The 60,845-nt window shown below is 39.9% G+C and overlaps 2 long non-coding RNA genes across 2 annotated transcripts; both read right to left on the bottom strand.

Annotated features, from left to right (window-relative positions):
* Window positions 1-1,829: 1,829 nt before the first annotated feature.
* LOC142099132 (uncharacterized) lies at window positions 1,830-30,392 on the bottom strand. The gene is made up of 4 exons (XR_012678478.1): window positions 30,209-30,392; window positions 6,643-6,770; window positions 3,249-3,362; window positions 1,830-2,638 (listed from the first exon to the last, which is right to left on the bottom strand). It is a non-coding gene; the product is annotated as an uncharacterized LOC142099132 (long non-coding RNA).
* A 20,253-nt stretch (window positions 30,393-50,645) lies between these two features.
* On the bottom strand, window positions 50,646-54,821 carry LOC142100044 (uncharacterized). The gene is made up of 3 exons (XR_012678668.1): window positions 54,702-54,821; window positions 50,925-51,034; window positions 50,646-50,729 (listed from the first exon to the last, which is right to left on the bottom strand). It is a non-coding gene; the product is annotated as an uncharacterized LOC142100044 (long non-coding RNA).
* Between the last annotated feature and the right edge of the window lie 6,024 nt (window positions 54,822-60,845).

The following is a 60,845-nucleotide window of genomic DNA, read 5'->3' on the forward strand; positions in this document are numbered from 1 at the left end:
ATTTTATATGGTACATGTGACTCTCAAATGTATCAATACTGTCCAGGCATTATTCTTTCTTGTGTATTTGATACTTAATTACATTACTATATTGTGTACAATAGGGTAATGTGATTTTAGCATTTAATAATAACCCTATCAAGTCACATATCTATGATAACCCTACACTTTCTGTGCACTCTCATGGTGCGCACACACTTGTTACTCCTGATGTAAACCTGGTGCATATGCTGGTGTTGTAGAGCTGGATGCACTTAGAGATGCGGCCACTGAGCGTATGTACATAAATGCGTTTTTCCAGCGTGCATCTTTTTCTGCTTGCGATTGAGGTACAAATGTGTCTAACTCTACATGAGCCCTTGGTGTCTGGTACTGACAGACTGATAACCCCGTGTGGTATAGAGCATATATTAGACCATTCCTGACTCTAGGCATGTGCATGTCTAACATAGTCAGTTTTAATTTAAGTTATAGATGTTAGAAAATGGGGTTTTACTTTTAGTAGAAAGGTTTAATGAAAATGTCATGGGCAGTAGATCATACTTGCCAACATGGGCAAGATGATTCCTGGGAGGTCCGGGGTGCAGGTGAGTGTGTGGGGGCGGGGCTTGAAGAATCACATCATTAGCCCCGCCCCCCAAATGGACATCTCTACTCTGGACCAATACAAACAAAGGGTGGGGCCACGATGACGCGTCCATGACATCACTAGGCCCCTTCCCCTCCATTTAGTTTACACAGCCGGCCAAGATCAGGGAGAATTGCCTGCCCTCCCGGGAGTCCGGGAAGACTCCCAGAAATTCGGGAGTCTCCCGGATATTCCCGGGAGAGTAGGCAGCTATGCAGTAGATATCCCTTATAAACACTGACAGCAGTTGTCTGTTTCAGCATTTTGCAGACAGCTGTGAATCACCCTGTAGATCAACTACTCCTACAACAAATATACTGCCAGTGAATCCATGCTGCCCATCTTTCTGCAGGTATAAATCCAATTTTTCTCAGATTTTTAAAACTAAAAATCTAATCCAAGATGGTCAAGGTCTGCTGAGATATAATGTAAAACAAGATGCCAAGGAAAGTGGCCTGGTACAGTACAGGCAATATATATTAGAAAATGAAAAAGTAGAAAGACTTTGATACGAATTTTGTTTGAAAGGAAAATCCCATAATAATATCTGTACAGCGTTGTGGAATTGGTGGCGTTATATAAATAAACAGTATGATAATAATATTTTATTTCCCACTTTTAATTGCATTTATTTGGCAAGCTCACTTTTTTCAAACTTAGTATAGTGAAAAAGAAAATATTTTAATCAACTTTCAAAATAATGGCATTATTTATTGAGTTGCCTAACAATGTATTTTAAAATATTTATACGACTGCCAAGCAGGGAGTTCAAGGCAAATAACCTATTGAACATGATGCTGTATTTTTTAGATGTAGTCACTTTTAGCTGCACTACCACCTAAAGTGGTGAATTTTTTGGGGTGTGTGATCAGGAGGACCAATGAAAAGCTGTATCCTGTGACACTACCCACAGAGCAGCTGGATAGGGGTGGAGCTATATTGCACAGCTCCCTCGCTAGCTGGTAGTGCAGCTGTTGCCTGCACAGTAAAGGCCGCTAATTTGTGGGCTGAACCAATATTTGAATGCAACTGATCAAGACACAGGGAAGTGACATTACTATGCCTCAGAGTTGCCACTAATTGTTACTGCATTCATAAGCTGTATTAGATTACTAATGAGTCAGTGATGCAACTATGCTGTCCCTGTTTCTTATTAAATTGACAGACTGTATTCTCATAGCCCACAAATTGGTGGCTTCCATTGTGTCAAGGTGAAATGAGCAATTTATTTCGCCAAAGCCTTCATCACCTAAAATGCAAGCCACCGATGGTCAGTGACAGGTTACCTTTTATAAATACTATTTAACAATATATGCAATATTAGCACTTGACCTAACAATTCAGATTTAAAAAGACACAAAGTTGATTTCTTTTGTTCCCAGGTCAAAATAAAACTTTTCCAAGCTAGAAATACATGTTATTAGTTCAAACAAAGGCAGAATTCCAAAATGCCAAAGATTTTTTTTTCTCCACAAAATACTCCTTAAACTTCCAGTTGATCAATGCAGAAATGTACTGTAGTCTCTTTTACAATAAATATGGTGCTGTGAACATATTTGTACCATGTCTATAGGTCATAGATATGTCTTTAGTCCCGGAAGTGCATGAAATGCCCATGAAAACGGGCTGTTAGGGGCACACAGTAGGAATGTCCTTGGCAAGGTTAGAACAGAGACTCAGTTATGGTGGTTACTTTCCAGTTCATACCTGGGTACTGAGAGCCTGAAGCCCTCTAGAAAGACTAGGAGTACCCCCCATCACAAGAAGTGGTCCGGCCTCTGCATAGTGAATTGGAGTGTATGAATCCCTTTCTCTTCCATTGCACATGGAATCTGCAGTCCGTATGATATAGGGAGAACCATATGGGGAGTAAGCTGGTGCAACAAATGGATGGTGCATTCCATCGAGATGCCCTGATGAGCAGTCATGGCAGGGAAAATGTGAGTGAGACCGGTGATCTTGATCCTCCTCGGCCTCCCCATGCAGCTCGTCTTTTTTACAGCAGTAATACTGTAGGTTATAAGGAACAAAGTCATTAAGCTGTCAATGCCCTTGTCTCTACTACCGTAAATTGCATGTGGACTCATTAATGAAACATGTGGTTAGTGAATGTATCTAGTGATACAAAGATGTTGAATAGAGTGGTTAAAAGCTCAATATAAAAGTAGCATTGGCAAACTGTGCAAAGCTGCCATATGGGCTTCAGGGGCGCACGCAACTGGGGGGAGGGGGGGTTTCTGGTTCTCCAGAAACCCCCCCCCCCTTCCACAAAGAACGGGGGCTAAACAGTGCCCCTACACAGCGGCACTGTACTGTACAGCAGCCGTGGCGCTGTCAAAGAAGCGTCCGCGGCGGTGCTGTAACCCCCTCTTAAAAATCCTGCGTGCGCCCCTGGGCTTATAGTGCCCAATGACAACTCAAGTTCTAAAAATGAATACATGCTTCTGGTGATTGTGATTGCGAGCCGTTAACATTTCATTTTTCCTTCTCCCATTGTCCAGTGGATCTTAAGCAGTCTGCCTTAAGCGTTCTTATTCAAGTACAGCTACAGCACTGCTAGAGATAGTGTATACGGTATATTACGTTAAATAGAGCAGATGGCTTTCCCGCAACATCTCACCTGAAGTCTGCAGTAGCACAGTACTCCAATAATGCATAGAAGTATCACAGTTGCTAGGATTCCTCCTGTGATCACTACAGTTCCAGCTGTCATCCGAACAATCCCCCATCAAACCTGCATAACAAAAATATAAGCATTAAAATACATTGATGCTTACTAGTGTCCAGTTTTGGCTGATAGCTTTTGTTGAAAATAATGAAGAAAAGTTTGTGATAAAACGAGGGGTAAATTTTATCTCAACCAGTCTGGACCTCGTTTATCACATAGTGTGGACTGTAAAAACCATGTACATTTCTAGCCCTTTGGTTCCCCATCATGTTTTTACACTATATATTTATCACGGTTATGTTTCAACTTGTATAAAGTTTGTATTGTCTCAGCCTAGGCAGAAGGATTATATTACATTGTCCACCAAATTCTTGCATGAACGCACATCATGTCCAATGTTTAGCTGTGTGTCTGTGTGTCTGTGTGTGTTAAGATAGTGAAATGGTCCTCAGATAAAGCTCTTTGTTTAATTACAGATAACTGCATTATGTATTTAAATGGTAATGCCTCTGGGTTGTGACCTATCCTGTTTAAACAAGCTCAGAACAATACATGTTCCTAATTGTATCAAGAGTGATTCATCTGCTATCACTTTGTCTGAATATTTATCTGTGATAAATGTAAAAACATTCTAAATCAGACAGGTCCTGGAAGTCCACAGAAGGCCACTTCTGCCTTTAAAAGTCAGCTCCCCAAAACAGGAAATTAGCATTCCCTACCTAGTGATAGATGAAGACTGGCATTGAGATTACGGTCTCTGCCAATTGACAGGGATGGGAAATTCTCTCCAGATGGGGGAGGGAGCTGTGTGTCTGCCAAAAACGGAGTAACAGTGACCCAGGACCGCTGCCTTGCTGGCAGCCTCAAAGGAGAGAACCTATAATTTGGTTTGGATGCTCCCCCACAACAACAATATAGAGTCACTTAGCAGACAAGACAAGTTGTGGGATATTAACCCATTTGTGATTTCTGATGTGTTCTAGGATTTATAGGAGAACTTGGTGCCACCTGTTTGGTGGGAGAATACTTAACATGTCATTTTGTTTTTATTATATTACGTTGTGGTTTTTTTTTATAAATCACAGCAAGTACAGGCAATGAATGCTCTTAGATGTTCAGAAGTCTCTGATTGACAGTCGTTATCAAAGCAGGGCATTGTAGTAAGCATTGGATTACAAAGAATAGTAAGCAGTATTTTAGTTGTAAACCAGGGGAAGAAAGGTAGGAAGGCAGGAAGGAAGGGGGAATCATAGTGGAATGTTAAAATTAAAGAGCAGTGGAGGACAGTCAAATTGATAGTGGTCTAGGAAGACGCCAGGACAAACGGTATAAGTGAAGTACAAATTGCTATTACATACAATACATTACATAGTGGAAAGGTATTCTGAAGTTAAAATAACGCACTTAGTTTATTGTCTAAGACAGGGTTTCCCAAACCCAGTCCTCAGGGCTCCCCAACAGTGCTGGTTATCCGGATCACATGTGACATAATTAGGACCACCTGTGGATCTGTTACAATGTGTCAGTCAGTAATGAATACACCTGTGCTCCAGCAAGGAGATATGGAAAACCTGCACTGTTAGGGAGCCCTGAGGACTGGGTTTGGGAAACCCTGGTCTAAGAGACAAATAAAGGATGGATACTGTTTATGCTTAAAAAGCAAATAATCAATTTGCTTTTCCAAATTTCAGATCTAGAATATATTAGAATCTCCCCAAATGTTGCCTTATAGACTTCACAGGAAAAAACTTAACTGGAGGTGTCAACTACACAAATTATTTGATTGCTGTTTTGAGCTTTTTAAGAAGAGCGAATCATCTGTGAAATTTCAGTTGGGGGAATTGAGTACTGAGCCATCCAGGACAGAACATAGTCACTCAGGGTAGAGAGGGACCTGGGAACCCCTCTCTACTCTGGAAGCAAGAAAGGTGGGTGAGAAAATCCACTCACGCCTTTAGTGGAGGGAGACAGCTAAAAGAATATGTAGATCAGTGTTGGCTAACCTGTGATTCTCCAAGTGTTGTAAAAATACAAGTCCCAGCACACCCTTCCAGCAATAAGCTGCTATATATTGGCAAAGCATGCTGGGACTTGTAGTTTCACAACACCTGGAGTGTCACAGGTTAGCCAACACTGATGTAGATGGACCATTGAGAAACATCACAGGGAGCTGACAAAAAAAATACATCATTGTGTTAAAGGGAAACAAACAGAAAACAAAACAGGGAACAAAGTGCAGACACATTCACATACATAAACCAGACACTGCCATAGGTAACTGCATATATAAGAAATGATCAACTGTTTCATCTTGTAAAAGTACATCAGACTCAAAGAGAGTCCCAGAAGTTTGGGATAGACATACAGCTGGACTACTGTCATAGTAATTGCTGACGAAACTAATAATTATCACAAAACTCACTGGCCAGGGGTGTTGGGATGAACCCCTGTGTTATCAGCATGGGGCTGGTTTTTCCAGCTGTTTTTTTTTATTGATTCACTTTTGGGAGGTTGACTTCTTGTTTTGGAGTTTTTTAATATTAGGGACACATCAAGGATGAACATGACGTGGCCCATATTCACACACAAAGTTGGGTTACACGTATTTTACACGTATCTTAAAACACATATGAGTCAACCACGTAAGAGCGCAATTTTTGTGGCCCACTTTTTACATGTATGTTCTGCCCTTAAATTGCACTTAATTTTACATGAGCCCCTGTACATGTATATGTTTTTGGTGCGTGTACCAGGGTTTACAGGTGTGTACTCTAACAAATATATATTATAAAACACTCTATGTCATACTTGCCAACTCTCCCGGAATATCCGGGAGACTCCCGCATTTCGCGAGAGTCTCCCGGACTCCCGGGAGAGTGTGGCAATCTCCCTGATCTGCCCGCTTCCTAGTGAAGTGGGCAGAATTTTGTTCAAACGCCGCGATTCACCGGGAATCGCGGCGCTTTACCCCGCCCCCTGCTGTAAAATGACGCGATTTGCGTCATTACGTCACGGGGCGGGGCTAAAATGACGCAATTTCCGGAGCCCCGCCCCCTACACGCCCACCTCCCTCCCGCAGCTCCCGGAAGCCATCTGAAAAAAATTGGCAAGTATGCTCTATGTATCTCAGATCCAGTATGGTGCATGGGTTTCACTTATTCAGTGCACTTGATTTATTTGAGATATTACTTTTACTTCATTTTACCCAGTCATTGTTATACACGTTTGTCTAAAAAACGATTAGAATTCTTTACTGGGCTTAAATATATTAGTGTGATAAACATTGGGTAATTACATTGTGCTATAACAGAGATACATGATAGCTGTTTGCAGAAATGAGTCATACCACAAATACTGTAGGTCAAGTTAGAGCAGATGGCTGGAAACACAAGTCTTTTGATGTAGGAGCAGGGCTGTCAGTTCGCTTGGATCACACAAGTCAGTCCTGAATTCAACAAGACATCAAGGTTTATTCTGAAAAAAAAAAAAAAATACACAGGACAAGATAAATGTGTTTTGCAGGATAGTATTCCAAATTCATCTCAGCTTTCCTCTCATTTTGTTTCATATACAATCTGCACCACTATAAAAATGAACCAGTCCCCAATATTCTTTTCTGGTGTTAACATGTAGACGCTTGGATTGGCTACATCTTGTTGACATGAAAAAACAGTCAGTATTTAACTTATGTGCAAAACAGAATACTAATTTGCACCCCTTGCATTGTAACATGGTTTTGTCCAGGAGACTAAAATAAGAAGTTTCTTAAGTTAAGATCCTTAATGAATCAGGCCCCTAGTTCTGAAGAATGTGCTCTGACCTTAATCAAGCGCACCTAGAATGTAATATAGAAAACAAGTATTCATATGTAATATTCTCAACAGATTTAGTCACATAGGTAATGCTTTCTGGCCTATTGCCAATAACAATTTTATAATTCACCATGAAACAGAGACAGATAGTAAAAACAATGGTTCCAATCCACCCAGACTTTAATTGGCTCTTACATACTAAAACATTCAGTTGAAAGTGGTGGTGTACTGAAAGGGGGCATGAGTTAGGCAGATTGAGATGTGGTCTAAATTGTCCCAGTGTTGGAAGTTATTCTTAAACAGCCAATTGTGCCATATCTGAAGAACTACCTATCTCAATTTTATAGTTATGTTATCTTCTAGAGTAATAGCTACATTTAGTAAATACTATTTGTACATCTTTAATGTATAACACTTTTTAGAACTGAGAATGCCATGAACACTGCAGAACTGAAGAAATAATTTAAATCACTAGAGCATACTTGCCTACTTTCGGCAAGCATAGTCCGGGAGAGGGGTGTGATTAGAGGGCGGGAACGGGCAAGGGCGGCCAAACGCGTCATTTGACCCCACCCACCGTGCTGGAAATGCCGTTTTGTTGCAGGGGATGGGATTCACCGCGAATCGCGTCATTTAGGCTAGGCAGTTGCGGGATGCTGGAGACTTGCCTGCTCTCCTGGGAGTCCGTAAGACCGACCCGAATTTGGGGAGTCTCCCGGACATTCTGGGAGAGTTGGCAAGTATGCACTAGAGAATGCAGATGTAGCATAAGTATCTTGGAAATAATCTGCCATAAACTTTAACTCAAACAGCCATTCCACTAATAACAGAACTATTGGGCAGTACAGCGGGTTATCAGAGAGTTGTGAAATCACCACACACAGAAGTTTGTGTTCAGAATTGTTCAGGCTGCCATGGTGGGGGAATAAACCATTACAGACTTTGTAAAAGATAAGACTCTCCTTAAAAGCCCACGACTCATGTAGCTCATCAAAAGGGAGGGTGATTTGTGATAAAAAAAAAAATGCCCTAATGCCTGGAATTCTCCTTTAAGAAAGGTGAGTAAGCACATGTATGCACACAACAGGAAATGCAATATTCCCCAAAACGTCTGCACAGCCTTTCTAAGTAATTCCTACTAATTTCATTAATTGTGATACAGGACAAATGCAATCAGAAAGACATTGATGGGAGGCAGAACTCATTATTCAGTAAAAACAGATACTACATTAGGAATGTACTCACAATATGCAACAGTAGAGTTTATATTCCAGCATAATTCATCTAGATCGTGTACTTCTGTAATTGGAAGATCTCACAGTTAATTTTATGATGTTTACTAGAGTTTAGTACTAATATTTCAATAGCTACTGTAATAACTGATATAGTGGCATGACTGGCATGATACAAGGAATGTCAATTTTTTTTTTTAGCATCCTTTGCATTTAAGCTTTCCTCTCTACTATCTGAACGTGGCCATCTGGGTACCGACAACGTGGCCTCCTTGCACACAGTGCTGCGAGTTAAACTTCTCATGTGTGTATATCTCGTATATGTGTATACATATGAAATTATATATATATATATATATATATATATATATATATATATATATATATATATATATATATATATATATATATATATATATATATATGAGTGGGAATTAAGTAAAAAAGGAACTCCTTACTCCTGTCTACTTAACAAGTTGCTGTTTTATTTAATAACAACAAATCTGTAACATAAGCATCATATGTTCCACTGGTTTCTTACAACTTCTTGTTTTTTAAACAGTACTTTCATTGTTCCATCACAATAAAGCAGCATACTTTTTGTCTGGATGACACCTGGTGAGCCAACATAGTCCTTCTGACTAGACACAGTCCCCCTGTCTAGACACAGCCATTGTTTGGCATCAGACGCCCTTCAGACTAGCACAATACAGGTTTAAATAATTTACACACCTCCCACAGTCCTAGCTTGATGGAAAGGCGACACTCCCACTTTGCCTTTAAAGGGAGCTCTCTGCAGGTATTCTGTAATTGTTCTTCACTGCAGACAAACCCTATCAGCTTTACTGTTAGTTGTGGAAAAGGACATTTTCAAACCATTTTCAAAGCATGTAAGTTAAATCACACTTTATACTTTTGCTTTGTCAGACATGTCTTACACCTGTATACCTTAACCTACATGCACTGCTATTCAGCTTTACCTGCAGACTGTCAGCTGAATAGCTAATTTCTCTCTTAGAGGCCCGTGACAAACCACTCAGATATTCCCACCCCAAGTCTCACCAAGTAGGATGGCGCGGACTTTGCAAGGAGCGTATCTCTGTGAAAGACAGCCTCTGCGATCGTTTTTGTCCATCTGACGTTTTAAGGCCAAAGACAAGAAAGGTTCTATTGTCTTTTTAAATGTCCTCACACTAACGGGGACCTTATCTTCTTGACACCTGAGAACAGGGCCGGATTTACCACTAGCCAACCTAGGCAATTGCCTAGGGCCCAGCGGTCCCCAGAGGGCCCTCCCAGGGCCGGCGGTGAGACCAACCTTTAAAAATGGGACACTTCTTATGGACCAGTGCTATATGCTTGCCCCCCCAGGCTAAAGACTGCCAGCCAGCCCCTGAATAGGGGTATATGTTATGCTAAAAAACTATAGTGCTATGGATTTTTTCAGGGAGGGGGCCCCAAACCAGTATCTTGCCTAGGGCCCCATGAGGTCTAAATCCGGCTCTGCCTGAGAAGCCTACTATCCAATATCTTTTCTTGTCTCCCATGGCCTCTCATCCTTACAAAAGGATACCTATGAGTCCTGTCTAATTGTGGCTATTCTGTGAGAGTGGAATAGATGTTCTGGCATAAAGAACAAGCCCTACAGAACTTTTTTTTACAGCCAAGTAGACTCCGGACCAGTAAAACCTGCGTAGAACTTGTTCTCTCCTTTTATCTTACCTTAAGTGTTCGTCACACACCTGGGTGTGTGCATTTTCTAGCACAAAGGGTACATAGACTTGTGGAACTATCAATTATTCTACTTTTCTCCCCTTCACAGCAACAAATCGAAACAATATATTACTTTTGACAACAAATAATGGCAAACAGCCTACCAAGGTCACAGGTCTTGCAATATCCCCAAAATCATTAGCCAAATTAAAGACATGCTTTAAAGTCACGCCATCTCTCTGGTCACGTGTAAAGTTTGAGATAGTCAGACCAGTCCATACCCTCACCAGACGGGGCAGGCACATCTGTGATGTCACCAGGCAACGCTGATTTCAACTGTACAGGCTCCTGTGAACGGTGACACTTTCGTGGCAGTCCTGCTGTGACCCCCAGAATATCTTTCCAGGTTGGTAGTTCCCAAAGAATAAGGTTCAGACACGGACTTCTTGGGCAGGTCTTTTTAGACCAGGCTTCTGATCATGACATGCCTGGCCGGACTTGCTCACAGAGGACCTCTTTAAACAGTGGGAAATCACACTCTAGAATATGGCAGCTTAGGTGCTATGTAAAACAATTTGGCTCTTATGTGCTTAAATGAGATAAATAAATAATCAAAATAGAATGTGTCGTAATGAGGCACAGGGGTGCCAATCCTAAAAAGACTAGAGTAGTAAATAAAGAATGTAGAAAGGTGCGCCACATAATATATAATACAGTAGTAATGGCAGGATACTTGTATGATTTCTGCAATTTTCAAAAACACAAATTGTCAGGTGCATTACTGATGAAATGCGTCAGAGTCTTTCTTCATCCACCATTGGCAGAACGTACTACTGGATCTGCTTATAGATTTGATGTGTTTTCGCTTCTCACTTCACTCATTATTCCTTTTTGGATGCATTTATTTTTATGGAACACATGGTGCAGCGACCCGGACTGTGGATCTTCGGCTGCGTAGTTTACAGCAAGGGAAGATCCTCCCCAAACAGCCACCACAACATATCTGATGATATTGAATTTGAACTATTTTACAAGACGTGCTCACCATAAAGTGCTTATGATTGTGGGTCTCACTGCTGGCTGTCTAGACATCAGGAAGAGAAGTACCCTTTCTACCCTTTCTGCTTGACAACCACCACGCAATTTTGGTGAGATCGAACTATATTTTCAATTATAGAACAAAGCAATTATATATGAGAAGCATATTTTCTATCCCATTCCCAACCAAATAGACATACAGCATTTGCAAACTTTATGCTATATCTCTAGTGGACTGGCCACCCACTTTGAGTTTTATTTATTACCATAATTTGTGTTGTGAAAATACCTGTGTTATATATGTTATTTATTGGTCTTTGACTACATTATTCCTTAGCGGTCCATTGTGACATATAGTGTATATTTATACATGTGTTTTTGACATTTATTCTTTTACTTATATTTTATCCTGCCATTACTGCTATATTATATATTATCATCATCATCATCATTTATTTATATAGCGCCAACATATTCCGTACAATTGGGGCCAAACATAGTAAACTAATAAACAAACTGGGTAAAACAGACAAAGAGGTGAGAAGGCCCTGCTCGCAAGCTTACAATCTTTGGGACAATGGGAGTTTGACACATGAGGCTAAGGCTAAGTCTACATTTTGCATTTCGGCCCAGCCAGGCTGCAAAGGTAAAAGTGACTCATAAGCTAAATGATCCTGTCACACAACATTGTTGGTCAGAGGGTAGTTGTCTTGTGTGAAATTGTGTAACGGGTGGTAATAGGGTAATGTAGTGAGGTTAAGAGGGTGGTTGAGGAATATTATAAGCTTGCCTGAAGAGGTGGGTTTTCAGAGAACTCTTGAAAGTTTGTAGACCAGAGGAGAGTCTTATTGTGCAAGGGAGAGAATTCCATAGAGTGGGTGCAGCCCGAAAAAAGTCCTATAACTGGGAATGGGAGGATGCAATGATGGTGGATGAGAGACGCAGATCTTGTGCAGAACGGAGTTGCCAAGTTGGGAGATATTTAGAGACAAGAGAGAAGATGTATGTTGGTGCAGCTTTGTTGACGGCTTTGTAGGTTAGTAAAAGTATTTTATATTGGATTCGGTAGAAAACAGGCAACCAGTGTAGAGACATACAGAGTGATTCAACAGAGGAATAACGATTTACAAGGAAAATCAATCTTGCCGCAGCGTGCAAAATAGATTGTAGGGGTTTGAGTCTGTTTTGGGGAAGACCAGTAAAGAGGGAATTGCAATAGTTAATGCGGGAAATGATAAGTGCATGAATTAAGGTTTTTGCAGTGTCTTGCGTGAGAGATGTGCGTATTCTATAGATGTTTTTTAGATGTATATAACATGATTTAGATATAGAGTCATTGTGGGGAACAAAGGATAGGTGTTAGTCAATATTAAACAGTCAAGATTACACCTAGGCAGCGAGCTTGTGGGGTGGGATTTATGGTCATGTTATCAACAGAGATAGAAATGTCAGGTATGCTCTTGTTGGTGGGTGGGAATATTATTAACTCTGCTTTAGAAAGATTAGGTTTGAGGCGCACCTTTCTACATTCTTTATTTAGCTTAGGTGCTATGGCAGCTACCACCTTCACTGTTTGGGCTTTATGTCTAACGGCCAAAAGAGTCCCGTTTAATCCCTTGGTTACCCCTTGTGTGCAGCGCACTTTAACTCTGGGCAACCGCGAGACCTTGGAACAGCAACTAAGAAAGCAAGGCCCAGTTTGGGCAAGTGAACAGTCCATTGATTTTTGGGGTCTAGTGTACTTAGATTTAAAGTGTCCTAGCAGTGTTCCCTTTGAGGACTTGGACTTTGGATTTACACATTTGGATGCTCTCACCCTTGGTGTTCTCCAAGTCCCAGTGAGAGTATGCCTAGGCCACTGCTTGGTCACTTTCCTCAGCGTATCTAATAGAAAGAGTATTTTCCTCATGTAGCAATTGTTCAAGCTCTTCTTGATTTACAGCCAAATAAAGCCTCTCAAACGTGCACTCCACTGCTGAACCATGACAAGCTTTTGTTTCCAAACAACAATTTCTTTGTCTTTCTCTGCTGATATCTCTTTAAGACCTCCCACTGCTTTAACTTTCTTCATAGGAACTCATGCAAATCATCTTTCAAGGATTCAAAACCCACAATTTCCTGCTCTCTCTGTTGCAATCTTTCTGCAGTTTCTTTAAGAGCCTCTGCTGCTTTTCCTCTTTACTCATATAAGTCTTGCAAGACATGCAACTCATTTCTCAAGGTCATGGACAGTTTCTTGGCCTTTTAGTTTTTCATAATACTGTTGCTTTAAATTCCACACTTGTTCTACAAGACAGCCTTTTTTGTTTCTAAATTTTTTTTCCAAGTAATCATACTCTTCTCACTCTCCACATAATCTGATGAAGGCAACACCAGGTTTGTGCAGAGAGAATGAGATTGTCTAACTTCATCTCCATTCTGCAAACTCCCATGCAGGTTCTTTAAATTTTCCTGCTGGGACTGAATTTCAGACACACACGCTTGTAAAAATTTTCTTTTTGTCATATTTTATTCTTTTTCTTGCACATCTTGGCTGAAGCAAAGACAATTTGCACTGGCAGCGATTACTCTTTATTCTATTGCAGCCTTTAAACAACAAACTTGATATTTATATATATCTAGCACTTTCCACAGGAAATTAGGAAAACAAACAGATTTTCAACATCCCACACAGGCAAACTGCAAATTTTGGTGCGCAGGTTTTGTTTTATGGACTACACCCAACTCACAACTCAGTGAATAACCAGGTATGGCACTACAACAATCAGCAATTTTTAAAACTTTTGCTTCCTTTGAAAAACAAAAACAGGTGCTGAACAGTTCACAGTAATATTGCTCCTTTCTCTGACTCTCCAAAATATTTGCTTTTTTCTGGTATTCAATACATTTCGCACACCACCATTGCATCTGGTTGGCTGGGTGGACAGCTGTCTTTTGCTACCCAGATTCTAACACCATTTGTGACATGGGCATCCTTCTGGTGATGCACACAACTTCCTGTTTTATTAAACAGTGCTTTTATTGTTCCATCACAATAAAGCAACATACTTTCTGTCAGGATGAAACTTGTCAACCTAACTCTGACTAGACATAGTCCCTCTGACTAGAGTGTGACCAATTGTTTGGCATTGGTCACTCTTCACATTAGCACAATACAGGTTTAAATACTAGACACTCCTCCCACAGTCTTAGCTTGATGGACAGGTGACACTCCCAACTTGCCTTTAAAGGGCGTTCTCTGGGGGATAATCAATACAGAGGGGACAATGATTTGTAGAGAATCAATATCGGGGGCATTATTTGGAGAAAATCAATATGTTGGGCCAAAATATAGGGGATAAATAATTCAGGTTGTGCATGATATGGGGAAAATCAATCCATGACATGGGAAACATTAATATAAAGTGGGGGGGGGGGGGCACAGGCATAGTGTGTGACAAGGAAAAAGTTGGGGGCACAATGTCTGGGAAGGGTTCACGTTCTACTTATTATATTGCAGTCACAAGAATGCTCTCTGTAAAAATTCATCTAGCCATGATAAGGTAAATTAGAGAAGGAAAATAAATATTATGCTGAAATGAATCTCTTAAGTTCTTGTGTGTGCTTGTACTGTGAATTAAGCTGACTTTCCTATGGATGTCATTCAAGAGCAACCGCCTCACAATTAGCAGCAGCACCTGGAAAGCAGAAAAATATAATGTGTTGTGTCCCTGTTGACACAAACTCAGAAGCACCAACAGCAGCAGCATTTGGTTAAAAAGTAAGACATTTACTGTAGAGCTAGTGTAGACAAACGACACTTGTAAATGATTACCTTACAGATAGCAGCTTTGGCAGCCGAATATGCACAATTATGTGAAAGATTTTTTAAACTAATCCCTGAGCACTGAGTATATGCAAACCAGAAGAATTCATTGATATGATAAAATAAGAAAAAGAGACCCTCTGTAGCCGTAGGTGAGAGTGTATGACTCTTATAAAAAAAAAAAAGTGAAAATAATATATGTAGCTACCATGCTGAGGGGTCTTTCTTTCTAATTCTACTACTCATAAATGCAAATATTTAATCCATGTGTTATATAAAATATAGCTTTATTTAAATACAAACAATATTACACACACTATTATACACAATATAATATTGTATAGATATTGCAATTATATAAGCTGATACCCTATCAGTGCACTGATATACTGTACAAATGAAAAATCTGGAAAAAAAAATATCCAAACAAATTGATGTGCACTCTTTATGAGCACTTGGTGTGTACAATTACCCAATTGTGAAGTTAATGCAAGATTCAGATTCTGAAAATAATAATGATGCAAGAAGGGGCAATTATAGTTTGCAGCATTAATGCTTCTTCTGAAACAACCCTACTAGAAAGGCAGCAACTACTACAAATGAGGTTGAAGGTGACAAAACTTTCTCTTAGTCACAGTCTTCCCCAACCTGCCTTGAGGTTGCAGTGCAGCTCTTGTCACCAGTTAAAGTAACTGGTGGAACGGTCGTAGAAGTTATTCTCTCTCCATATCTGCTGAATGTCTTTTTACACATGCTGTCTCAATCTAAACCCCTTGGCAAGGCTGGCCTTTTTGAAATTTTGGGAAAAGTTTTACCTCTTTTTAATCTAAATTTTTTTGGGGGTACTCCTCCCCTCTCTATTTCAATCTCTTTCACTTTGTTACTGCTTTTCCCTCTTTTTCTCCCTCCTCCCTATTTTAAAACCCAGCCTTTCCACAGCAGCAGCTAGTGTGATTAAGCCAACCATAATGTGTGTTCCACATTTCACAGCGTGGCACACAATAAATCATAACATGGAAACGTTCCCACTATGGAGAAGTCAGGGTAGAACAAAAAAATAGGAGGATTACAGATGGAACAAAAATGATAGGTGGAATTACGCGTAAAACACTTAGGGCTAAATTCTGCTACAGAAACATGCAAAATTCCACATCCAAATAGGGAATGAGGACAATATTCCATGAAACAGTTCTGAAAGTTTCACTATCTCTACATTAAATAGAATGCTGTAGCATAAATAAAAGAATAATGTTAATACCACTTCCAATATCCACTTTTGTTACCAGAATCCTACCAGAGGATTTTAAGCATAAGCAGCACCGGACTGGAAATTATTCACTTAGGAGCAATGGTAGTAATGAAAGATTTGTTTCATCTTATTTTCGGACTGTGCCAACATAAAAATAAAAGGTTGCTATTCCTATATAGCTTATGCTTCATGACAACACTGTTGATCTGTTGTAATGGCAACCTTTTGCCAGAGCTTCAGCACACCAGAAAATAGAGGCCACATATTACAGTCACTCTTAAGCGAATCAACATTGCAAAATTAAAAATCAGGACTAAATAGACCACAACAAAATCCAAGCAGGATACAGCCTGTATACATACCCTAGTTCACTTCACTTGACCATCACTCTGCCACCAACCCATTATGTAATGACCCTTCTGTCCTTGGGAAATCATGACTGTCCCACAAAAACGGCACTGATGGGGGCATGTTTAGCCTAATACTAAAAGATCTAAATGCAACACAAGTGGGTAAATGTATCAAGCTGAGAGTTTTCCAGCGGGTTTGAAAAGTGGGATGTTACATACAGCAACCAATCAGATTCTAGCTATCTTTTTGTAGAATGTACTAAATAAATGATAGCTAGAATCTGATTGGTTTTTCAAACTCGACGGAAAACTCTCAGCTTGATACATTTACCCCAAGATACTTTAAGAAAATACTTTTTTTTATGTGGCTCCTACAATATTACTGAGTATTGCCACGCCAAGCTTACAATATAATTTTAGTGCCTCTGACGCATAAAGCCAAATGAATTGTCCATGGCCACAAAGAGCCAACAAAGGTATTCAAACCTATATCACCAGCACTTCTCTCCAAGTCTTTGTACAATCAGCTCCTTTAACCATTTAAAAATGGCATATAGTTGGAGTGTTAGGAACCCCTCCAACTGGTACAGCAAAACCCGGAGTCTGCTCTGAAAGTCTGGTGTTCACTGTTGCCCCTAGTGGTGGGGACAGACTTGGCCGCAGACTAACAAAGGGTTGTGAAATGCGTAGCGGCTGGGGAGAACCCAGGAAAGCAGAGTGAACTCCAGGCAAGGGTTGAGCGCCGGCAGCAGACAGTGTATCCAACAAACAAGCAGAGGTCAGAGGTCACAATAAAACAGGGTAGTCGATAAACACGTCAAAGATCGGGGTCACAGGCAAAACAGGCAGAGTCCAATAATCCAAGCATGGGGTCATACACAGGGAATCAAACGTAATATCCACAGGACAGGGACTAGGAAGCAGGAGCAGGTCAGCAAGACTAAAACAGAGAAGCTATAACCGGCAGTGAGGCTTCAGACCTCACTGCCCTAAATACCAGAGTCAGCCAATCAGAGCCTAGCTCTGAAATCGTCCACAGCCCCTGCTTGATTAATAATACCAAACTTAATTAGCCTACAGGCTTATGAACATTTCTGCGCACGCGCCCGGCTGTTCCCAGCCGCCGGGACGCGGCACCACAACAGCTGGCGTCCGACCGTTGCCTTGGGTAGACTCTGGAAATGACAGAGAGCACCAGAACCGAGCCGCGGCGGCTGTGAATACCGCCGCGGCTTGTAACATGGAGCTGGAAATACAATCTGTGTAGATATGTTAAGGACTGTGCAGATAGATTATAAGAGCTTTTTCTTTGGTAGAATTGAATGACCAGGGCAGTAGAACAGGAAGTGCCTATTGGTTTCATTTGCTATGAGTACTGCTGAGATCTTGATTTATGAAATGACTACATAAGGGGCACAGAAGAAAAGAGAAGACTGCATTTCAATAGTAGCAGCTGATGAAGAATCAAAAGCTCTGAAGAAATCTCACTATTATTCTACTGGGACAGAGAATGACTTTGAAGCAAAAACTAGCCGACCCACTTGGAAGAAAAAAGGTAAATCATTTTCACCATTTTCAATTGCTGCCCTAGGCAAACTAAAGCCTCACATCTCACAAACACATAAAACATATCTGAGTTAATTGGGTAATGTCAGTTTGGTAACTGACTATACTCATTCTAGGAAATGCAATATATATGTGACACAGGCGACTGCTCATGCGCCAGGGAAGGAGGAAAACTACATCTCCCAGCAAGCTCCACTGCTGCTGGGGAGATGGCAGATGAGGAGCTAAGCCAGCCCAGTGTATATGTCTGCTCAAAGGGAGAGATAATGGTGCCAAAACAGAGGGGCAAAGTCAAAGTGTGTGAGGAGAAAGCTGAGAGAGAGGTGTGTAAAGACAGAGTAGCTACGTGAGGAAGACACCAAGTTTATGAAAAGAGAGAAAACAGAGCTGAAGCAGAGAGAGAGGCAGCAGTAAAGTAGTGAGCGAGAGATACTGTGAAGAGCGAGAATACAGAAGCCTGAAGCTGCCATTTGGGACAGAATGCAAAACAACAGTCATTGAAGCAGAATTTAATCAAGGAGCTTTAGAGTGGAGGCATTGTAGATAAGTATAGCTGGTTAAATTAATTATTTGCTGGTGGACTGAGATACGACTCTTAGGGGTATATTTACTAAACTGCGGGTTTGAAAAAGTGTAGATGATGCCTATGGCAACCAATCAGATTCTAGCTGTCATTTAGTAGCATGCACTAAATAAATGAAAGCAAGCATCTGATTGGTTGCTATAGGTAACGTCTTCACTTTTTCAAACCCGCAGTTTAGTAAATATACCCCTTAGAGTGAAGAGTATAAGGATAGTGCTGTGTGGATTTGTGTTATGCCCTTTTGCTAGTGCTGGACTGAGATATCTTTTGCATGGGCAATAGGGATTAGGGAAAATGGTGGTTAGGCTTGAGAGACTAAGGGGTATATTTACTAAACTGCGGGTTTGAAAAAGTGGAGATGTTGCCTATAGCAACCAATCAGATTCGAGGTTTCATTTATTTAGTGCAGGCCTGTCCAACCTGCGGCCCTCCAGGTGTTGTGAAACTACAAGCCCCAGCATGCTTTGCTGGTAGACAACCAGTTGATAGCTGGAAGGGCATGCTGGGAGGGCCGCAGGTTGGACAGGCCTGATTTAGTGCATTCTACAAAATGAAACCTAAAATTTGATTGGTTGCTATAGGCAACATCTCCACTTTTTCAAACCCGCCGTTTAGTAAATCTAGCCCTAAGTTTGACTTGCTTCAAGTGATATAGATGTTTACTAAGCTAACAAATTGCTACTGCTGTCAGAAATTGTAGAACTACAGGAAAAAATAAAACTGCTGAACAGAGAGAATTGAGCTTGTTACCCACCATTTTGTGAGACTACAGAAAAAGTTGTGCTATGTGCTATGAAAATCTATAACTGCATTTATTCAAGAGTCCAGTGATTTATCATGTTACCTGTTGTGTGTCTACACACCATTTATTCAAGTGACTGTTTCAATTCATGTTGCTCATCTACATAGAGTGAGAGTGTTCAACTGTGCTATTGTTTCTAAGGAAATAAGCGGAGTTGCTATGCATATTGTTAGCTTTCTAATATTTAAGTAATTGTTGCCTTTATTATTGTTAGCTAATTTGTTTTATGCCCTGTCATTATTTCATGACAAAGATATATTTTTGATATAAAATATAGAAAAATAGTTGATAACCAATCCTCTAATATCTAATAAATATGCCGGGGTGAAGTCTACACCATTCTTGTGTCCCCCTAAAGTGTTTTCATGTTTGTGGTCATAGTTATAATAGTGGGCAAGGGGTCCCCCAAGTCTCTCCTTGGTGTTCGTAGTCCCAGACATTCATCATAAGAGAAGCCACATGTCAAGATTTGGCTAGAGGCACTGTTCTGAATTAGATAGGTGAGAAGAAATATTACACCCACTTAGAGGCACCAGTGGGACCGGGATATCACACCCAGAGACTTTACCAAGAGCCATGGTGTAACTATCAGTGGAAGAAGTGCAGGATTGGTGTGAGCAGCTCTCCAGAGATCCTTAGTGTTGTCTGGTGCTGAGTGGCAAATTATGTGAAGAAGTGGATGAAGATGTTGCCAGGGTAGCCACCATGATGTCAGGGATAGAGAAGCCAAAAGTCATTGACAGATGGAAGGGTGGTCAGACAGTGGCATATTCTGTGCTACTTGAGAGTCAGACCAAGTTAGAAGAAGATTTGATTCCTGCTGTTGTTTCTGCAAGAGGGAGTCGAAGGTGTAACCTTGTATTGCCCATCAAGCCGGGTTGCGAAGCAGTAAGAGATGTGGGAATTCCCACTTTGAGGTTCCCTTAGCCTGGGCAATGAAGCCTGGCAGTCCAAACCAGATCTCAGAGAGTAGCTCTGATTCTCAGAGTGAACTGTTTCTAGCAGCTGTAACAAACTGGTAGAATAGCTGGGGAAATACAGCATGAAAGCGGATACCAGAGGTTGAGGCCCTTCTATGGAGTCAAGCCTGTCCCCACAGATGAAAATGCTTATGAAGTCTGGAGAGACACTGACACTCAACACATGGAGGAGTGCCAATGCTCTGAACCCACAAGTAGGAAGAGGACAGTACAGAGTTTGCGTGGACTTGTAATGGAAATTATACAGACCACTGCCTGAGTGACCCCCAGACCAATGCCCGAGACTAATTAGCGTCTTTAGAGAGAGAATTTTGGACTTTGGAAGATGCTACCGATCTCCTGTACAAGTTAAAAAATACTTGCCAAGAGCCAAGGAGAAGTTGTCAAAGTACCTATACTGGTTTGATAAGCTAGTGTACCGTATTGTAGAAAAGGGCGGAATGACCCTTAAAGAAGTAGATAAGAGTCGTATGCGACAGTTGCTGAGAGGTGCATTGTCGTTGGATCTGGTTGCATTAAAGCTTTGAAGTGATCAAACAGGAGAGCCAGCTCCCTCTTTTAACTATTGATTCACAAGGTAAAACAGAAAGAAGCTGTGAAAGAAGCTAGAGATGGTGTAAGAGGTCATAGCAGTGAGCTTCAAGCAGGAAGCCACTGAGAAAGAGAATGCCCACTTGTTCCACACCCTAGCCCAGTGGTGACGGGAGTTTGGAGGAGACGAATACTATAAAGTTCTTAATATCCATCCCTTATGTCTAGCTGAATAAAAATAAAAAGTCTGAAAAGGCCAAGACAAAGCCCACACTTGGCCTGGACAGTTTTGACCCATGCTTTGAGGGTTCTGATGCCAGGTAAGCTTGAGGCATTTGAAAAGACAGATGCTGCAACATGCTGCTGCCTTCTCCCTTAAAGACTGGGACTTAGGACTAGCAAAAGAAGTCAGAATGTGTGTGGACTACAGGATGCTCAACAAGCACACAGTTCATGACCAGTATACTGTGCCCTGGATTGATGAGGCCCTCGAATGCCTCCAAGGGAGCAGATGGTTTTCGGTCCCATGCCTTTGCAGCGGTTATTATCAGATAGCAATAAGCTCTCATGGGCAGCGTCCTCTACCCAATGTTTCATGCCCATCCAGTCTCTGTCTTCCTTGTTTGTCCCTCTCATGTCATACGCTGAATTGTTTCCGTATATGATGAAATTTGTCCTGTTAATTACATCCATACTTTTATTATTTTGTCCGCATCTATGTACTTTTATGTCTACTGTTTTCATGCATGTCACTTTTGTACTACTAGGACAGGAGCTATGGAATTTCTGGTGCCATACAAATAAATAAATAATAATAATAATAATGGGCAGATGGGACCAGAGACCCATCCCTCACCATCATCATGGCCACTGACAGGCCTGAGTATTGTATATCCCTCAGTGGCCCTAATAATTTACAGACAGATTCTATTTAAGCAGAATGATAAATGTAATTCATTACCTCAGTTACAAAAGCCGAATGTCTAATATACAGTAGACAACTGCCAGTGAATACAACACTGCTCATACTTCTAGAAGGTGAAAATAAAGGCTTACAACAGCAGTACATATATCCACTGCAATAGTTACTGAAATAAATGCAAACTGTCAGCACTCCAGCTTTTGCTGATCTGCAAAACCTTTGGTGATGCAAGAGATATAGTTCTGCAGCAGTGAAAATTCAATATGTTGTTCTTGAAAGAGATGCAAGAAATTGTTAAATGTTTCCCCTGTCCCTGGTGGGCTCTTAACAAGAATAGCCAGCGAGAGACTCAGAGAGCAGTCAGGCACATGATATGAAGTGAAAGGTACAAATGCTAACATCAATCAAGAGCACATTTTGCATCCTGGGACATGTACCAACAGTAACTGGAAAATGAGTGATATCAGCACTAGAAGGTCAAGTTCATCAAATCAAACGTCTCTATTTTAGTAGAATTACTCCCAATCCAACACACCTGGAACATTAAATGTGGAAATTTCAATACAGCTTATGTGCACACATATATGAGACAATTACATATATAATAATATACTATTACACTATAAAAAAGTACACATATTACACATTAAAGCACAAAAAAGTGCCTTTTGACAAAGCTATATTGCAATGCAGAGGGGGATTTAAAATGCGCAAACATATTTAGAAGGGTGAGGTGGAGTGTCCTCAGCTCAACTCTAAATTGCAGTTTTAAAATAAAGCTGTTTTGTGTGCTACAGCAATGGAGGGTTGGGTACGATATGTCGATGGCGAACCTATCAGTGGGCAGACTGTCCACACCAAACTATAGACTGTCCGAATCTTGTCAACAGGTTCAGTATGTCAACATGTTTAAAATGGCGATATTGTTACTGTCTACGGTTGCTAAAGTGGACAGTCCCAATTTTGACATTCAAACAGCAATGGCACTGGACCCAGCAGCTGCATACAGTAAAACCACACAATAATAAATGAAAACACAAAAAATAAATGCACAGCGTGGTCCCCCGCCTCCATAAACAGGTTTACCATAGTGTTGCCACCCTAGGATGGTAATAGCAAGGTTGGGGGGACAAAAAGCATGGGTGTCCCCGATTTTACTAGTACCGGCACTAGGCTTTGCCAGCCGGGGCTGGTGGTACTATAACAGGGGAACCTACAGAAGCAATCTGTGCTAGCAGCCGCTCTGATGTCATGTGGAAACGCCATACACACGTGTCACACTGAGGATGATGCCCGAGAAAGTTCTAAATGAGCCGCAAGACCTTTTATGTGAGCAAGGAAAATTGGTTGCAATTCCCTACATGGCTTCATTGCTTGGAGTCTAGCTTGTATTCAGTGGGCCACAAGGAGCTCAGATAACCCTAACCCTATTTAATGTCCTTGTCTCTTTTTTGTTTTTACTGAAGGGACTGATTTACTCTAACCCGTTTTATGTTTGGTTTTTGACGAACAGAGGAGGAATACGAGGGCCCAAACCAGTGTCTTGCCCCATAGGGTCTTCATTCAGCTTTGCCTGTATGAGGGAAACTACTATCTACTATGGAAGACGCTTCCGAACCATGTCAAAGGACTTCAGAAATGCAGGTTGTATGTGGATTCTACAAATAATACAGTCGGAATTAGTTTTTAGGCACAAACTCACAGAAGTAGATACAAACATTTGCTTTGCTCTATTGATCAGTCATCCTGGACTACCCAATGTGGCTAATTATTAAATACATCTGAGGCAGACACTGCTATTTTGCTTTATTTGCAACTTGAAGACTTTATTGACATTATGTTTTGATCACCTATGTGGATTGACTTTCTACATTAAGCATTTTGCCTTATATCCCTACTTATGCTACTTTAGAATTGTAGTAGACAATTCACCATACTACCGAATTCCATTTGAGTGTGGTGTGTCTGTCCAAAAATATATTTGTGCACCTGCCTTCACGAAAATAGGCAGATGCTACTAAGTATTAGTTTGCTGTTCTTGGCTGTTTCTTTAAAGAAAAATGAATACAGTATAGTTTAACATATTGGGCCTGATTCATTAAGGAAAGCAAAGCAAAAAACAGGAGTAAATTTGCTCCTGTACAAACCATGTTACAATGCAAGGGGTGCAAATTAGTTTATTATTTTGCAAGTAAGGGAAATACTGGCTGCTTTTTCATGTAGCGCAAAAATACTTGATAGCTTTAGCTTTACACTGAACTTTAAAGTTGATCTAGGACATGTCCTACCCCAACTATAAATCTGTTCCCACATTTTAAATTTACCATCCCCTCCACTGCAACATGGTGTTGCCAAGGTGCAAATGTATTCCTTTTTTTGCTTCGCTTGCCTTAATGGATGATGCCCACCATGTTTATGCCATTTTCTTACACAATATGGGCCTGATTATCATAGGGTGCAACTAGCACACATGGGTCCTGAGTCAATAAGGATAGTGAAGCAAAAAAAAGAATTAACTTTGCACCTGGGCAAAACCGTGTTGCATTGGAGGGGGAGTAAAATTTAAAATGTGGGGACAGATTTATAGCTGAGGTTGGGCATGTCCTAAATCAACTTTAACTGTCAGTGTAAAAATAAAGCTATCAAGTATTTGTGTGCTACATGACAAAACAGCCAGTATATTACCTATGTGCAAAATAATAAACTAATTTGCACTCCTTACATTGCAACATTGTTTTGCCAAGGTGCAAAGTTACTCCTTTTTTTTGATCTACCGACTGACCCATGTTCAACTGCTGTTCACATGGAACCCTTCTCCACTTCGGCCTTCAAAGTTCTCGTTTGAATAATTGCTACTACCACCAAGATCTGCACCCGCGGCGGTAACTTTTCTGACACCTCCTGCTTAAAACCCAAAAAGTCAGAGGGATCGTGAGGCCCCCGCTTTCACGGTCTGTATTCATACTGAAAATCAAGATCAAGCGAGCTTTTGCCCTTCTGCTCCACGGGTTCTAATGAATTAAGCCCAGGTTGCGCTTTAAAAAAAGAGCATGAAAACTGAGCATAGTTCCGACCGTATTCAAATCCAAGCGGATCTCAAGATACATTTCCATTTGAATCTGAGTGCAAGTACGCTCTGCCTAAACATTACTTGGCGTATGTAGACAGACATCAGACTGCGGTATACACACAAGCATATGTGTAACAGAGCGCACAATTTGTTTAATAATATAAATTAAATGAACTTAATGAATATACTTAACAGTATAATCATAAATAAAAATATGGATTCCTTTTTTTTTACATTAAATACATAAATAAATAAATATGCTTTTAATGTGTACTGTATATACAATGTGTTTTTATATCTTACTTGGATACACATGTTCTGTGCTAGCTAGTGGCACGCATATGTGTAGTTTTTAAAGCAAAGAATATGCCGTATCAGTCTACACTACCAGTCGGCACTTACACTTGCCCTGTAGCGGGTGCAAATGATACGGTTGAATCCAGACGTACTTATGAGAAACCCAAGGCTTGAATCAGCCATATCTGTGTCTGAATGCCCTTGGCACGCCATTACTCTACATGGGCTACGTTAGTCCGCCACTTCCCTCCTCCAAAATTGTGGCCAGTCGTATTTGTAATTTGCTTTCAGACATCAACTGCATGCAGTTATGGTCACTGGCGTAAGCTCGAATTAATGAGCATGCATACAGCTATTTCTCACAAGATACACTACACAAATGGACATACATCCGGACTTGAATCAGCCCCTATTTATTAATACAAGTGTACCCATGCAACACAAAGGCAAATACCTTCCCCAGAAGTGCAGGTCAGTTAGTATAAAGAGTGAAGGACAGTCATGGCTGCCAGCAGCGGACTATCTACAATGGGTATAGAATTGATGACTGACAAATCATCTGCCTTACAATAGTCACACACTCACTCAACAGCTACAATTGTGTACCATTACCCTATGTATCACGTGTGCCCCACACCTCTTGGATTGTAAGCTCATATGGGCAGGGACATATTTACTTTAGGTTTCCTGTTATTGTACATTATTTATTTATATTATGATCCCATTAATGTATAGCACTACGCAATATGTTGGTGCTTTATATATAAACAATAATTATATTTAAAAAGAAGATGGTACATTTTATAGTATACATTTCATTAATATCAGCTTAGTACAAAACAAAGTTATGCATTTCAGAAACCATGTACATGCCATTCTCTGTGGCTTCTGCAAATTGAAATGCCATTGTCTAAAGTCTAGTATATAATACAGAGTACATAGCATGTTGATTTATATAAAATAAAGTGTTCCTTGCCTGGTGTCTAATATGCAATATAGGGCCCATTGTCTGGTTACTAGTACACAGTGCAGATCCCATTCCAAGCTCCTGTGTACATTATAAAGTTCATTGTTATTAGAGTAAAGTAAGAAAGAGCCCATCCTTTGGAGGTCAATGCAACATAGAGGCCATTTCCTGGTGGCCATTATACAATACAAAGCCAATTCCATGGTAACTAGTGCACAATGAAGCCAATTCCATGGTGACTAGTGCACAATACAGGGACTATTTATCTGTATTCAGGCAGGATAAACACTTCAATGGCTATCAAGTAAACTCCAGCCAATCTAAGATCACAGGAATCTGGACTATGAGCTAAAAATATTACAGACTCAAAGAGTTCAGCTACCAGTCCTGGACTGAACTCTGCAGCAAGAGCTGCAACCAGCCAATGAGATTATGGCCTCACAAAATATTGCAGCACCATTTTTGGGTTCCCCCAGCTGCCAGTCAGTGTTAGGACCAGAAATTGCTGATTGATTTCTGGCATACTGACAGTGCCCTGTTAGGAATAGAAGGGCATCATATGAGAAAATATTTCAGGACTGCAGATGTTTTATCATATGCAAACCCCCTGCTCCTATGCTCCGCAGTTGTCGTAAAAAAGAAAATCTGAACACAGTGTGCAAAACTGTAAGTGACTCAAATCCCCTTTGTTACTTAATAATAAAATTAGGGTTAATCGGACAGTTAAAAGTCACTATTAAGAAAATGTTGATTTAATGATGGAAGTGAGAAACAGAAATACACATAGGCAGTGTTTAGATGTAACTGCACTTTTGCAGAATAAGTTGAGCACCTCATTTAAGAAGCACGCTCATTTGCAATGGGAGCACTTAATGGAGCTAGTGGCATTTATGGGTGTTTTTCATTTGTCGAAGACCAAGATTGTACCATGGCGATGCCAGAGGTGCCAACCATGAGGAAACAAGCAGTGTTAAAGACGAAAGTGTGAGGGAGGATTTATTTCTAATAAAGTGTTTTTTTCTGTTTGTGTGTTTATTTACTTTTTTCCCTGGTGCCCGTGAAGTCCCAGTGGCCCTTGTGGTTCTCCAAGCCCTGGTAGTGCTACAAGCACCTGCATCACCTACTACTTAAGGGTGGCCTGGGCATGCTGGGACCTGTAGTGCACCACAGTCAAAATGGCTAATTCATTCTTATTTTCACTTATTACCCCCACACCCGCTGCACTAGGGAGCTCATCCCTATGCTGACCAGCCTAGGCCTTATTTGTTCCTGGGGGACCCCCTGCTATAGTGCCCCCAGCCGGGCGGGCATAGCCTAGTGCAGGTATTGGCAATTTTCAGGTGCATCCCAGTCTTTCTGTCCCCACGATTTTGCCAATAACAACCTAGGCTGGTAGCACAAGGGCTGGTTTAAGCCTTTTGACGATTAGTATTTTTTTAATTATTATATTACACAAAAGTCAAGGTCTGTGATAATGATGATCATCGGCATGGATCTTGCACCCAGGGAGAAGCAGGCACAGCAGATACGCCTCTATGCCTTTACTGTACTTGGGCAGCGCATGCCATCCCCTTCTCTCCACCGTTCCACCTCTCTAACCCTAGAGAGGCTCAGCGAAAGAAATACATCTCAGTCTATCATATTGCTGAATCTTTATAAATAGATGCAAATAAATGCTGCTGTCAAGTTTTTCAGCATTTAAAATAAATGTATACTTGTGGGTCATACCCTATTTAGATCTTATAAAATAAAGCCTAGATAATGTGACAGATCTCATTCAAGAACCTGATGGTCTCTAATTTTGAAGTTATCATTTATACTATTAACCCAAATTTTTAATTGTTTGAGTGGGTGACTAAAAAAGTATGTTTCTTCTATGCAAAAGTAAAGTGATAGTATGATCTCCAGATTCAGGAATTGCTTGCCTGCCACACTATATTTTATAGACTGCATTGTATTAATGTGGTTAAAGCATTCAGGAATTACTTGCCTGCCATAGTATATTATATAGACCGATTTTTATTAATGTTGTTGAAGCATTCAACAGCAGTATGATGAGACGCTTAGCATGTTACTACATACACTATATATAGGCCAGTATTACAATGATCCATACACACACAGACAATTGACAGTGACGATCTTAAAAGCAAATGAATACATAATACAATTCCAAATCTGAAAATTTGCAATGGCACAGCAGTAGATACTAAAACCTTGTATTTTATGCTTAATAACTGGGCAGCAGTTGACGTCTATTCCATCCAATTGGCACTTAACAGAAAAGAAAGAATTTTAGACAAACTGGTTGATCTCTATCGGGAGGACATAGAACCACACACACTGACGTATGACACAGGGATGGTAGGTCTCTGCATTGAGGGGACAGAAGTCATGTAAGTCAAACTTGTGGTATAGCATTAGTACATCCATCATGCTCTGTGAATACTGGTTAAGATAAAGAATTTCCTATACATAAGATAGTAGTAGCACATGGGGCAGGGTTTAGGGCACCAAGGGTGTGAACCTACAGGCTTCAATTATGTAAATTCAGCCCTGCACGCTGGTATTCTGGGAATACAGGTAAGAGCATAGTTATGTACTATTTCCTTTCATATATAAAAAAAGCAAAGTTTCCCCTAATATGTGTATGTATTCCCCTGGCACTAACCATAGGGACCAATGATTAATTAAGGGACTAATAATTAATTTATCAAGACTAATCGGAGATGATTTCTGCTCCATTCAACTTCAGACAGAAATACAACAAAGGGCGAACTACCATTAAACCAGGAACCACTGGTATTTCACAATGTTTGTTTTAAAGCTTTTATGTAGTTATGACAGGCTTTTCTCATAGATGGACACTTATGTAATCATACAACCTATTGCAGCCACATTAGTCTATTTCAAACATTTAATAGTGCATACAATACCCATGCATTAGGCATGGGCTGCCAACAAAAGATAGGGGGGAGAGAGAAAAAAATCCAAGTTGGATAAACGAACTTTATTTCATATAGAGGTGAGTTCTCTGTACAGCGCTGTAGAATTAGTGGTGCTATATAAATAAATGATAATAATGATGATAGAGGTACCGTTATCACTGCAATCGTCCAACACCAGTTTCAAAGCAGTTTCAAAGGAGCCTCACATTATACTACTCTGTGCTGATGGGAGAACCTATTCCTTCCACTATCTTACCACCAGTCTGTGGCTACTCTGACCCCAATCAAAAGCACCACACAAGAAAAATAAAAGTTTAAAAATGGAAACATTTGTAGAAATAAATGAACATGGCGTAGAGTTTAAGCATACCATTGAATAAGAACAAGTGAATGAAAACAGATCCACTATTGTGTATCAACATCATATAGATTGTAATTCAATTTATGTAGGCTAATGGGTTTTTTAGAATTAAAATGCCTTTAAATGAAAGACGTGATTCTGTGGCTAAGGTAGACACTAAACAGACACCTGAGCCAAGGGCAAACTCATAGTATACAAGGCTTCCCCATACTTCAAGCACTGTCCATTGCATCACCTACTATTCTCCTCTATGTATTGCTCAGCCATACTACATTAACCATGCTCATGCTGCTCAGATTAAGATATATGCAATCTGTCATCCCATATTTAACAATTAAGAAATGACATACACCAGATAGCAGTATTTACTTATTTTTCCTTTCAATCATAATGTTTGGCAACTGAAATGTTAGATATGGTATAAGCTTCTTAGCTGCACATATTCAGCATTAGAGCATTAAGGGGCGGGGGTATGAACTGCAAAATGCTACACTTAATACATCAAGGGTTGGTAAAAAAAAAAAACGTAAGTCCAGATGTAAATTGTTATTTACTAGACTGGTGTCATTATTTACTACACGTCTACTAGAACATTGAAAGTGGATTGTTAGGAAGGAAAATTGACACTATTAAATAACACTAGAAATGGGGTAGGCAGCATAAAAATATCGTATATGTCAACTCACTCAGGGTCTCCTCATTGTCGTATGGAAGGGGTCCGCACCTGTGTTGAAGGGTGGTCTGCAGCTCTTACACAATCACAAGGGACGTGATTGCAGCCTCTTCCCCAGCTATATGCAGCTGCTACCACATTCACGGAAGACAGAAAACATGAGTAAATGGCACTGCTGCTCCCACCCCTCCCCAACATTAGGATTTGTCCAATGAAGTGAAACAATATTGGAAACACTAGATCTGCCCCTTCCTCTGAGCAAACCGTTTAATCAACCTATCACGGACAGAAACATATAGGCTAATCATTAATAAACACATCCAGGGACATCGGCCAAAATTTCATGTGTACATAAACCAGCCACCCATCCCACCGGTATTCACATCATTTCCCTGTCAATGAGCAGGATATTATACAGAACGTGCACTGCTATATAATAATAATAAACGTGTCTCCAAGCGTTACTGCGCCCACTGTCCATGGTGCTGAAATAACCCTTAAGAGCTGCTGTATTCCCATCTATGGCATAGTTACGTCATCCAACCTTGACACACAAAAAACACTTGTGTAGCACAATGTGCAGGAGGAACACAATCGAGTCACTTCTCATGTGTCAGAATTTTAATTGCATTTTTTTCCGATCACAGCTGATGCGTGTGTTTTAATTAGATCATTTCAAGGCAGATGGACTATAAGTAATTATTGTTTAATGTGGTGTTTTAATTACCTTTTCATTCATAGCTTATAGTAATTATGCATTTATCTCAGATTATTCTTAGCCAAGTGGGGAAAAGGTGACTCTAGCAGTGATTTCAGGTTTACAGTTGTTTGTCATTTAAGTTAAACAACACTGCAGTTTTCCTCTATTACACGCCAAGCATGCAGTGTTTGTTCATATTTTCGGGTATATTTGTACCTTATTTTCAATCTCACATTTAGTAAGGAACAAAGACAGAGCTTGCTATGAAAATGACTTATGCCAAAACATTACTATAGACTGTACATTAATTCTAGATCAAGTTGGGCACCCTTAGCTAACTCTAATAATTGTTTTGAAACCCTATGATGTTTAAGTTTCTGTGAGTCTGTGCAAAAGAGTGAAAACTAGAAATATCTCTTTTAATGTACACTTTCTGGCTGTTGCAGACTTAAATAAACCAGTATACTGAGGTAACTGTGTGGAATAGCAAAATGTGAAAGGATTTAAAAAGACCAACTTCCCTGCAGCAAATGCCTAAATTAATGGTTTCCACCACATTAGTTGACTAAATAATAATAATGAAAGTTACACTATTTTTTATATATAGTTGACATAAAACTAACTTAAATATTACTGGCATTTGTTGCTCATTTAAAATAGGTTTATAGATTGTATTGATTTTAATTTACCTTTTCTTTTCAAAATTTAGTTCACATAAAGTACAAGTTATATAAAATGTTTTCTAATGACTTAGAGTTAAAATCATTCATTGCACATTTTGGGTTGGGTTATAGTTCTTGTATAGTTAGTGTCACTATTTGCCCCTGGCTTTAGTTCAACATCTCCTCCCTAGAGGCTGCTGTGCCTTCGTTTGATCTTGCCTGGCCCTGCTTTTTTCTGATACTCTTGAGGATCATCTGGTGCCTCCTGTCTGCTGGTAAACCTGATAATCCAGTCTCCTTGTGCCTGCTCTTCATAATTTATACCTGGACAATCTTTCTACAAATACCCTGCATTACCAAGTGATCATCTTTCTGTAGAACTTTGCATTATTTAGAGCTTATTTTGTAGTGTCTGGGGTTTTGCCAGTATCACCAGTTCTGTAGCTGGGGGTGGTTCTCTAGGGCTCATTTCCAGTTCTGTATATCTGTGTGTAGGTTCCAGGTCTGTGGCTGTCTCACAGTCATGAGTTCTCCATTCCTAGTAATGGTTCTGAGTTCCTGTCTCCAGTTCCACCTCATTGTTCTGAGTTTCCGTGTGTTACACATTCTGAGTTCATAATAGTGGGTTCCATTTCCATGTGCCTGGTTACAGGCACCAGGATTGAACAGTTCCAGTGTGTTGTTATGGTGGATTCCAGTTCTGTACTCTGGCACAAACTCTGGTCCTGACAATCTGTACCTTGAGTCATCAGTCATCCTGTTATGCCTGGTCTTCAGCTTGCTAGCTAAACCTGGCTATCCTGTCAATCTGTACCTGGAATCATCCTGTTGTGCCTGGTCTCCAGCTTCCCTGCTAATCCTGGCTATCCTGTCAAACCTGTACCTGCAGTTAACCTATTGTTCCAGGTATCCACTACTCATGCACCCAGCTAACCTGGTAATCCTGGGATCCAGTTTCAACTGTTTCTATGGACCTGTGTTAGTTGCCTTACAATTTACAGCATCTAATATTTACCTGTGTGATCTGTATTGGGAATCTTGACAGTTAGATCATGTTGCAGGCACAAGTGAGTTAAAATGTGAGTCACATGCCCTAATATATATTCAGTGCTCTTACCTACAAGGCTTCTACAATATAATCTGTAAAATGTGAACAATATAACAAGTATGTGTGATTCTTATCTGTGCTGAAATATGCCCTGCAAAATTCAATATAATTTCTTCAGTCCCAAGCAAATTGTACCAGAGTAATATTATTATTATTATTAATATTTATTTATAAGGCGCTACAAGGCATCCGCAGCGCCGTACAGAGACAAACAAAATCACAATACAATGGGAGACAGCACAGTACAGTAAACACAGCAACTCAGTACGCTCAATGCACAGCTAGAGCGGGCGGGGAAGGGGGAGGGAGGATCCGAAAATGACGGGGCCCAAGAAGGGGGGCGCGGAAGACAGGGAGACCCCCAGGGGGAGGAGGGAGCGAAAGTGGACGTGGGGTGGAGGACCTTTGAGGAGGAGGCTAAGTAGCTGGAGAGCAGAGTTAGAAGTGGTGGAAACAGGAGGAGAGATGGCCCTGCTCAGAGGAGCGTACAATCTAAGGGATAATAATGCACAACCATCATTAATTATTAACAAAACATCAAGTTCTACTTATTACTGTGAGTATATGTCATGCCACCTTACACTTCACGTGTTCTAAAGTAGTAGCCTTGATTAATGTGTTATTGGTGGCTGCGTATATTGATTATTGTCTATCCTCTTAATGAAGGCTTCAGAGTCATCCTGTGGCTGGGGGCATGAAACTCCCCATCCCCCATACTCTATCATCCTCAGAAAATCACAGAATATTTCACTTACAACATGTTTAATACGGAAGAAGATTAAAACCAATTGCAACATATTTTTATGTTTATTTATTATATTTATATTGTTCTGTGATGTGACCGTTGTTGAGTATTCTTTTTCTCCATTATATTTAAGGTTTGCAATTCTTTTTTTAATCCTTTTTTGTACCTGGTACATCAAAGATTCCTCTTTTTTATTAGTGTAGAACTCTTACAATTCTGACACAGTGGAAATAATTTACTAATGCCAGATGCTTTGCACTGTGATTCTAAGCTGAGATCTCCGAATTATATATTACTGTACCTGTATTTTCACTATTGCTTGTAGTTTGTAGTCAAACATGCTGGTTTTGCAGGTGTGCACTGCGATTGGCTGGGCAATGACTGAATGAGATTGGATGGAATATGTAATTAGCTAGGGGCGTGCCCTGCACCTTGGGAAATGCACACAATCTATATAGGTAGATGTGCTGTCATGATGTAGTGTGAATACAATTTTTAATTGACAAACCTGATCTATAAATGACACAACTCCCTTTTATTCCCTTCCTTAATAATAAAATGAAGGTGAAATGAATAGTTTAATGTCATTACCTAGGAAGTGTTGTTCTAATGGTTGGAAATTGGAAAAACAAATTAATTTCAGAGAGCACATGGGGCATGCACAGGTTGGGCTAGCAAAGCGTTAGCAATAATATTTCAGAGGTATAAATAGTGTGTCCTGGGGCATAAAGCAGGTGCAAAAAATGACATAAACATTTTAGACCTAATTTATGAAGCACATAGGATGCCCAGCACGAAAACCCATAGTTCCCTACTCTTCTCCCAGACTCCCAAGAAAGCAGCGCAACCTCTTGGATCGTTTCCACTTAGTTAAGTGGTGGGGCTGGGGCTTAGGATACGACTTGCGCATCATTGTGGCCCCGCCCCCTGCTGTATTAGGCCACAAATGGTAATGCCAGTGGCGGGGCCAAATGACACGATTGACCGGGCCCGTCCCCACATGCCCACTAGTCCCCTGAAACTCTCGGAAGACAAATTTCCACAGTTGGCAAGTATGCAAAAACCTTTGGTTCATCTTTCTGCTTTATGTCCTGTCAGTCCTTTTCTCTGCATTATGCTCCATTATTCCCAGCTCTTATTCTCTGTTTTATGTCCCGCTGAACTTTAGCCATGAACCCAGATCTTATTCAATAAGGTGAAGCTTATAAAGCAGAGAATTAGACTAAACATGATATTTTTCTTTGATTGAAGCAGCAGACTTCTGAATCGCGTGACCTCCTCTGCCTGACGTGACCTCCTCTGCCTGACGTGACCTCCTCTGCCTGACGTGACCTCCTCTTCATGACGTGACCTCCACTGCCTGACGTGCCCTCCTCTGCCTGACGTGCCCTCCTCTGCCTGACGTGACCTCCACTGCATGACGTGACCTCCTCTGCATGACGTGACCTCCTCTGCATAACTTGACCTTCTCTTCATGACGTGACCTCCTCTGCCTGACGTGACCTCCTTTGCCTGACGTGACCTCCTCTGCTTGACGTGACCTCCACTGCATGACGTGACCTCCTCTGCATCACGTGACCTCCACTGCATCATGTGACCTCCACTGCACAACACAGGGAGGGTATGCAGCGCCAGCAGTACATGTGAGATAAGAGGAGGAGGGACATGCATTATGTACTGCGTGGTCTTCTGTCTTCCTCTAAGGGAATGAGCTGCATGATTTCTGCTTACTTCATTAAAGCAAGGTAAGGAATTTGTATGCAGGCCCTCTTATCTACCATTGTGTTGCAAAATTGTTTTTTTCCTCATGGATAAGACATTTTGTATTATGGTGCTTTAAATAATCCGCCTCAGATGTACCAGAGAATAAAAGACAAACAAATATATTGTGTAACGCTCAAAACTTTTAATAACAAAAAGCTTTTATTTAGAGTACTCGGCTATGATATGTTCAGATAGTGTGTAAAAATGAGAAGTTGTTCTTTTCCAGTGTATGGTAGATAAAATAAAGAAATTAAAACAAAATAGTGTTCTGTGTATTAAACCAAGTTTCACATGTGAGGGAAAAAAACTTTAAAGAGTGACTTGGTAATTTCCGTCTTCAGCTGTGAATCTTTCTTGCGTCACTGGTGACTGATTCCTGAATACATTCATTTTTACACACCATAGAATAAAGAATTTCACCTTGGAAATGATAGATCCTTGAATTAAAATAATAGAAGGCTCTTTTGAAATACAGTTTAGTTGAGTGCCATTTCATATCTTCCTTTCACACAATGTCACTGTTGAATATACTAGGGTTTTCCTTTTTTCCTTTGTTTTCAGCACCTCTTAGCGATGGTTACCGTGGACCGGTGAAGTGGGAAATGATTGTCACTTTTGAAGGTTTTCTTCCTCACCTCTACTGTGTTATTCACAGAGAACACTATTATGTTTGTGTTATTTATTACATACACTGGACGAGAACTACTTGTCATATTTACTTGACGTCTGAACACTTATCAAGGTCCAACAGCTTGGTGGATAGAAATCTCTGTGCAGAATTTCCTTGTGTTTGTTCCAACAATACACCTAGGGCCTGAGTCATTAAGGAGAGCAAAGCATAAAAAAGTAGTAACTTTGCACCTGGGCAAAACCATGTTGCATTGGAGGGGAGGTAAATTTAAAATGTGGGGACAGATTTATAGTTGGGGTAGGGCATGTCCTAGATCAACTTTAAATTTCAGTGCAAAAATAAAGTTATCAAGTATTAGTGTGCTACATGACAAACAGCCAGTATTTATCTTATGTGCAAAATAATAAAGTAATTTGCACCCCTTGTATTGTAACATGGTTTGTCCCGGAGAACATTTACTCCCTTTTTTTGCCTTACATTCCTTAATGACTCAGGCCCCTAGTATCCAAACGCTGGTGGAAAACCTAGTCGCCCAGAGGTCACATTCAGTTGTCAGATTTATTTTGTTATAGCCAGTGGTCGAAGTGGAAATTTAGAAGTGGCGGTATGGAAAATGGAAGGGAGTGAAATTTGATAGTTTTACAATTAAATCAGTAGGAGAAGTGGCGGTATAGCATACCACAGTATACCAGTCCACTTCAACCACTGAGTATAGAATGAAATACTTGTTTATTCTACATTAAAATGTATGCTGATATGTTGTTACAAGACTGATGTCTTTGTCATGTGGCCCTTGAAGTGTATTAGGAATGTTATTACTGGTCTAGCTGGGCTGCCCAGCGTTCTGCAAGGTGTACACCTACCCCTGCTCTTCTGTGCCTAGATTTGCAGAGGGGAGCAAAAGAGGCAAAATCTATAAATGTTTATGCATAATATCAAAGTCCAACCACCCGTTTCATTAGATAAATCTTTTAATTTTTTTCTCCTAAAATGCTGCATTATTTAGCTTCATTTATGGCCTAAATTAATCATGAACGTGAGGGTACATCAAAAAAGCCTTTATTACATTATTTAACACTTTTGTATGTTTGAAGCTTTTTTTTTTTTAGATTTTGCAAAGTCTGCTGAAGCGTTGAAAGGTGAAAAATGCATCCCTTTAAAAGTATGGGATGAGAAAAGGGGCCTGATTCATTAAGGATCTTAAATGAAGAGGTATCTTGTTTCAGTCTCCTGGACAAAACCATGTTACAATACAAGGGGTGCAAACTAGTTTTCTGTTTTGCACATAAGTTAAATACTGATTGTTTTTTCATGTAGCGCACAATTACTTGATAGCCTATTTGTACACTGAAATTTAAAGTTGATATTTGACAAGCAATTAGCCAATCAAGAGAATGCAGGAAGTATTGAGCAGACCAGGGGGTAAATGTATCAAGCTGAGAGTTTTCCGGCGGGTTTGAAAAACCAATCAGATTCTAGCTATCATTTCTTTAGTACATCCTACAAAATGATAGCTAGAATCTGATTGGTTGCTATAGGCAACATCTCCACTTTTCAAACCCGCCGGAAATCTCTCAGCTTGATACATACACCCCCAGGTGTGTGTCTGCTCAGTTCAGCCCAGCAAGTGAATGCAGAAATAGGGAAACAGGTGAGAACAGACCATAATGCAGGTTTAGCTGGTGCAATGTACAAACTATAACTTTCATCTTTGAATGCAAAGAACACTTATAACAACCTACAATTTCATGGACGGAACGGGGTGGGATAGATGTGTATGCACACAGCCAATGTACAGTAAGGTCAAATTTAAGCTTTGGGCATCTCTAAGGTACGTGTTTTCTCTCATATCACTTTCACCAGCTCAGGGCAGGTGTAAGCGTCGAGTGACAGTGATGACTGATGTGTATGTATGTTATAACGTGTTTGCAATCAGAGGCAACTGTAAAAATGCATTTTATGTACAGTAGACACTACTACCATCATGATAAATGTACTGTATGGGTGAGAAAATAAAAACAGATGACAGTAATTGAATACTTTTTTTTTCTTTGTGTTCAGCTGGGACTTTATATTCCATATATGTGTTGGATGTACCCTGCAGCGTTTTGCCTGTCAGAGCAGAGCGTGCCTAGATTCCTTTTCAACAGATGCGCTCCGAGTTGATTACTGACGTGCACATGCCAAAATTACATGCGTCTAACAAAACAAAAAGCAATTTATGTCCTTTTTGTGTTCTGTAATGAATTAGGCCCTATGTCTTCTCTGTGCTTCACAATTATCTGCTCCAATATGTTGGCTCCCCTAGTTCCTTATGCCTGCTAGCTCATGTTTGTTCTCCCAAGGGTACTCCCACATTTCTCTATATCTGCTCCCCAGTCTTTATTTGAACATGTGCACTTCCACATTTTACTTTACTTTAGCTTCAGCTTCCATTCCATGGTTGAGGAATATTATAAGCTTGCCTGAGCTGGGTTTTCAGAGAATGTTTAAAGGTTTGCAGACAGGAGGAAAGTTTTAATTTGCGAGGGAGAAAATCCACAAAGTGGATGCAACCCAAAAAAATCCTGTAAATGGGAATGGGAGCAGGTAATGAGTATGGATGAGAGATGCAGATCTTGTGCAGAATGGAGGTGTCGGGTTGGAGATATTTTGAGATAAAAAGCTAGATCACATGCTTTCAGATTTCTTATCTACAAATTTGGCAATTTGTGACCCATGTATAACCTCCCTGGGGAGAAACCTGGTCCTTCAAAAGGTATTAAGCTCATTGATTAATTTGTAAAGTACCACAGTGTTCCTTAGTAATGGACTGCATGGCCTTATCTTTGAGGAGTTTGTATGTTCTCCCCGTGTTTGCGTGAGTTTCCTCCGGGTACTCCGGTTTCCTCCCACACTCCAAAAACATACTGGTAGGTTAATTGGCTGCTAACAAATTGACCCTAGTCTCTCTCTCTCTCCCTGTCTGTGTGTGTATGTTAGGAAATTTAGACTGTAAGCTCCAATGGGGCAGGGACTGATGTGAGTTCTTTGTACAGTGCTGCGGAATTAGTGGCGCTATATAAATAATTGGTGATGATGATGACTGTAGGGAAAACAGGACATGCATAAAACAGGGAAGGTAGACAAAATAAATGTAGACAGGAAAATAAAGGGTAGAGCCGGCCCTGCTCATGATAGGGCTTGCAGTAAGTGGGAAAAGGTCACAGCTCAGACAAGAGATGTGAATGTGGCTCAGAGTGGAGATTGGGACAGTTGTGAGGGAGTACCAGTGTAAGAAGTATAGGTGGGAGCAAAGTAATCTCTAATAGAGAGATAGGTCTTCTGAGAGTGTTCAATGATTTGAATGTTGTTGAAGTGTCTGAATGGAAGTGGTAGGGAATTCCATAAGTAGATAGCAGCACAGGAGAAATCTTGTAGGCGGGTATAAGAGGTGGTTAATGGATAAATTGATACTAAATTGGAACATCCCCAGAAATCACTGGTAGAGACTTTGAGGTAATACGGATTAGATAAAGTTGGGATACGATTGTCCCCACCTTGTACAGAATGTTACAGTGGTTTGTCTGGCCTTGGTTGCTACCGCTCAACATTGGTGATGGTTCTCCTCTATCTCTCCTTTTCCAATCCCATTTAGTGTTCCCCTTTTTTTTTACTGTGCCCTTCCCCATTTTCATTATTTTTTTTTGTAAAATAAAAAAATAAACAGTTGAAAAAAGTTGCAATGTTGTATTTTGAAATCTACAGGAATAGTCCCTATACAGGAGTGGTTAAAGTGGCTTCATTGCCCTCAGGGTGGGATATGCATAGAATATGAAGAGAGCAGTAGATTTTCTCTGGCTTTAATGCTGTTTGTAATCTTTCATTTATGTACATTTGTTTGGCAGTGAATCAGAGGTAGGAGGCAGCCAGAGTGAGGAGTAGCTGTGTGTTGTTCCAAAACCAAATTATGATCTTTTCCAAAGGGAAAATTGCTCTGGCGACTTATACGGGAATGTGTCCCTAGAGGTATGTAAGGATTAACAATGCTATTACCCACACTGTTTCATACAGTGCTGTAGTGACGATAATCATCACCTTATTATGAGGAGCATTGTACAATCACACGTTTTGAATACTTTAATGTATATGTATGGCCACTCACAGCAAGCTGGGCTTTAAATATATAATTAGACAAAGAAGTACACTACAGACGTACATTAACAGAAGGGGCCTGACATATACTGATGAAGTTTACTCTTTGATTTGTTGCTGCTGTTAATTAGAGAAAATACACACATAGCCTTATGGGTGTTAATCCATTAACATGAATGACCATTAAGGGTGTTAATACAGTAACGTGAATGACTATCCATCTTAAGCAGAGTAGCACAGATTTATAACATATATGTATGCATATGTGTATGTGGGTACAGTATCAGTCACTCCCATAGGCATTGTGAGTGAATATGCTCTAAATTAATAGCTAAGCACCATATATACCAATATCATTCCATTTAACATTCCTCATTTAGTATTATTAGTGGAAGAAAAAAGTTATTAAACTAAATAAAGCATCAAGAATAGGAAGCCCTAAACAGCTAGGCCATGGCACAAATCATTATGTCATGCCCATTTTTTACAGAATAACATTGAAGATTTGGAATTATGATTAATTATTTGAAGAACTGTAGAGGAGACAAACCAAGAGCAGCAATCAGCCATGTCTTCTGGCTGGAAAATCAAGGCTGTACGTAAAAACTGATAGGGAAATTTGTAACTGCTGGAATGGGCCAGAATGCCAATGGGAACAGTTGTATAACTACATTGATGACACGTACGTGATTGGGTACTTCTTAGTGCACAGCACCAAAGGAAGCCGGCACTTGATGATAAAACAACCGTAGTCTGTGGAGCAATTGCCCTGCTGTCCCACTTATCAGTCCACTCCTGAAAATTGTATCCTCCATGATAAACCAGACCTTTGTAACCAGATTTGGACTTCTTGGACTTCTACAGACACCTATCTTCATATTTTTGTTTGTTAAATGGACTACATTACTGCTCTTGATACATCTGAAGCCATCCTCTCTGAAGTGTGTTCATTTATCTTACTGTAAATGTATCTCCATCATGCCCCTTTCCATCCCTTGTCTATATTAAGATTTTGTAAAAAAAACAAACAAAAAAAACCCTTGTTATATAAATTTATATTCACTTTATTTTGTTTGTTTAAAATAAAAGAAAAAACCCACAGTGACACGTGATCACATGTTATCAATACAGTACCAATGAAGCCTTACTCTCATGATTAATTCAAGACATAAGTTAAGCTAAACCGGCTGTGATTTAGGAGAAAAACAGAAGAGATGAATTGAAATAAGGGGAATCTAAAGTGTTAGTAGGTTGGATTTTGAAATGACATTTTATTTGTTCCCCATGCACATGTTCAGGTGGATCTCCAAAGACACCAAGCTGGGTGCAGATTTATTTTCCAGTTACAGACCCAAGGACTGGAATGTGGGGCTGCTCCTTAGAATACGGTAAACAGACAAGTAGGCAAAGCATTGAGGTTCGTGAATGATTGTTATTCACAATTTGCAATATTCTTTCTTTTCAGATACAGACACGTGCATATAAGAAAGGTTTTTCCTTAGGGTTTTAAGCCTTAACTCACTGACTGAGCAGTTTACAAAATAAACATTCCAATTAAAATATCGATGGGATGCTCTGCAGATTTCCACTATTTAGAAATCAGCAAAATGATAAAAATCTCAACGCACCCTGCAGACCCTGTGAATTATGTATTGCAAGTTCTGATGCTATAATTGATTTTGGAGATTGGGGAATGAGGAGAGAGCGGCACTGGAGACCAGACCACATAAATGTACATTACACTGCACATAACAGAGTAATGCAGTCAGCACATATATTCATTTTACAATCTAATTTCTGTTAACTTTCCAAAGAAAGGAAGCTAATTACATCATACTGAACACAGCTGGTGCTAGATTTTATCCAGGATCTCTCTAATTACAGCACATGACTTTAATGTAATATCCAGCCTGGATTTGTATGCAGTAAAACAGACAGCAGGGTAGTCACTGCATTATTAAAGATCTCATGAAAAGAGTTGCTTTCAATTGCCTGTATCCACCTGAAGCTGATTGCAGTACTCTACATAGTTACGGAACAGCTGCAGTTTTTAGGAAGTAAGTTTAAATTTCAATGTTTCAGCCATTTATAGAACAACTTCAGGTAAATGTATTTTCTCATCCTAACTCACCAAACAAATTATAGAACTATAGGTGTCTCTTCTGTGAGCTACTCATACATACCATGTATACAGTATAGAAAATGTCTAATCTGTGCAGGCTTGAAGTAGATTTACAATAAAGCTGATTAAACAACTACGGTTCGACTGGCACATTTTATTAAATAAGAAACACTGATTTCCTTTGTCATATGATACATGCGTTACAGGAATTACCAATATACTGTGATCAAGTTGAGAGTCAAAGGCATTGATTGACAAATACCAGGGTGGGCGAGAACTTTATTTAATGGAATTATTTTTGTGTGTATTTATTTCTTTATTATTTTCTTTATAGTTTTAGGTTTTGGTTACCTCTTGACCAGTATAAAGTAGCTTCATTAAGAGTTTATATGTTTCCCAGCAGCCAACTGCACAAGGGGCGACTGATTGATTTATGCCTTGTTGTTTCTTGTTAGCTTTCATTAGCTTCCTTACATCATAACTCCACACTTGTCACACGCAGCCCTGTCCTCATTGACACAATCATACAAGTGGACAGTTCACTGCCTTCACCACACAGGGGGAAGACTAACTGAGTGACACCATGATCCCCACATTCATATGAATGGGGAGTTCACAGGGGAGGGCATTCGATACCTGCTCAACCTGTTTCATTTGAGACTGCAGCATTTCCAGCAAATACTGCATCTATGGTAAATAAAATCTGTTTTTTATATATTAAACACAATAATTATTGAACACAATATCAGTTCCATTTACTGAAACATAGGAAAAAACACAATAAACTATAACCCTCTCAAATGCAACATTCACAAATGAATACACCTTCACACTGTGTATTCTATGATGATGGCCATATACATACTGACGTCAGGCTAGAACAAATAAATGCTGGAGATGTGACATTCAGCTTGTAGTTTATAGCAACTTCCCCCAAAAAGGAACTGTCTTTTCAATGCCTCCATTTCATTCAAATAAATAGCAGTCGCTGTAATTTATTTATTTTTAAAATTTACTTTATTCTAAATGTGCCAGATAAATATAAAAATGTATTTTCACTCAGATAAATAATCTACTGTGTGGTTCAAATTCATTCAATATACTTTATTCTAATTGGCACACAACATTAACATATAATCAACTCTTCAAATAAATAATACCTCAGTTGTTGTTCAACTTTTTTTAATTTAATATATTCTTATTGAGGCACTAAATGGTAATGTAAGCAATGGGGTAAAGACTGATGTGAATGAGTTCTCTGTACAGCGCTGCGGAATTAGTGGCGCTATATAAATAGCTGATGATGACAATTATGTTAAATGCGTCTGCTGCATGAAGATACAGTTAAAGCGCATCATACGCTTTAAGCTTATGGTACACTTTAAGTGTATAATGATGCAGTAGAGACACCTGTCATCATCATCAAGTTAATAATGATAACTGAAGTTTTAATGTAGGTTTAAATAATAAAAAAGTAATGAAAACACCATAATTCATAGCCAGGGCTGATTGCGGAAAGTGCACAGAGACGAACAGGCTATGACGGGCTGAACTGGTCACGGTTTAACAGGGAAACCTGCAGTTTGGGGTTCTCCAGTCATAATGTGACTTAGCCTGTTCAGCATGGGGCTGAATTCCGTAGTGGAATCAGGCTTTCAAATAAAATGCTAAGAAAAAATAGCCCCATGCTTAACGCCCACCTGTGCCCACTGGGCTAATAAACTGATAAATGGTAGTATTTGGGTTTGTTGCACTACTGGCCCAGCAAGCTTTAGCGGCTATAAGGTGCTTGGGTATGCTGGCGCATTGACAAACAAGACTTACCCTTTTAATTGGTCTGCAGAGTCTCGACATGCCTTTAACATTGTAAAGAAGGCCATTATCACGTCTGTTCATCCTGATCCTGCTTTACCTTTTGTTGTAGAGGGTATATGCCAATGACAAAGCTATAGTAGACATTCAGACCCGAAGGCAAGTAGAAAAGTTGCTTCTCCATCCTTGTGCCAACTGTTCTTGAAAATTATGGAATCACAGATAAAGAGCTTCTTGCTTTCAAAGCTGCTTTTATAGAGTGATGACACTTGTTGGAAGGAGCTTCAATTCTCTTTACTGTCTTCACAGACCACAAAAAAGTTGATTACTTCAAGGCTGCTTAGAGACTTCTTTAGGCATGGTGGGCACTATTTGTCATAATTCCTATTGTGTACCTGCCAGGTTCTCAAGATGGAAACGTAGATGCACTGGCACCTGTTTGAAATTCAGAAACCTCATCTCATCTGCCAGAGCCTTTTTTTCTTAAAGGAGCTATTCTTTAAACTGGTAGTTGTGGTCCTTTCTGCACATTCATTACAGCAACTACCAAGAAATGCCACCTATTCCCTGAAATTCAAATGAAGTATTCTGGGACTATCATACAAGCCAATGGATATCCTACATATAAAACCAGATTTTATTTCCACTGAGAAGTTAAAAAGTTCTGTCTTAATGTGATTAAATACAAGTCAGTTAGGTATCTGCAAACCAGTTCTATGGACCTTACATCAGAGATACCTACCTCTTATGATACCATACTAGTGACTGTGGACAGATTTACCAAACAGAGTCAGTATATTCCTCTAAAGCATCAGCCCTTAGCTCCTCTCACAGTAAGGGTCTTTATCAGAAAAATCTACTACCTCCATAGGATATCATAGCTGACCAATGTGATTTTGGAAGGCCATTTGTGATATGCTACAAATAAAGAGATGTTTGTCCTCCACCGTTCCTGTGTATATTCTGCATTATTGACCTGATTCCTGTTGTGACCTTTTGCTTGATTTTGCACCCTGCTTGAACGCTGATTGCCCCTGACCTTTGCCTTTCTTTTGTATTATCCGTGTTTGCAACCAGGCCTGACCTCTGGCCTGTCCCTCGGTTACTCTGTTTGCTACTAACCCGTGACCTCTGGACTGTCCCTGGTATTTGCCTTCTGTATTCCGGTTGCCCTTGACCTTGCACTACGGATAGATATTACTGATAGTTGACATTGTATACAACAATGCTCTAAACCAGGGGTGTCCAACCTTTTAGCTTCCCCGGACCACATTGGAAGACGACGAGTTGGTTTGGGCCGCACATAAGATACACTAACAATAACGATAGCTGATCATCCAAAAAAACATAGAAAACATAGTTAACATATATATATGAGAAAAAAAGTGATATATATATATATATATATATATATATATATCACTTTTTTTCAAATCCCCCTATACTTACCTTTCAATCGCCCTGTTCAAAAAATCCTCTCTAGTTATTATACTATAATCACTTTTTGTATTGTTTCGATGCAATATCAAGAAAGTGCATTTAAGCCAGGCATTGTATATCAGGGTGCCCTGACCAGGCCTGCGGTACCTGACATATACACCACTGTGACCCCAAATTGTCACCTGTTTTGATAATTACACCACTATGTTAGTTAAGGGATAACAACTTATAATGGGCCAAAGAGAATAATATATAATGCCCCATTAGTAATACAAGTAGAAGTATGTAGCAGGGAGATAAGGTCCATGATGCTCCAGGACCAGGTGACTTTTATTCACTTGTGATGACATCACGCCCGACATTCACTGCGAGCACCGTACAGAGGAGGGGACAAGGGAGGGAGCCGGAGTACCAGCTGATGTGACCGCAAGGTAAGTATTTTCTTTTCTTTTGCAGGATTTTTTTTTTCCATTAACAGCGCTGCCCCCTTGCCACAACCAAAACTCCTTCTGGGCCACATTTATAGGGGTGCTGGGCCGCGGGTTGGACAACCCTGCTCTAAACCAATCCACCAATCAGACACTATTTTTCACCAACTATGGTTTCCATCCAAGGGTTTACCCTATTGCCTAGACTAGATGCTTTCTTCCAGCTATGACTAAGATGCATCAAACTATTCAAAAGGCTCATTAAGCCTTACTCCAAGGTCTCATTAAGCCTTACTCCAAGGTCTGCAGCGAGCCAAATGGTCCTACAAATGGAAAAAGCTCTCCACAAAAAAACCTTTGTTTAGGTTACCCTCACACAAGTTAGCAGAATGCTATATTGGCCCTTTTTCAAATCTTAAAACAACTCTCTTCTGCCAACTTTGAACTCGAGTAGCCAAACTTCATTAATTACTATTCCTACTCCTACTGATGAGGCATCCACCTCTAAAAAGGTTGAGAAAGGTTAGAGTGTTGTAATACTGGGGCAGAAGAAAAAGCTTTTTTCAATGTAAGGCAAGCAGAAACTGCTCTCGCAGCTATGGGAGCAATCACAGAAGAGTCGTTTTTAATAAATTGTCAATAATAATTAAGAAAAGGCTGAGGTCAATACAGGGTAATGGATACTACAGGGAGGGAAAATAAACTTTTAATGGTGATGTTATGGATGACTCTGCAATCAGTATAGGGTATGATTGAATTATTCTTCTTTTACACAAAGAAAAACCTGCACAAGCAGAGAAGGTGGACTTACAAATAAAACCTATGTTGACAATCTATTATATATATTCGAATACGTCCTTGGTCTCAGGAATTGATAATATGCAGACTCAGCCTTGAGGAAGAGAAAATCAAGGTAAAAGATTGATGGCACTGTAATATGGAAAGCAGAGTCTCCGTTTTGCATTTACTGCACACTTCAGTACTCTGAGAGTAATGAGGATTTCCTCCAATTCCACAGACAAGGCGATATTGAGAACACTTCTCTCTAACCAGGAGATAAAACAGGAGAAACTCCACTAAATAATTTGTTCACAATTGCAGTATGGAGCCCAGAGACAACAAATTAAAGACCTTAAAAATAACAAGAAAAAAACTTTCTATGAATGTAGAGCACCAACATGAGAGACTTTCCAAAGTTGAACAAAGCCTCCATGAAGTTCCAACCAATAGCAGTAAGAACCAATGATTTATCCAAGAGAATCCGGGAAATTCTGGGATTCTGTTTTTTAGTATAGGACTATATTAAATGAGGGGAAGAAAGGGAGACAGCGATTCCCTGAAATTAATTTTATGCAGTCGTGTATCATCATATGTGAGCTAATTTATCAGTTTCAGACTGATAAAATGTCAATCAAGGGAGAAGGTCAATTTTCATCAATTTGAAGATCCTCCAATGACCTACTGATCCCTGTGATATATAGGTATGGGACGATATAGAATCTACTAGTGTCTTAAAGTGGACTTAATGCTATATATTCATTTTTAAAACAAAAAGGGGGTCTAGGTTTACCAAGAAATATAATAATTGCAGAGAACTTCAGTGAACAAAATCTGTAGGTATCTGTATAATACACATATGTTCCTAACCAGTTAATAGAGTGCAGGTGATACTTATCTCTCATATTTTTTTTTCTTTTTAACCAAAAATTTTGCAATATGAGGAGGGATGTCACGATGACAGCGGAAATGTGGATTTACTCCTGCTAGCAGTTGATGCTACTGGGCAAAGAGAGACAGAGTCTAACATGCCCCAGGTGTTCACCAGGGATCCTGGCAAGGAATTTTGGGCTTAGCTTCGTGGCACGTGCAGGCCGCAGCCCACATAGCCAGTAGCTACCGAGGTAGCTGGGGTCTCAAATAGAGCGAGTGAGCAAGCCGAGTCAGTAGCAGGAGATCCAAACGAAGCAGAACATGAAGCAGAAGGATGGTCAAGGTAGATGAGGTCAATGTCGGTAGTCAATGGAACAAGAATCGCTAAACAGAAGAATGGTCTAGGTAGCCAAGGTCAACGGCAGGAATCAATGGTAAGAATGGTCAGAAATAATGCAGTCATCAAAGGTACTGGGTGCAAGTACTGCAGAAACCAGGAACAGAACTTGACAGGACGTGATCCAATACTCTGGCATTGGATCAGTGCCAGAGTCAGCCCTATATAGGCTATAGAATAGTTAATTTCTGATCGACCGCCAATAGTTTTTTAAAAAGTTGCGTCCCATTAGCCAATGGAAATGTATTTCAATTCAACAGTGTAATACCTTCCAGAACAGTGTCACATCCAGAGAATTTGCAATCTATCACAGTTACATGTATAGCAGGATGTAGAATAAAATGTATTAATAGTTTTTGAATATCTTCCAATGTCCAGAAAAGCTGTGAAAAAGAAGTGTTAAGGGGTGGAAAGGGTAAGGAGGGTAATGTAAGTCCAGGACAGCATGGGACAGGGTGGGGGGTCTGGATTGGTACGAACAACTCACTTGTTCAAGAAGTCACCGCAGCAAGTGGAGGAGAATAGAGAACAGAGTAAAAGATAATATGGAGTAAAATGTTAAGAGAAGGCCTTATAATATATAAGCCAGGGTGCCCATATAGATTGGAATTTGATAGGTTGATCATGGACTATATTCATTATAAATTCAAAATGATAAATCTGCCATATTCTATTAATTACTGCAGTGATGGCAGGAAGTTCGATTTGCTTCCAACCAGCAGCCAATGCACATTTTGCCACATTAAGAATGTGGCCAATCAGTTGTAAATGTATCAGTGTCCAGGCGGGGGGGGAATGGTGCAAAAGAGTATAAGAAGGGCAGTCTGGCAGTGTCAGATTCCATATGTGAATAAAAGATTTGTCTTGCCCACAGTTTCTCCAGCAAAATTTTGAAGAATCGTGTAAAGTCAGGTGGGGATCAAATACTATCTGTAGAGTAGTTTGTAAGCGATTTTCTTAATCCTAATTAATATGGAACTCTTGGCTGTTCATAATTACGGCCAATTCCTCTTACTCTACAGGTTGGGTAAAAAATAATGACACTGAAAATAACGACAACCAATAGAACTACACGAGAATGCCTCCAAGTGCAGCTACATAGTAGGCGCCATGTAAAACAGAGGCGTGCTATGCCTCCACATAATATAACAGCATACATAAAATCCCTACTAATTTTAAATAACAATAGCATAAATGACTACAATAAAGGTTAACAACAGTGCTAAATGTCTACACAAGAAATGTCTACTGAGAAATATATTACCTACAAATATAATAATCACTACAAAAAAATATCCGCCAATAAATATTACCTACACTACATAAATACCTACCAAAATAAAAATGACTCTGAAATAATTACTACAAAACCGAAATTACTACTAAATATATTCCTACATCCTATATTCGCGACAGAACATTAATGTCTACATCAAAATTACTACTGATATATAAACCCTACACATTATTTTGGTAAACAAATTCAATTTGATAATCTATTGCTAAAAATAAAAAGTCCATTTACTCACACAAAAAAAAAGAGTGTATGAAAACAGTCAGGGGGGTATTCAATTGTTGCCGTTAACGCTCTCAAACGAGCGCTCTAAAAATATTAGCGTTAATACGGTAATTACTTGCTAAATTTCATCTCGCAGCTCCCTGAGCTACAAGATGAAATTCAGCGAGTAAACTACCGTATTAACGGTATTTACGCGCATATTACCGTATAAACTGTAATATTTTTCGAGCGCTCGTTTTTTTTTGTTTTAGCGCGTTAAAAGCAACAATTGAATACCCCCCTCAGAGTGCAATCGATATCATTAATAGTTATGTAATTCCATATGTACCTAATTACTACATTATATATTAGCTTTATCAAACATTACAGTCTCTGTATATTTTTTAACATATTCTTTTTATTATTGACAATTAAAGGTGTTAGGGCCATAATAGTTTAACATATCTTTGAACTTAGATGAACATATATACTTTTCCCGACCATGCTTGTTAGTACTATATGTTGTCATGTATTCTATAGCCGTGTTTGCTACTAGCCATTTTTGTCATACTCACAAAGCATTACACCAGTTAGTATGTGTTTAATACCAATAATAGGTCAGATGTTTTGTTGTGTTCATAATTGGTATTTAATTAGACCTTAACCTTTTGTTCTTGGAGGAATTGTTATTATTAACCAATATTTTATTTTAACTGCTGCCATTTATGATGTATAATTGTCTATGTTTATATTAATTCAGATGTAAATTAAAGCAAATTTATGTATACCTTGTAATGTACATATTTTAAAGAATAAATATAATTATTTTTTTATTATTATATTCTCAACCATTGTTAATCATATTGTGCAATACTGTTATATACATGTTATTATAAATCTTTCTAATTTTTACATTTAAATGTTTTTAACTGTTTTACATACAACCAATTATTTATTATTTAAAACATAGTTCATTTTGTCACGTAAGCATTGCACAGACACATTCTTTTGTATATGTGGTAATTTATTGTTAATTTATTAATATTGTCATTATTAAAAACAGTAGGTTTAATGTTGTTAATGTACAATTCACAGATCACATACATACACATACATACATTGGCCAGACAAATCTGTTCTTCTCAATTCTTCATTTACACTGTATTTTTGCAAAAAGCAAAAAGGACATTGTTAGCATAAGAAACTGTATAGAAAATAATAACAATATATGTAAATTTCCTGTTTAAAACACTTCAATCACTGTAACGTCTGTAACGTCTTTTAAGCATAACTACAAAAATATATATGTTATATCATAGCCCTTATAAGATAAGTACTTACATTTGATTAGGAAATAAAAGACCCTATGTCATCACTCCACCATATGCCAGTTATATTCATGGATAGAAGTGATGGACCCCAGTTTGTCTTTGCAATAGTTTTCTGTATGGAATAGAGATTATAATAACAATGTAATTCTTCTTTATTGTACATTGGATCCTATAAGACAAGCTCTTAATCTTCATCCAATTTAATATCTGTCCTAATAATGGAAATGTGTTTAAAAGTAAATACAGTCTTACTTAATGAAAAAAAAATTATTATATTTTCATAGTCAAATCTAATACATATAATCACCCTAGTTGTCTTCGATAATAATTTTATGTTCATATTCTTCTCCATGTGTATTTATGAATCCTTTAATGTAATCTTAAAGACACTTGCTTATTTGCTGCGTATTTTCTTACCTATAAGCAAAAAAATGAAAACACACAATTTAGTTGAAAATTAAGAAAATTAACTTGGTCATTAAATAGTTTGCATCCACTGTATTCTATAGATCCTTTCTATTGTTGAAATGGTCATAGGCCTGAGGTAATTGTTATTCAGCACCCTCATCTTCTTAACATACAACATGTCCTTTATTTCCTAGGTAGAAAAAGGTCACAGTTAATATAAAACTAGCAGTAAAAGGTAGTTTGTAACATGTGGTAGCGCAGTGCTCAGACATTGCTCTAAGTGCAAACTTACGGGCAATTTTTGGGAGGGCAGCTTGACATCCAGACTTGTGTAAAGACCACCTCAGGCACACTATTTCCTACAGGAAAAACAACATTTTAAGCAAAAAAACATCAATTGCCTGTTAATTTTGGTCGCGCAGCGGTCAACATTGCTCTAAGTGCATACTTACAGGCAATTTTCGGGAGGCCAGCTTGCATTACATTTATTGTATTGGCACAACCAACTTGTTTATCAATGGTAGGTGATCCCTCTTAAATATGTCATTAGGTCCACTGTTTCCCTTTGGCCGATGCATGTTTGTAATGCAGTTTCCCGTTCTTTTGGCTCCCGTCGTGGCGGTGTCCTTCCAGTGTCGGTAGTCACCTTCTGTATTTGGGCTTTTGTGGTGTTTTGTTATTTAATGAAGTAGATGATTAGGTTGAACACACCTAACTTCTTCTCGCCCAATATACTGTTCCAACGCCGATGCCAACTTTCCAATTTATTATTTGTTCACAGGATGCCCACCTATTATTTTCATGCACCAACCACATTCTGGGGGGGAACATCGGTGCTGTTCTTGTAGATTGGCTGTGAGTTCTTTCGCGTCGTCTACAAAGAACATAAATTTCTTCAAAATATTTAATGACCGGTTCTGTCTTTTCAATTCTTCAAAGGCATCTGGGATCACGTTCGGGGGCAAAAAGGCAAGGGCTTGCAAATGCCTCATGCGGAGTGCAAAAGCTGGGTCAGTGCCACACAGCTGAGCTAATCCTGCTGTCTGTATGCTACGGTAAAGGCTCTGACCCGGGTGAAACAAGCAACATTTATGCTGGCAGGTTCCAAATTCTAGCTGAATGGCGTTTATTGCAGCTATCTTGAAATCGGTGAGGATATATTGTGGTGCCAGGTCGATGTCAAATTCCATGGCCTAATCCTGGAGTTCTTCTAGAAACTTTTGATAGCACTCCTGGCTTTTACTGGAAAGTAATCCATAAACCAGTGGCACAAAACGTCTGGTGTGTTCATTAGTACCAACCATAGCATGGATGGTGTATATCTGTCTAAATAATGTTGGGCACGTTTTGAAGTTACCATCCATCACCCAATATGCGGTTTTTCCAAATTTTCACGAGTTGCAAACAGTAAAATTTACACTCCCATTCAGCCCCTACAGCACAAAATGTTTTTTTCCAGGTGTGAAGCTGAATCTGATCCTAGCTCTAAATCAAACTTTTCTGTGAATGTTCGGGAGAGTCATGAATTTCGAGTATTTCACAGGAGAGCAGGCCCACTTCCTAGTAAAGCGGTTGGGACGGGGGGCCGCACTGATGCAATTTGCAGTGAATCAGGTCATTTTAGCCCTGTCCCCACGGCTGACTGATGCAACTTTGAAATGAATAGTACAAATCCCCTCATCACACCCACATCCCGGTTGTTACTTGAACTTGTCTCCGGGATCTCACAGAAGGGATTTACATAAAGTTTCAAGTATGATCTAAATAAGCCCCTAAAATAGGTATTTCCATTCAGGTAAATGTCACTAACATTTAAAATACAAGTTGGAATTCCTACAGAAGGTTCAATACAGGCCTTTAAATTACAATACCCAAAACTTACTGTCTGTATAAAGACGCTTTCTCATACTGACAAAATAACTTACTGTAATACCTCATAACGGATAGAGGATGAGAAGTTCTGCCCTTATACCTGTATATGTGTGTTTATGTATTGTTTGTGATCTTATCTTTCCTATGAATTAGTGCTATGTTAATTTAAGTGTGTCTATATGAAAGGTATTAATATGCAGTTGTTAATATTATCCACTGATAAGTGTCTTTCCTTACACCATTTCCTTCTGCCTCAATAGCTGATGTTCTCTCTATGGACAATTACACAGTTCTTGTATTCTGTTATGTTGGATCTCATTTTAGTATATGATCTGTATGTTTGATAGAATCTATTTTACTAAATTTTGCTATGGGGTCCTCAAATGTCTAGGTTAACTCTTTAACCAAGGTAATGTAAAGGATCCCCTGAATAGGAATAACATTATTATACAATTGCTAAGCACACACATATTGTTATGACACACACATATTTTCTGCAAGATTTGATTCTGTGCTGTGCAGTATAACTTGGCCTATTGCCTTTACTACCTGATACAGTGAATACAAGAGTGTATCATGTAAATCCACGTTGTGCAGGCAGGGGTTGTGGTGTTCAGCTCTGGGCTGAGCCTGCTATCCTTCACTCTAATAGAATCCAGCAGAGCTTAGTGCTCTGGGTCAAAGAGAGGTCAGATGAAGGAAGTGCATCTTTTTTTTATCTAAATATAATATACAGCATCATTGAAATGCTCAATATACAACACGCAATTCTGCTTATTTTTAATATAAGAACCAGAAACATACATATATTTCAACTTGTACAATATATTTTATTTTTGGACATTTGTCACTTTGATTTATGCTCATTATACATCTCCTTTAATATCGATACCCAGGAAGCAGGATTGATTTTTCAAGATCAATAAATTTACCAGTACTTGGAGGAGAGTACTGCAGATGCCCTGGAACGACTGCTGTGATGCTGACGCCAGACCTGGAGTGTAATTTAGAATAGTTAAACAACATGGAAGGAAATTGCAAGTATACCTTCCAAAGAGGGTGTGTCCACAGCACAACTGGGACGTGGCCATCAACCCAGAGGACTGACTAACTCTGTAAAGCGCTAGGCTGCCCATTACATGCCTCCCTTCCCGAAACATTCCCACCCACGGGACAAACATGTCCCTGAGCCACACAGAACTCAAAAATCTGGACTGACCTGCTGAAATCAGACAGTTGGGAGGCATGAAATATGTCTACTAATGTGTGTCAGCTTGTAACTTTACTATTACAGCAGGGTATATTCATACTTGCCCACTCTACCTGGGTAGGTCTCCCAAACTCCTGGGAGAGTAGGGCATTCTCGCACATCTGCCCACTTCCTAGTGAAGTGGGCAGAGTTTGCTGCCTCCTTGACGCAATTCTAAGAGAATCACGTCATTTTGGCCGACCCTCCAAGGTAAAATGATGCATTTGTGTCATTGCATCACTGGGACGGGGCTAAAATGACATCAGAGTGGGTGTGGCCAGCCATCAAAGTGGCGAGCCCAGACACTAGAGTCGGAGTGGTCAGCCTACGAAGGACAGTTAGCACCATAGTGTAGTATATAAAGAATGCAGTGTGTATATAAAGAATACACAGTGTTATGAATCCTACTGCATTCACAAAGAGCAACGGAAGTATTAAGCAAAGTGCCCTTATTCATTTAAATACATAAACAAATATAACTCAAATCCATGGATAAGAACAGGTTCCAAAAGATACTGTATAGTAAAATGGCAGGAACAGGTATTATAAGTTTACCCCAGTCCGGAATTGGCAGGTGGCAAGGCTGCGACTGGGTGTGGTCCATCGGCTCAGCTCTCACTCTAGGGATCCCGCAACCAGAGGGGCCTGGCTGTGATTACTCTGGTACCCCAGGGGACCAGTCCATGCCTGTGTAAATGGGTGAGTAATCATGAGACAAGTATAATAAACAGAGCTAGTGTTTAAGCAAAATAAACTATATAATAAATGTAAAAAATACACTTTTGAAAAGAATGTAGATGATCTATATTTCTGATAACAATAAAGTGACAACTAGCAGCGCTGAACATGTCTCTTGCCAGGAATGCTTTCCATTGGCAAATTTGGCCACCTTCCAACAATATTCCATGAGCTCACAATCAATTTGGATATGTTTCAACCATTTTTCACCTGGGCAATTTATAGATGCTTCTATGCATTGACGTGGGGGTGTATACGATGGTATGCCATACCACCCCTTCTCCCACTGCTTTCATTTTAAAACTATCAAATTCCATTTACTTACATCCCTATTACATTTTCCATGCCGCTACTTCTAAATTACCATTTCGACCACTGCTTCTACCATTTTCTGTCCATGAATTGCAGAACTGGGCGGCTCTTCATTTTCTCTTTAAAAAAAACAAAAAAAGACCCAACTCCCGTCAAAATAAATTTGATTGGATTGAGGTTAATAGATTTTCTTTTTCCCAGGAAAGGCGTTTTCGTGACAGTTTGCTGAATTGCATTATTAGTTTCATTACCACTAGGTTGTAAACACACTGAAACATTGCTTCTCTGACATATTTGCTTTTCTTGCTGTATGAATGACTGAAGAGTTTGTGTAAATGTTTATCAGCAATGTGCAAGCACTGACTCTCTTACCTGCTGGTAGTGTTTTAACAACCGAATAATATTACAATGTATTTGTTTGTGTATTTCTACACCTAGAAAATGAATATCAATAATGACAAGTCCAGAAGAAATGTATAGTGCCATGGTCATCGTTATGCTGCACGGACGGTAAAAAATGTGTTTAAAATGGGAAAAGATGAATTAAGTGGGAAATGCTGCAGTACTGTTAATGTTACACAGTTGTATATCCAATGCAGTGTGGACATGACTATACAATAGTCTAGTCTAATAATAGACAGTCACAAGGAGCAGCCACAGATGTTTTCCCAAAGTACAATCCAGGAAGAATGAGTGTCCGAAGGACTGTAAGCCCCTGTTGTAAGACTATAGACAAGGCTTCTTTATTTTTTCACGCACAGTGATTTGCCTGAGTTTGCCCTCAGCAGAAACGTTTTCTAGGGTCTGCCACAAGTTCCACATCACAGGGTTCCACATTTCAGCAGGACCTTACACATCATGACTCCGGCTGCCCCGTCCACCCAAGACTACCTCCAGTATTATAGTAGTCATGACCCATGATAATATGACCATAGCCAAGCCCCCTTAAGTGGATGGGGAATATGGTATAGGGCACTGCATCTGTAAAGGCTAGCCCTGCCATTATATCTTAATTGTTCACAGAATTTTTGCAAAATCCGGATTGATTCATAAGTTTATTAGTTAAAAGTGAATTATGTCAGATTCCTGAATCGGCCAAATCGATTTGTCTTCATCCTGACCACTATCATTGCACTTGCACCCCTGACAACTAGTGTAACTTATTTTTATGGCCACAAATATTAATATGGCCTCCTTATATAATATGTTTTTCCTTTACATAATGTATGTAATTTAAGAAAGTGTACCACCTACAAATTAAAAGGACATTAGCAGTCCATTTCCAAAGTCACTGACCTATTTTAAACGGGTGGTGCACAACCTGGGGCACCAGGGAATATAGTTACTAAGTGGCAGTTTGCAATCATTTTCTTAAAACGACAATTTTATTAAAGACAAACCCTAATGGGGTGACTAATAAAATTGCCATACTAAAAAAATAACGGAAAAACACCACTTAGTAAATGTACCCACATGGCTTAAATACTACAGTAACGCTCCTGGTCCCCATGTACCTGGCTCACTGTTGATGTGGGGTTAAAGGCTCTACCAGTCCCTACCCCTACAGCTACAGTGAGACCCATCCATTTATCAGTGAGTCTGGCTGGTAGTGAATAAATAACTGCATTCTGATTTGCAATGTAACTGTGTTGAGGAGCTTAGTCTCGCAAGTGAGTCAAGATCAAAGTTTAATCTCACTATGTTACTGCCTGGGAGACACTTCATCCTCGACACAGGACAAGTTAGTAAGTTGCCAGGGATATATAAATTAGACAAAAATTATGCCTGCAATAGGCCGCATTTGCTCTCCGAACGGAACAGGATAAGAAACAAGCATTTAGAGGAGCACTACCCAGTACCTTCCCTATAGTCACTCAGGCAAAGGTAGTTAGAAAGTAAATCAATACATTTATTGTAATGAAATCAATCACTAGATTATTATATACACACAGTAAATAAATGCCAGGCAGGTTTACCACATTACCGTCCCTTTACTATCCCTTACCCTACTAGTTTGAGTTACAGTCACCTGGCTGTCCTGACTTTAAGACCCATGGATCTGCAGATGTAGTGCACTATTAGTGGACTACATCTGCAGATCCACTAGCAACTCAAATCTAGCCAATCTACAGCTTCCAGCCATCAATCCTCTGAATGAACAGATCCTCCTCCCCTTGAGTGGTTCCTTATTTCTAGGGTCAAATTTCCACAGAGCTTTCCCTTCTTAAGCATTGGTGGGTGCTGGATCAGGGTGTTGGAGGGGGCAGTGGAGATGAGCTGTGCTTCTACAGAAGCTCCCTTGCTGGATTGCAGACAAAATATCTGGACTAGTCGTGTGGAGGACAATGGATACTAATTGGTGTTCCCCACCTCCAGATGTAGTATGGCATTCAGCCTCTTACCTGTGTCCTGGAACTTGATCCTTACCCATAACCTACCTGATTTCACTTTAAGAACAATGAATACATGTTACAATGAGCTACAATGTCCTCTTATCCATATGTAATTACACACTACATTTGCACTCTGGTGAGCTGGGGAACATAAACAGGGCTATAAAAAGTACATGTTGTAAAGCTAAACATTTTGTGAGAAACAAGGGACAGGCTGATTGATGGGATATCAAGCTCATTTCTTCACAGAGTCCAACTCTGCAACACTAGCGTATGCGCCAGATTTCCTCCAAGAAAACAATTGTGTATATTACTTCTTCTATGAACCACCCAGCATAGAGAAAGCAGCGAGATGGTGCTGCTTATTGTCATCACCATCATTGCATCTTATTGACCAGCCCTCCAGAACCTGCAAAAGATATGCCGGACATGTGTATATGCATATGCATCCAGGCGTACATCAGTTGCAATGTGAACACACCCTTCTGTACTTGGCCTATGCTTCCCCTTCCCTCCCCTGTTTCTTCAGCACCATCCAGGCATTAGGTCCAAGCTGCTATAGAGCATGCAATTAAATTCGGGCTTTGGGCTTTTGGTAATAGACAGATTTCAGGCTGTAAGCCTGTGGCATTAATTACATTCAGGCTATAAGCCTGTGGCACCAATTGAATTCTGGCCTGTGGCTCATATTAATTCATGCTTTAGGCCTGTGTTTCTTTAGTAAGTGAGCTTAGAATCTGTGGGTCCCCTTGTAGTCAGCCATCTTGTGTATGCCATTAGGAATTTTGTTGGAGTAACTTCAGCACTGAGCCAGAATTGATTTCTATGTTCCCTGAATAGGCCCCTGAGTAGAGTAGCTGTAATTTCCCCATCCATATACCCCTCCAGACCAGTGTTAAATCCCTGTGGATTGTTAGTGCCTGAGGTAGTTACAGTATTTGGAGGACTAGTGGACTGACCTCGTCTGGCATGCTCCCAGTTGGCAGTGCAGCACAGCTCCTTTTGAGTTCCAGCAGCGGCTGCTGGTGCCTACAATTGGTCTAAGTTCCGGTAGCAGCCACTAACGGTCACAGGTAAGGACTCATTCCATGTTGTGCTGTTTTGTACTTGCCCTCATTTGGCTAGGGTGTCTATTGACCTTTAGAAGAGGATGAACATCTCATAGTCAGTGGAGGGATAGCTTCCAATGTATCTGGGGTTGTATATTTGGGCGTGTGTGCATTGCAGACGGTACAGGTAGAGTAGTACACTACACCCAGGGTCAGGCTAGTTTGCGGCCCGGAGGTCAGTTAGTTCCGAAGATCTTCGCGGATGCCGTTAAGAGTCTGACATACTGTAGGTGGCCTATTTTACTGGGCTAGAGATAGCCTGAACTGTCTGGGAGGGCTGTTCTGCCCTATCCCATAGATACCAAGTGGGTCCGCGGCCAGCTGGATGGCTACAGCGGTGATCAGATGAAGACTGGTCTGAGTTCTGGTGGCCTTCAAATGGTGAGCAGCGTCTTCTCGCAGGAGCATTTCTTTAATAATTCACAAAGCAGCAATGAAAAGTCAGAGTAAGAGTCTTCTTGCCTTCAATGTGAAAATTTTGATTTTTGAATTTAATTGTCTTTTATATGGCTTAATCTTACCTTAAAATGAATACTATGGCTGATAAACAGGTATAGAGGATCTGCACCTAAAACCAGGAAATACCAGCACTGCTGATGGGCAATAGCATTACCCACCACCGCAATCCTGCAACAGTCAGTAGTTTTCTCACGCTAGTATTGTACTAATAATTCATTTATGAAGGGATGATCTGACTATCAATTTAATGCTGGAATGATTTGGGGCCTATTAAGTGAATGTGGCTCTGAGTTTGGGGAGAAGGAGAGCTACTTGTTGTGAATCATAATTATTTAATGCAGGTGCTATTTAGGGGGAAATAGGCACATTTATTTAAGGTCAATACAATTTAATGTCTGGGCTGTTTGGGGGGGGGAAGAGGTGTATTTAATAAATGTGAATACTGTTAAATTGAATGAACAGATAGAAGAGAGCAGAACAGGCTGCCAACTTTCCTGATTCTGGTGGGAGAGTCACGATTTTCAGTGACTGTCCCATCTGCAAGGACAGTTAGGAGGTTAGTCCTTCTTACCCCTGCTCTACTCTTGAAGGGTGAGCTGCATACACTTAACAGAAGTGCATGCTGCATTGCCTGTGTATTTGTAATGGCTGGGAAGGGGTTGGAGATTTACAGAGCACTGGCTGAAATGATTGCCATGCCCCACATATGACATCCACTCTGGCGGTGTGAAGACCCCCCCACTAAAAATCTGCCTACCATGTGACATAGGTCAGCTTGGAAATAGGAAGAGGTGGCCACACAGAAGTATATGTCCACTTAAGGGCATGCACTGGTCATTTTTCACTCCACTTTGGACTTGCAATAATTTGTACTGATCTTTGAATTTTCATCTTGTTTACTCATACTGTGTTATGCAATGTTAATTGGAAAAGTGTGCACCTCATATTGATTACCTGAACATAACTTCTTGATCTCACTGCAAGTTAATCTACTGCTCTCCATTGGTTCAATAGGTCACAAAACTTGTGTACTGATTATGTGACAGTGCTAATCTACCAGGGTAATTAAATGTGTTTTGTATGCACAATATCTCTCTTTGATATAGGTTTTCTTGTGTGAAAACAAAGGTTCTAAGGAGTGAAAGAAAGGCCCTCACAGGTCTTCAATCATACACTGTGTACAGTACTATACTGTGCTATAATATATAGTATAGCTGCCGGCAAATGGAGGATCCAACCCGTGTGGCTACTGCACATGTGCACATACGATCAATCATGCGCATAGCGATTGGACCCGGCGCTGGACTCTGAGAGGCTTCTCCGGCAGCGATAGAGTCAATTGGACTACATTGTAAAGGTAAGCGAACACTTTATAAGGCTAGCAGTGAGAAGCAAAGCTTTTCACCACTTGTTAAATTGGGCCACATCGCTGTACCCAGAGAAGTCTATGGGGACTGCAGTGACCAACGTGAAACAGGTTAAGGTAGGAGAAATCTCTGATTTCTGTTATGGCCACCAGTGTGTCATAAACTTGTAGAACTAGCGGAAGAGGTTTTCACCTATAGCAGCCGCCTTTCCCGTAGAGACTAGTTACGCTCACATGTACTCGGATGACCCCAGGTCTTACACTCAGTGTAGTACAAGTTTATGGTTGCACAGCAGCACACAGGAGTGGGATGTAATGACAC

This window comes from Mixophyes fleayi, chromosome 8 (assembly GCF_038048845.1).
Source record: "Mixophyes fleayi isolate aMixFle1 chromosome 8, aMixFle1.hap1, whole genome shotgun sequence".
NCBI classification, from domain to species: domain Eukaryota; kingdom Metazoa; phylum Chordata; class Amphibia; order Anura; family Limnodynastidae; genus Mixophyes; species Mixophyes fleayi.